The sequence below is a fragment of the Bufo bufo genome, chromosome 1 (assembly GCF_905171765.1).
Source record: "Bufo bufo chromosome 1, aBufBuf1.1, whole genome shotgun sequence".
NCBI lineage: Eukaryota > Metazoa > Chordata > Amphibia > Anura > Bufonidae > Bufo > Bufo bufo.
The window spans coordinates 149673074-149745162 of record NC_053389.1 but is presented as its reverse complement, the minus strand read 5'-3'; the positions used below and the strand labels follow the sequence as shown (position 1 = coordinate 149745162).

General features: G+C 45.5%; 2 protein-coding genes across 7 annotated transcripts; one reads left to right on the top strand and one right to left on the bottom strand.

The window, feature by feature from the left end:
* Positions 1-12438: 12438 nt before the first annotated feature.
* LOC120999484 (F-box only protein 6-like) lies at positions 12439-22410 on the bottom strand. Of its 3 annotated transcripts, none has more exons than XM_040430405.1 (6): positions 22307-22410; positions 17978-18244; positions 17398-17524; positions 15810-15905; positions 15232-15367; positions 12439-13388 (listed from the first exon to the last, which is right to left on the bottom strand). In XM_040430405.1, exons 2-6 carry the CDS (start codon positions 18234-18236, stop codon positions 13239-13241), a joined length of 768 nt encoding a protein of 255 aa, XP_040286339.1. In that variant the 5' UTR covers positions 18237-18244; positions 22307-22410; the 3' UTR covers positions 12439-13238. The 3 variants fall into 3 exon arrangements, with proteins under 3 accessions (XP_040286339.1, XP_040286347.1, XP_040286333.1); XM_040430413.1 differs by lacking the exon at positions 22307-22410 and adding an exon at positions 22010-22108; XM_040430399.1 differs by lacking the exon at positions 22307-22410 and adding an exon at positions 19770-19819.
* Positions 22411-22487: 77 nt separating this feature from the next.
* Positions 22488-68012, top strand: LOC120999504 (F-box only protein 2-like). Of its 4 annotated transcripts, none has more exons than XM_040430445.1 (6): positions 22488-22546; positions 48972-49044; positions 64161-64287; positions 65687-65779; positions 66111-66249; positions 67801-68012. In XM_040430445.1, exons 2-6 carry the CDS (start codon positions 49008-49010, stop codon positions 67933-67935), a joined length of 531 nt encoding a protein of 176 aa, XP_040286379.1. In that variant the 5' UTR covers positions 22488-22546; positions 48972-49007; the 3' UTR covers positions 67936-68012. The 4 variants fall into 4 exon arrangements, with proteins under 4 accessions (XP_040286379.1, XP_040286360.1, XP_040286369.1 ...); XM_040430426.1 differs by lacking the exon at positions 22488-22546 and adding an exon at positions 38479-38564; XM_040430435.1 differs by lacking the exon at positions 22488-22546 and adding an exon at positions 38482-38560.
* Positions 68013-72089: the final 4077 nt, after the last annotated feature.

Below are 72089 nucleotides of genomic sequence, written 5' to 3'. Positions count from 1 at the left end.
GTTTTCTGAATGCTATTATTTTCCCTTATAACCATGTTATAAGGGAAAATAATACAATCTACAGAACACCGATTCCAAGCCCGAACGTCTGTGAAGAAGTTCGGGTTTGGGTACCAAACACGCGCGATTTTTCTCACGCGAGTGCAAAACGCATTACAATGTTTTGCAATCGCGCGTGTTCCCGCAACGCACCCGCACATTTTCCCGCAAAGCCAGTCTGAAAGAAGCCTAATGGGTTCTGGCGAAGATCTGGCAGCATTCTGGCAAAAATGGAGAGAATTGGCCAGGCACAAACCGCTGCACGCTGCAGTTTGGGTCCGGCCAATTCCCGGCAGCCGGATCTACGTGCTGGAGATGTGAAAGTAGCCTTAGAATGTAGCAAACAGCTCAAAATAACTACAGGAAATTGAGTATCACATGGCCACATAGAATTCCCCATCCAGGCAGCACCACAACAAATAAAAGCAATTTTAATTCAAGACAGGAGACTCCATTATGCTAATATCTTTCTCTCTCTTTTTACTCCCAGCAGCAAAATAGTTAACAACTTAAACAGAGAAACATTTTTTATAAAATATGTAAATGAGCCTCTAGGAGTATCTAATGAATAGACAGCAAAGGTTATATAAGGTTTAGCCCCACATAAAAACGTCCTTCTTTCTTGCTGCTCCCAGAAAGATATGTAATGAAGTTCTTTTGTCATATAAATATAGTTATATTATTTTATATATACTTATTATAAATATTTCTTATATTGATTATTTATTCTTCTATATGGTTGTAGGCAATGTATGTTGCCACTTGTTTGGTCATTTTACCTAAACGCCATGCTGCATGCGATTATTTTTCATAAAAATTCGGGTACACTCACATATTAATGTGTTTCTCCTGCTTTCAGTTCCCCCTAATTAGATTTATTGCCTACTTCGCATTTGCACCGCTTTTTTCCTCTATGCTAACTTACCTGTAGTAGCACTGTCAGGTTTACTGCTCAGCATCCGACCCCCAGTGCGCATGTGCAGCTGGTCATCAGCCTGCGCGCCCCTTTCTCCTCATTCAGAGGTATCTTCTGTTGCTCTGTTCGTTTGAGAAGAAAACTGCCAGCTAATTTCATTCCTTATCCTCAGCTGCCACCTAGTGATAGTTTTCATAATATCCTTTACATATACTGTTCTTCATTACAATTTCTTTATATTGGTGTATATTGTGATATTTTACAATCCTTTACAATTTCAGCATTTTCCTTAATTGGTTTTATATACACTGCTCAAAAAAATAAAGGGAATACAAAAATAACACATCCTAGATCTGAATTAATTAAGTATTCTTCTGAAATACTTTGTTCTTTACATAGTTGAATGTGCTGACAACAAAATCACACAAAAATAAAAAAATAGAAATCACATTTTTCAACCCATGGAGGTCTGGATTTGGAGTCACCCTCAAAATTAAAGTGGAAAAACACACTACAGGCTGATCCAACTTTGATGTAATGTCCTTAAAACAAGTCAAAATGAGGCTCAGTAGTGTGTGTGGCCTCCACGTGCCTGTATGACCTCCCTACAACGCCTGTGCATGCTCCTGATGAGGTGGCGGACGGTCTCCTGAGGGATCTCTTCCCAGACCTGGACTAAAGCATCTGCCAACTCCTGGACAGTCTGTGGTGCAACGTGACGTTGGTGGATAGAGCGAGACATGATGTCCCAGATGTGCTCAATTGGATTCAGGTCTGGGGAACGGGCAGGCCAGTACATAGCATCAATGCCTTTGTCTTGCAGGAACTGCTGACACACTCCAGCCACAGGAGGTCTAGCATTGTCTTGCATAAGGAGGAACCCAGGGCCAACCGCACCAGCATATGGTCTCACAAGGGGTCTGAGGATCTCATCTCGGTACCTAATGGCAGTCAGGCTACCTCTGGCGAGCACATGGAGGGCTGTGCGGCCCTCCAAAGAAATGCCACTCCACACCATTACTGACCCAATGCCAAACCGGTCATGCTGGAGGATGTTGCAGGCAGCAGAACGTTCTCGACGGCGTCTCAAGACTCTGTCACGTCTGTCACATGTGCTCAGTGTGAACCTGCTTTCCTCTGTGAAGAGCACAGGGCGCCAGTGGCGAATTTGCCAATATTGGTGTTCTCTGGAAAATGCCAAACGTCCTCCACGGTGTTGGGCTGTAAGCACAACCCCCACCTGTGGACGTCGGGCCCTCATGGAGTCTGTTTCTGACCGTTTGAGCAGACACATGCACATTTGTGGCCTACTGGAGGTCATTTTGCAGGGCTCTGGCAGTGCTCCTCCTGTTCCTCCTTGCACAAAGGCGGAGGTAGCGGTCCTGCTGCTGGGTTGTTGCCCTCCTACGGTCTCCTCCACGTCTCCTGATGTACTGGCCTGTCTCCTGGTAGCGCCTCCATGCGCTGGACACTACGCTGACAGACACAGCAAACCTTCTTGCCACAGCTCGCATTGATGTGCCATCCTGGATAAGCTGCACTACCTGAGCCACTTGTGTGGGTTGTAGACTCCGTCTCATGCTACCACTAGAGTGAAAGCACCGCCAGCATTCAAAAGTGACCAAAACATCAGCCAGGAAGCATAGGAACTGAGAAGTGATCTGTGGTCACCACCTGCAGAACCACTCCTTTATTAGGGGTGTCTTGCTAATTGCCTATAATTTCCACCTGTTGTCTATCCCATTTGCACAACAGCATGTGAAATTGATTGTCACTCAGTGTTGCTTCCTAAGTGGACAGTTTGATTTCATAGAAGTGTGATTGACTTGGAGTTACATTGTGTTGTTTAAGTGTTCCCTTTATTTTTTTGAGCAGTGTATATATATATATATATATATATATATAGTCAGCCAAAATGTCTGCTGAAAATCATAAAAATATTCCTGGAACCCCAGGTTCACTTATTGAGGAGGAGGACCTCCTCCAATCCATGGTCAATGAAACAGTATCTAGATCTGTACAATGTGCAGTCGACACAGCCAGGTCGTCATTGCAAAATATCATTACACAATCTGTGACCATGGCTATGACTAATGCGCAAATTTCGAAAAAACCAAATTACCCTTTCACCCCGTCCAACCAATTCTGGTCTACGGAGGAAACCTCTTCCTGCCTTGCGGATGGTTTTAAGAGGGGTAAAACAGCCTTTAAAAGGCGATTTTCTACCGATCCCACAACTAAAAAGCTACAAAAAATACATGGTAATTGGGATCAGGAAAAATCTAGAGCTTTTTCAAAAAGCACTATAACCACTACTAAAGCAGTTAATGTTGCACCCTCTGCCCCTGAGGTTGACGTCACGAAGCGAGCATCTAAGGCTTTAAGAGTTAAGCCGGACTCATTTAACTCTTCCCCTCCTGAATCCTCTAGTGAAGAAGATTATTCTTCTAAGAGTGATATAATATCTCCTTATGTAGACATTACTGATGAAGAGGAGACAAACCTGGAAGAAGGAAATCTTTCTTCATCTGTTATTTTGGATGGATCAGGGGTACCTTTCTTTGACCCTGGAATGATTAAGCATCCCATGTCAGGAGAATGGGCACCATTACCCCAGGTGTCTAAATTTGTTTCTTCTTGACTCAAAAAGCCACTAGAAAGATCTGCAAGAAACAAACTACGAGCCGAATGCCCTAGACCCACTCTGCCACATAAAATTTCAGATACGCCTGAAATTGATCCAACCTTGGTTAAATATTTATCAAAATCGGAAAAAAATCCCAAAAAAGGAGTAGATCGTTCCTTTAGGACAATCCAAGATAGATTACTAGACATGGTCGGTCCTTTGACAAAAATATTAGATTTGACCGAACAGGCTTCCACTTCAGACAAACCTGTGGATTTATCAGTCCTAAAAGGATGGTCACAAAGGGAAATATGTCTATTAGGTAATACAAATGCGACCATATGCACTGAAAGAAGGAGATCTATTCTTAGGAGGTTAGATCCACAATTGACGCACCTTGCCACGGTGCATAATGACCCGGATAATAATCCATCCTCCGATGGGTTACTCTTCGGAGATTATTTTGTTAAAGGGGTATTCTCATCTTAATGATCATACCTTATTTCATTAAAGGGACACTGACAGGCCAAAACAGCATATATAGTTAGATATATCTCATTACAGGTCTTATACAGTCTTTTAAAAGCATATAAGTATCCCCCCTGTCCACCTTATAAAGAGCGAAATATAAAGTTTTATAACCTGCTTCTCCTGTCAGCAATCTGCCCAAGGGGCGGCGTTTCATGTGAAAATGCGCCCAGCCAGCCTTCCCAACTGCCGTTCTTAAGCCCCGCCCAGCGTACTCGAAGACGCAGGCTGGTGTGTGTACGCAGGCGCGATCTAACGGCACGGCGGGGCGCAGGCGCAGAAGATTGGGCATGAACAATGCCCGGAGGATTGAATTGCGCAGGCGCAGGATCGGGACTGGGGAGAGTTCTAGCCGCCGCCCAGCGAAGTGAATAATGATGAGCTGGACGGGGCTTAAGAACGGCAGTTGGGAAGGCTGGCTGGGCGCATTTTCACATGAAACGCCGCCCCTTGGGCAGATTGCTGACAGGAGAAGCAGGTTATAAAACTTTATATTTCGCTCTTTATAAGGTGGACAGGGGGGATACTTATATGCTTTTAAAAGACTGTATAAGACCTGTAATGAGATATATCTAACTATATATGCTGTTTTGGCCTGTCAGTGTCCCTTTAAGTATGTGCCAATGATAATTTTTGCCAATATAAACTATTATTAAATGTCTACCTTTCTAGGTCAAATATTGTGGATTGTACCCCAGTGTTTGATTTGGTCTCCCCTAGAAACGTCCACCTCCTCTGGAGCGAGTCCCTGGGCCGCGCTTGCGCATAAGCTCCTCTTCTTTCTTGTTGCCTGCCGCTCAGTCATCACTTGAGCGCGCACGCCGCCCAATGGCACGCATGCCCAGAGCGTTGCCGCTTCACAAACAGAGCCTCTGTATGCAGCGGCCGAAGAGGGAGAGAATGGTGGAGGAGCAGGGGAGCTGTCAGCCTTCAGCAGCGCAGCCCCGATCAGTGAATGGTAAGGAGAACGGGGCTGCGCTGCTGTGTGTAACTGTGCCGACCCCCCCTTTCAGGTGGTGGTGGAGGAGGAGGAGGAGGGGAGCTGTCAGCGTTCAGCAGCGCAGCCAGGGTCAGTGAATGGTGAGAACGGGCTGCGCTGCTCTGTGTAACTGTGCCGATCCCCCCTTCAGGAGGAGGAGGAGGTCAGCTGTCAGCGTTCAGCAGAGCAGCCGGAATCAGTGGATGGTGAGGAGAACGGGCTGCCCTGCTGTGGATAACTGTGCCGACACCCCCCCTTTCAGTTTCATGGTTGGCCGAGTGGAACCCCATGCTGGCAGCTGATGTCAGCTGTTAACCCCTTCCATCCCGCGGTCCGTAGGGACCACTGTATGGAAGGGGTTAACAGGGATGGAGCTGCCTCCCCCATCGGGCGCTGCTGTGTCAGCCCTGATGGTTACCATGGCAACCGGACGCCTTCACAGGCATCCGGCTTGCCATGGCATAAAGGGTAGTTTCACACTTGCAGCAGGACGGATTCGTTCCGCCTGCTATTTCGCCGGACCACCACTCCGTCCCCATTGACTATAATGGGGATGGGGCGGAGCCCTGGCAGTGTGCGGCGAGAGGCCGCCGGACGAAAAGTACTGCAGGTCCAACTTTTTCGTCCGGCGGCCTCTAACAGCGCACTGCCGTGCTGCGCCGGAGCTCCACCCCCTTCCCCATTATAGTCAATGGAGACGAATCCGGCAGGCTGTCCTGCCGTTATTGTGAAAGTACCCTAAGCCTGATCAAGCTCTTGCTAGGAAGAAAGGAGCCTGACCAGGCTAAGTGTAATAGAAAATACACTGCAGTACACTATACAGTGTACTGCATTGTATTATAGAGGCATCAGACCCACTGGATCTTCAAGAACCAAGTGGGTCTGAGTAAAAAAAAAATTATAAAAAGTATTAAATAAAAAATAAAGTGTTTTATAAAAAATAAAATAAAGGTTTCACATGTAAAAAAAAAAATCCCAAGTAATTAAAAAATGTTAAAAATAGAAACAAATAAATAAAATAGACATATTAGGTATCACCACGTCTGTAAAAATCAGCTCTATAAAAATATCCCATGAACTAACCCCTCAGGTGAACACTGTAAAAAAATAAAAATAAAAGAAATGCCAAAAAAGCCATTTTTGTCACCTTACATCACAAAAAGTGCAACGCCAAGTGATCAAAAAGGCGTATGTCCCACAATTTGGTACCAATAAAACCGTCACCTTATCCCGCAAAAAATTAACCCCTACATAAGAAAATCGCTCAAAAAAACCATAGCTCTCAGAACATGGAGATATAAAAATTATTATTTTTTGTTTCAAAAATGCTATTATTGTGTTAAAGTGAAATAAATAAAAAAAGTATACATATTAGGTATCACCGTGTCCGAAACAACCTGCTCTATAAAAAATATCACATGACCTAACCCCTCAGGTGAACACCATGAAAAAAAACAGTGCCAAAAAAGCAATTTTTTGTCACCTTACATCACAAAAAAGTGTAATACCAAGCGATCGGCGTATGCCCCACAAATTAGTACCAATCAAAGTTATCCCATACTGTAAAAAATTTTGCAGCGCGGAATCTGGATCCAGCTGCGCATAGAGGGGGTGTGCATTGGAGCGATCGGACACGGGGACAATTTTATTTAGTGGCAGAGCTGTATTGAAAGCTGTTTAGCGACAGTGCTTGTGGGGGAGGGGGAAGACAGATGTAGCAGAGCTGTATGTGCTTGGGGGAGAGATCAATAGACAGATGTAGCAGAGCTGAATATGCGGCAGTTCAGACAAAGTGTTGTTGGAATAGAGAAACACAACTGATGTAGCAGAGCTGTATAACCCGCAGATCTGACACAGTGCTGGTTGGGGAGGAGAAGATAGATGTAGCAGAGCTATATATGCATCTATACTGATAAAAGGTCTATGGTTTATACACAACTGTAGTAGAGCTGTATTGGAAAAAATCTGCATCAGTGCTGGTCGGTGGGGGATGGTCATGTCAAAAGAACAGATCATATAGCTACTGGCTGACATGCTTGTGGGGTAATGTATAGTAGTGAATTATTGTTTTGCTGCACAGAATGGATTTGTAAAAGATAAGACAGGTTCTATGTGTAAAACTGTATTAGACTGCAGGACAGTGACCTTTTACTGTGTAAATAAACCGACCAGTGCTCTCTGAGTGATGATTCCCCATTAGGGGGAGGGGCCTCACACGCTGCAGGCTGCTACACTGATGACTCATACATTTCACATGAACTAGCAGGCAGGACTCAGCTCTCAGTGTGATGTCATAAGGAGGTGTGGCCGGCCTTCACTCTAGCTGCCTAAGCCCGCCTATCCTTAGCAGCAGAAAACCAGGAAGTGAATTCTGCTGTAACTGCAGCTCTGGCTGATTTAGCAAGATGGGAATACCCCTTTAAAGATATTAACAAGTATGTGGGGCTATTTTCATCACTTGATAAGGCCCAGACTTCTTTAAAAAGAGTCTTCCAAGGGCGTGTTTTTGGAAGGGGCTGGGAGACGAAAGGGCCGGTTTCCCAGCCGAGGATCCCACGACAGACAATTCTTTGAAGGCCCTTCCCCACAACAACAATAATATACTACTTACCCATCCACCTCCTACACTACCACTCCGTTCTTCCCTACGAGAGGAAGACCATGGCGTGCGAGAGGAAATAGAGGATTCCCAAGATCAAGACCCTCTGCATGTAAGAAATCTCTTTCCATTTTCTTCCCACATAAACATTTTATCCACGTCTGGGCTATGATTTCAACAGACGCATGGATATCAAACACCGTAAGAGGCTACCAAATAGACTTTGGCTACAAACCAATTCAAACTCAGATACCACATTCGATCACATTTCCCTAGACAGATCAAAATCTGATACAATTAGAAATCAAGGAACTATGTTCCAAAGGTGCTTTAATAGAAATACCCGTACAATCTCCGGGATTTTTGAGCAATCTCTTCTTAGTGAAAAAGAGTGATGGAGGTCACAGACCTGTAATCAATCTGAAAACCCTCAACAATTATGTCGTCTACAGATATTTCAAAATGGAGGGTATCCATTTACTGAGAGACTTACTCTTACAAGAAGATTGGCTCGCAAAAATAGATCTGAAAGACGCCTATCTCAGGGTGCCTATGCACCCGATGTCTCAACCTTACCTCCAGTTTCTATGGAAGGGTCACAAATATCAATTCACCAGCCTACCATTTGGACTGTCTTCCGCTCCTTGGTGTTTCACAAAACTATTAAAACCAGTGGTAGCAATCCTTCGGACGAGAGGTGTACACCTCATAATTTATTTAGACGATATTCTTATCATGGCTCAATCTCTTTCACTAATTCACCTTCATATCCAGTGGACACTAACTCTTTTGACCAATTTGGGATTTCTAGTCAACTACGAAAAATCAAAATTAATTCCATCAAAACAGGGGGAATTTTTGGGCTTCCTGGTAGATACTCAATCTGCTACTCTAAGTCTTCCATCCAGGAAATTAAAGACTATCAGGAAAGAAATCCGATCCGTCCTTAACAAGAACTTAGTATCTCTGAGGACCATAGCACGAATTGTAGGCCTACTCAGCCTCAATCCAAGCAATTTTTTCCTGCTCCCTTACATTACAGGGCCCTCCAACGTTTAAAAGCACAACATTTAAGGGAAGGATTAGGTTACTCGGACGAAGTAATCCTAACCCCAGGACACCAGGGAGGAGTTAATTTGGTGGCTACAACATATCCAAGACTGGAATGGGAAAACTATTTTCAATTCTGTCCCAGATATAATTATCGAGTCGGACGCCAGTTTACTGGGTTGGGGTGCTCGGTGTTGCTCCATTTCCACAGTAGGGAAATGGTCCGAAAAGGAGTCTTCCCTTCATATCAATTGTTTAGAACTTCTGGCAGGCTCTTTTGCCCTCAAGAGTTTTACGAAACAAATATCCCATTGTTGTGTCCTTCTTCGGATGGACAATATAGCGGCTGTACAATACATCAACCGCTTGGGAGGAACCAGATCAGAGACGTTAGCCAACATTGCCAAAGATTTTGGGCATTTCTGCCTAGACAAACATATCACTCTGAAGGCAGAATACCTTCCGGGCTTATCCAATACCACTGCAGATTGGAATTACAGATTTCTCACAGATTCCAGCGATTGGAGATTAGACCCTAACATCTTTCATCAGATCGATTCACTTTGGGGTCCAATTTACCTGGATCTTTTTGCCTCTCGACTCAATCGTCAACTTCCTCGTTTTTTAAGTTGGCGTCCAGATCCGGAATCGTTAGGTACTGACGCTTTATATCAGATATGGTCCGAGAAGAGGTTATATGCTTTCCCTCCTTTCAATCTCACCCCGAGAACTCTTCTTCTAACCATGTCACAACAATCAACTCTGGTTCTGATAACCCCACTCTGGACAACTCAAATATGGTTTCCCCAGATACTGGCAATGACGATAGATTACCCACGCATCCTTCCCATTCATTCCTCAATCCTTCTAAATCCAGCAGGACAACAGCATCCGTTAATTCTATCGAACCATCTATCCCTAATAGCCTGGTTAATATCCGGTCATCAGGAATTGATTTTGAAATTTCACAATCAGCTAACGACATCCTTTCTGACACCTGGGCTCCAGGCACCTGATCTTCTTACAGATCAGCCTGGAAGATTTGGTCTAATTGGTGCAGTCAACGGTCATTGGATCCCGTATGTGCACCTTTAAATCAGATTATAAATTTCCTGTCGGATTCTTTCGACGCAGGAAAAGCATATAGAACGATTAACGTTTACCGATCGGCCATTTCCTTTTATCATTCCCCTATCCAAATTCTACCAGTATGCAAACACCCTTTAGTTTGCAAACTCATGAAGGGTATTAGATTTTCAAAGACCTCCTATGCCCAAATATAATTCTACTTGGGATGTAAATTTGGTTTTGAATTTGTTCCTAAATTGGGAGGATAATGATCTTCTTCCGTTGAAATTGTTGTCATTTAAACTAACCATGTTATTATGCCTTATTTCATTTAAATGGAGTATCAGATGTCAGATCTTTGGATATATCCCGTAGACAGTTCCTACCACAAGGCGTCCAATTCTCCATTGTACGTCGTACAAAAACTAATATCTCCTCGGTTTTCTACCCTGCGTTTCCTTTATAAGAAAAACTTTGTGTAGTTAGGTGTTTACAATCCTATGAACTAAAAACCTTACCACTCAGGAATCCATCGGTATCTCAACTCCTTATTTCTTATTACAAACCTCACCTACCAGTGTCATCAGCAACCCTGGCTAGATGGGTATCTCAAACTATGTCTTTAGCTGGAGTTGATACCTCAATCTTTGGCGCACACTCCTCTAGAGGAGCTATGTCTACTAAAGTTAGACAGGCTGGAAGAGCTCTATCAGACATCTTAAAAGCAGCTAATTGGTCTTCCGAATCAACTTTTAAAAACTTTTATTTTAGACCTGAAGCTCATGTTTCCATGGTATTATTTAATAACCAGTAACGGTGTTGTGATATTTTGTTTTACAGGAGCACAGTATGCCCACTGTCTCTAGTTCACTGTTTCTTGTGGGGGATTGGGGCTCAGTAGTCCCCCAACTCCAGGCTATCTCCCAGCCTCGTGGTCCCTCAGCCTTGCCCAGCTGAGACCACTCAACCAGAGCCTTCCCAGGCCTCTGCTGCACACAGACTCTCCAGAGTGAGCCACACCCAAGATCCAGTAGCAGGATTAAATAGGATCCCTGGACATGAGCATGTCTCAAGTCCCGAACTGGAACGTGAGAAAACAACACCTCAATGTTCACATTGCCACATATCCCCCCCCCCCCCCTCTGTTCAAACCTGTGGGGGTGAACACATGTACCAACTGGATGCTCGTGACAGGGCATCCGCATTATACTGCCATCTTCCGGCTCAACGTTCCCCCTGGAAGAGATGGCCAGCGTCACATGCTTCCCTCTTCCCAGCCTGAATCATCTACCTCAGTGCTGGTGGACAAGCAAGCAGCCACTTCTGTATCTACAGATCTCCAGGAAGCCATTCCCTGCGAGCAGAACTGTGAGTGTTTAATCCAAAGACCAGGAGAAGCCGAATACCTCCTTCAGCTAGTCAGGCCCATATCAAGCAGATTACAGACAGAGCAGAAGATAGATACCTGCCAGATTCTACTAGGCATATGACAAGCAGCAGAATAGATATAGATTCCTGCCACATATTGCCACTACCTGCTGGGATCCTAGACTATTGCTGTACCTGTATGGATCAAAGCTGCAAACCACTAAATAAACACAAGTTGAACCGTATTATCCATGTGGATTTTAATTATTCTTCAATTACTCCTGCTAACCACACTCAATTTATTGCATGTGAGCCAGGATACAGGAGTCCAGCCGTACCAAGGTAGGAGACACCGTTGACACTACCATACCTACTACACAGAGACATTATCCCCCTCTGGCATTCCTCACTTGGTATGTGAGCTATAACATCTTAAAGGGCCCTGCTACAGTACCTGCGCAAGCTGCAATTGGCGTCACAAACTAAAAACTATTAATTTTGTGCCAATGTCCAATTGCCCCAATCCAGCTTACTGCACAATCTTTACCAATTCGACAGAAGACAGTACATAATCACTGCAGATTTTTATTATATTTTAGGGAAAAAAATTGGTCACAATACACCACTCACAAAAAGTTTGGGATATTTGACTTTTGGGTGAAATTTCAGGATGAACCTAAAATGCACTCTAACCTTTACAGGTGAACTTAATGTGACCTTCTCTAAATCTTTGAATACACATGTCCAACTGTTCAATGTTTCCGTACTTGGCTCAAATTTATGATCCCTTAATAAATCAGCTTAATCATATTTGGTTTAAGTCTGTCCTCTAGTGGTTGTTTTCTTGTAAGACAGGTTCATATTCACTAAAGGGGTCATTTATTAAAACCTGCGTTTTAGACGTCGGTCTTAATAAGTGCTTTAGCTGGGGGTGGATCTGCCGGAGTTATGAAGAGGCACCGGCTTCTACATAACTTCAACGTATCCACCGCTGGTCTAAATGTAAGCCAGCTTCCTTGCTTGCTTAAATTTAGACCATTTACTACACCTAAAACAGGCGTATAAAATTATGAATAAGATGGGCCTACCGGCCTCTTCCCTTCCCTGCTCACGCAACGCCCACTTTTTTAGACCTGGCGTGAGCAGAGAAAAGTCGCAGATTGCAGCGCAAATAACCTTTGCATCACAATCTGCACCAGAAATACACCTAATATAGGCGTATTTCTGATAGTAACTGACCCCCTAAGACTTTGTGCAGTTGTGCAAAAAATTGTGCAAATGACTGGAAAAAAAGCAGCAACTCTATCTCTTTCAATTAAAAAAATTGCGCAAGTTCCTCCTCAAAACAGTTGGGAAAAATAAGCCTGGTCAGGAGGGAAGAAGAAATAAGACTGTTTATGCGCATAATTTAGGTGTACAAAGATAAATACATGGGAAATAATGCACAAAACAAAGACAACTCCAAAATTTGTCTTAAAATTAGACGAACAAGGAGCAAATGCCTCCTAAACAGGCGCAAAATCAGTTGGTAAGTGAGACTAGAAAAATTCAAGACAGTCCGAAACAGACACTATAGTAAATGTGCCCCTAAGTTCATATAAAAAACTAGGTAGAATATTGTAAGCTACTACTCAGTTTATTATTACAGACACATTAATGTGGCTAAGATGATGTACAGGTATAGAGGCAGGACAGCCAGTGTCTTCCTTTCCGATAGACCTGCCTTCTCAAAGTAGCCGCAGGGACCCCATAATCAATCATCTTGCAGTATCTTGCTGTTGTGTGAGCAGGTAATATTTGGATGTATCCATATGGTGGGCCCCCAAAATAAATTTTAATGGTGGGGCCTAGACAGCCTAGTCCGGCACTACTGGAGGGCCCTGAGCACTGTGCTGCCTGAAAGCTTATTCTGTTGGAGGAGGCGACAACTCTTCAACATCAACATTTGGTGACAGATTCCCTTTAAGCCAGTTGTATCGGATTAGTCTGATTCCGGTAAGTGAAGCTGTATTTCTTTTCTGGAACTGGATCAAGAAACTGAAGCTTCCAGCAGATGTCCACAGACTTATGCGCTGAGGTCTCCGGGATTAATGGTCACGCTGCTGTTTGTCACCCGTATACCATACCATCCAGCCCAAAACTGGGTGTCATTTCCACCATGTTCAAAATATACGTAGCGCACACCAGGGCCGTATTTTCTGAATGTGTGTTCAATCTGTGAGGAATAATGAGAGGAGAAACAATTTACAGGGGTATTCCCATCTCAGACATTAAGGACATAGACACAGGTCTGATAGATGTGGGTACCGGAGGTGGGACCTGCATCTGTGTCTAGACTGGGGTTGTGTCTGGTATGGATGTGGTAACCAGAGGTGGTTGAAACTACGTAACAGACGGGTGGGTCGTGCTGTGCGGTTTCCATAATTCCTATACAAGTGAATGGCATTTAAAGATAACGACGTAAGCAGCGAGCTGAGCTCTTTCTGAGATGGGAATACACCTTTAATGTCCCTTCGATCCCATCCATATCGAATCAATCCCTACATCCCATCACATTCATCCCCACATCTGCTTCACATTAATCGCCTCCCTTCATCGCAACCGCATCACATCCATCCCTACATCACATCTGAATATCCCATCAGCATCCCATCACACCCTACATCGCATTTGAATTTGCCATCACCCTCCCTAAGTCACCACACACATCCCCTCATCTATTTTTACTGCATCCCATCACATCTGAATATCCCATCACCACACATACATCCCATCACTTTTATCTCCAAACATCCATCCCTACATACCCTCCCCATTATACTAATCTCTACATCTCATCACATCCATTCGCACATCACCATCCATCCAACCTATATCATATCACATTAGTTCCCACCTCCCATCCTATTGATGCCTTCATCTCTAAGAACATAAGTGTGACTGTTCTTTCATGAGCAGTCACACTTGCCAGGCTATCAGGAGCGCACTATGCCACTGGGTGACGTCAGGTCACAGTGTAGAGCATGCTGTACGAAGAGTGGAGGTGCCCGTAGGAGTAGAAGAGAGGGGAGTATCTTTTTTTTTTGGTCCGGTCTAAGGTCCGCATTAAGGGGACCAAGATGGGGGAAGGAGGTCATTCAAAAATTTGCTGTGAGGCCCAGTCAGTTCTAGTTACACCGCTGAGTACCAGGCAGAGCCGCAGTGGTACATGTTGCACTACAACTGGATAGAGGATGAAGGGGGCGTGTGTTGTTTGCTTCAATGCTGCTCAGCAGGGTGCTGAGAGTCGGACCTCCACACATTGATGGTATATCTAATGGCCGGCTGTAGGTCACACAATTAGAACAGATATTGTTCAGTTCCTTTTTTCTTTGAGCCAAAGAGAGGGGGGGGGGGTTGATTAAAACTAGAGTGGAGGAAAAGCGGAGCAGTTGCCCATAACAACCAATCAGATTGCAGCTCTCATTTCCCAGAGGCTCCTTAAAAAATAGATTTATTTAGAATGACCCCCATTTCTTAGCTCTATTGTTTGTATGTATAATAGTGTGCTGCCATTTTGTTTTTTATAATTATGTATGCTTCATGGATATGCACCTGTGATTCTGAAGGTTCTAGTCTAAATTCTCTTGTAGTATATATTGAGGGTAGCGCCTCTTTTAGACTGGACACGGCCATCTACCTGGGACTTCTGAGCAGAGTACGATGTAGCTGGTCTCTACACTGCCCCGAATATTGTAGGCTTAAGTAAGTCCAAAGAGAGGCAGTATATTTAGTGTTAAGGACCCATCTGCAGAAGCCACCTTGACGCCTGGTAGATGGGCCCGACACATGTTTGAGCAAATATGTGCGCTAAGAGGTTCCATTAACTCATTTATAGTCGGTATTGCACCACTTTTATTTAGCATGACCCCCATTTCTTAGCTCTATTGTTTGTATGTATAATGGTGTGCAGCCATTTTGTTTTTTATAAAAAATAAAAGCAGCAAGCTGATTGGTTGCTTTGGGCAATTGCTTCACTTTTTTTATCTGCCCTGCTGTCTCCCATATAATATGAATACCTGGGACCACTCTGCATTACTCCACTGCTCTATAATAACAGGCTCCGGCTGAAACTCCGCCATTACAGTCTTGTCTTGTGACAGCAGTTGTACAAGGATCTGGTACTGGCACCCACAGTCCTTTCTCGCTGCGTACCTGGGTGGACAAGGCGAGAGTCATTCATTAAAATGCATTTCCTCACCAAACCCCAATAAATACAATTTGTTTAATTGCCTTATTATTGATTATAATCTAGTCAAAAACTTTTCTAGATTCCTGAATGGCAACTTTGCTTATCCCCAATATTGTATTGCTGCATAACTAGACATATTTGTGGCCTGGGAAAGTAGGTGACAACAAGGCAGCCATGATTAAAACTCCAAAAGGGTCTACCACCAAGTTTCCCAGACCCATGGAGGGCATATCTGTGCAGCCATTCAGGAATAGGTAGCTCGGCATGACCTCACAGCAGCTCAGGAGTCTGGGAAAGCTGAGTTACAGCTGGAATGGTAGCCATCAGTTGCCACCCAGCTTTCCCAGAAAACAGATGGACTGATTTTTTTTTCAAGTTGAGGGAACTGAAAACCTATAGACTTGCCAGTCCTTGATGACTATATCGGGTTGAACTATATCCATGAACTCATTGGGATATCCTTCCTTCTTCAAGTTGATAGTCTGAGACTTCAAACACAACCTGGAAAACATAGATAAGACCCTTTAGTCAAAGCAGCTAAAAATGGGAGGAGCCAGAAAAAGATTGGGCGGGGCAAGAAGTAGGTATTTCTAGGAAGCCTGGGTGACTCTGGCTAAATGATAGCTTCATATCTGCAAAAGATGGCTTCTACCACTTCTTGGTCTGAGGAAAAAAAAAAACATATGCACACGACAGAGAAAAAAACCATCCGTTAAAAATGGATAAACTGTCAATTTTTAATAGACTTTTTTTTCGCTGATGCCTTTCTGAGAAATTCAGATTGTATGGGAGCAGTCGGTCATTGAAAAACGGACAAGCTCGGACATGTTCTATCTTTTGACATCCGTTATTCACTGGACGTCAAAAAAACTGCCGTGTGAATAACTGCATAGACTACCATTGGTCTTAAAACGGACATGCGATGGCCGTTAAAAAAAAAGTTTTTGGAAAAAAGCAGTTTTTCTAATCCTAGACAATCCCTGGGTTAATACTGTATCCAGACCAGGCCATGGGCGGGGAAATGACTTATGTATGCTAAAGGACGGAGGTGCCTTTGGCACTATATGATGCCCTATCAAGGATTAAGACTTATGGCCATTACCATTCCTGTTAATTAGCCTGGAAAAGTGCCAGCCAGGGGAGCCCCACCTGCTTGACTCTTTAGAATAAGGTCTCTTCCTGCTTTACAGGAATCAGAGTCGCTGGTATGGTGACATGGACGGTGACAGGGACTCTTCTTGACTTCTTAAAGGGGTTGGCTCATATCAGACATTGATGGCATATAGCTGGGATATGCTATCAATGTCAACTAGGGGCAGGTCCCACTTCTGAGACCTGTACGGTATCTCTCTGCAGGATGGTCCCCCGAAAGTGAAGGACGGCACAGCACTTTTCGCTATGGATGTTTCGAAAGTAGCCAAGCTCAGCTATTTTCAGAAGTGAAGAATGGATAGCGCGCCTTGCAACAGCTGCCACCTTTCCATTCATTGCTATGGGACTATTGGAGATAGCCGAACCAGAGTTCTGTTATTTTCATGACTCCCATATCGGTGAATGAAGGGTGGTCGCACATGCGTTGCTGCTCTCCATTCAGTTTAGGGGCCTCATTCTGAAAATAGGAGTGGGTCCTGCACCTATCTGACATTGATGGCATATCGAGATTCTAGAAAGGTAATATTATAGAGCAATTAAAAAATAATTATTAATCATACATTAATCTAATATAAAAGAAAAAAAATGGTGTGCACACCATTTTTCAATATTTGTGTGTTTTTTTCTTAGTTTTTTAAACTAATGGATGATTAAAACTTATGTTTTAATTGCTCCATGATACTAACTTTCTAGAATCTTTATTTGAAACATACCTAGGTAGTTCGTGCACCCTTCTACACTTTGCAGTACTTGTTTATATTAGTTATTGATGGCATATCCTACTGTCCGAGATGGGGATAGCACTTTAATTAACAGGTCAAAGGTGGCCCTAGAAACATACCCAAAAGAGGTGACAAAGTATTCCTTTACTTTTTTATCTGGGAAAGGCCGGCCATGGTTTCCTGGGAGGGTTTCCACCTTCCACTGGTGTCCTCCATTTTCATTTTTACGCCAGTACTTGAAGTGTTCTGCAAAAATGTAGCAATACCACATTTTTTTTAAACAAAATAATACTGAAATACAGAATACAGAAATGTTGCCAAACTGCTTCAATTCTTCATTCTTTGCAACTGAAGAAGTTATATCAGGAAAACTACCTATAGGGGTTGTCATATAATAGTGATATTGAATCAAGAAATACCAGATCTTCAGATAGTGATATTGAATTAAGAAATACCAGATCTTCAGATAGTGATATTGAAACTAGAAATACCAGATCTCCAGATGAATGAAGGGAAATGAACTCTGCCCCGTTCCACCCAACTGTGAAACACGACGTAAAACCGGACTTGCCACTATTTTATTGACTAAATAAACGAGCCACATTGTCTCTAAGGTACAACCACTGGAAGGCAATTACTGTGAGCTTTTACATGGAGACTGAAACCAACACCCCCTTCCCCAGAAAAATAAAATCTAACCTGCAGCAATTGGGTTTTTTAGTAAATTCCTTTTCCGTAGATGCAGAAAATAGAACATCTTCCAGTCCGGTGGGTTCCGTTTGCAGCGATTTGATACAAATCCGTCCCGCTGACATTTTGCCTTCCATAAAGCGGGTGAGTCAACAATATCTCTCCAGAGGGTACAGACAGGTCGGCAGCGGTGGATTAGATCGGGCGCAGGAACAGCAGACAGGATTTCCAGCAGGACGCCTTCGGGAACTTTGTTCATGCGGCTCATCTCACATACTGAGAATGACAAAATATCACATCATGGGTGACAGCCACTGTGGAGGTGGTAGATCCTCTTCTCTCCAGCTATTGAAAGGTTTGCTCTTGGCTATGTCTGTTTCTGGAAAAGTTTGGGGACTGCCATTAACATACCCTGCTCTGCCAAAAGATGCGCCTAATTTATTATGATGTGCACGCCTCATCATAAATGAGGCGCATCCTCCAGTCAGTTCGCCTATTGTGAAAAACCGCTCCATTCCCTGAGTAGAGTAGTTTTCACCAAAATGTACTCCTGCTTCCAGGTGTAAATTTTTGTGAATTTGCTCAGCTCCTCCTGCCCTAAAACATACTTCCTGCACATTAGGGCTCATTCACACGACCGTTTGTGCCCTGTGCTGCGGACTGCATATTGCATGGGCACAGGCCGTGAGAATCCCGTAATGCTGCGCAGACCCGCAATCCGCAATATATGGCAAAACATGGCACATGCCCTATGCAGGGCGGAGGTATGGACCTGAAAGGAAATGCTTCGTAGTGCTTCTGATCTGTGCCTTCGTTCTGCACCACGCCGTTTCTTCAAGCTGTTAAGTGAAGCCTGGGTGGCCTACGGTTATTTCCATCAGTGATTGTGAGACAAAACCAGTAGTGAAGCCTACTCAGAGATGAGGTGTCATGATGCGACTTTCCCCTTTTCTGAGTTTTTGACCCACACCTGGTTTTGGCTCATTAACTAATTAAAATAACTGACCAAATAACTAAAGTGTGAACTCACCCTAAGGACTCATGCACACGACCATATGCCCTCCGAGACATAGTGTCCGTGAACGGGCCATATGTCCCAGAGCAGCATACATCGTGCGCACGGGAGCGCACAGCATCATAGGTTACTATGATGCTGTGTGCATCGGGCCGCCCGCGGGACTATTGTCCCGCACTCATATGATATTATGAGTGCGGGACAATAGCCCCGCGGGCGGCCCGATGCGCACAGCATCATAGTAACCTTTGATGCTGTGCGCACGATGTATGCCACTCCAGGACATATGGCCTGCTCACGGAACGTATGTCTCGGAGGGCATACGGTCGTATGCATTAGCCCTAAGATCTCCTTCACACAACCGTGCCGTGTTTTGTGGTCCGCAAATTGCGGATCCGCAAAACAGGGATGCCGCCCGTGTGCCTTTGCAATTTGCGGAATGGACGGCCCATTATAGAAATATCTATTCTTGGCCGCAAGAATATAATTTTTGCGGGGCCCCGGAACGGAGCAACGGATGCGGAAAGCACACGGATTGCTGTCCGCATCTTTTGCGGCCCCATTGAAGTGAATGGGTCCGCACCCGAGCAGCAAAAATATTATCTCCGTCCTGATCAGTCAAAAAGACTGAACTGAAGACATCCTGAACGGATTGCTCTCCATTCAGAATGCATTAGGATAAAACTGATCAGTTCTTTTCCGGTATTGAGCCCCTAGGACGGAACTCAGTGCCGGAAAAGAATAACGCTAGTGTGAAAGTACCTTTACCCCCTACAACCTACTTACCGTGCACTAGACCACTGCTCTGCACGGATTACTTCCTGCTTATACATGACATCTGTATCATGTGGTCTCCTGAAAGCTCCAGCCACTCCCAGCCACCCCCTCTTAAAGGGAAAGCGACACATTCCAAGCCGTTTGCTAAATTTCTGCTAACTAAATGAATGGAAACATTCTCCTTACATCCAGAATATGAACACCCTCTATACATTTCACAGCTGAGGATTTGTTGCATTTCTATCCAGTCTATTTTCTGTGACTGCAACAGCCTTGTGTCCAGATTGATACATTTTATCTGCTCTGATACATTGTAAGGTCGACCATCCCCATGCTGCAGACCGCAAATTGCAGTTTTGCAATACACGGGCACCGACCATGTGCCTATCGACTGCAGACGCCGACTCATTCACTTGAATGGGCTCTGCAATCCGCATCCGACGGTCTGCACTGCAAAAAAGTAGTGCATGCACTACTTTTTTGCTGTGCGGAGGCACGGACAGAAAACCCATGGAAGCTCTCCGTAGTGCTTCCGTGGGATTCCAATCCGTGCCTGTGTTCTGCACCACATCTCCCGGGTTGCGGACCCATTCATGTGAATGGGTCAGCATCCGTGTTTTGGTGCGCACACGGCTGGTGGCCGTATATTGCGGACCCGCTGTTTGCGGGCTGCAATATGGGCATGGCCGGCACATTGTCGTGTGCATGAGGCCTAACAGTACAGGAGAGAGATTTTTGCTACTGATGTGGTTAGCTCAAAGAGGATTGTTTAGACTGGGACTGCAAGGACTTCTCACACCTTTGGCCATGTATACTCGCTCACCACACCAAATAAATAAAGACCCAACACCAACTTGGCAGTAAAGGGAGAGATTTATTTACATCATCATTTCTTTTAAACACACGATTTGCCAACTCTGAAAGGTTGCTTAGAGCTCATGACGTCTCAACATCTACCTATCCTGTATGCTGGAGACCCTGAACCAAGCACATATATAGGATACCACCGCATATTTCAGAGCCGTCCCTGCCACGGAGTGCACCAGACCGCCTTACCGACCACTCCCAACCAAGACCTCCAAAGCCTTCTCCACGCAATCCTTAAAGGGCTTCTGTCACCCACTAAACTGTGTGTGTACTTATAATCCCTATACTGCGATTTATCCATACATAATGTGATTAATCATTTTGGTTCAGTAGATTCTGCTAAAAACTTACTTTTATAATATGTAAATTACCTCTCTACCAGCAAGTAGGGCGGCTACTTGCTGGTAGCAGCCGCATCCTCCTATCATAATGACGCCCCCTCCGCATGTTGATTGACAGGGCCAGCGGACGGGATCTTTCTCTGCTGGCCCTGTTTGCATTCAAAATCTGACGCCTGCGCCGTACCTGTCTTCAGTCGGCGCAGGCGCACTGAGAGGCGGACGCTCGCTCGGCCGCTCCATCCTCAATGCGCCTGCGCCGATGACGTCACATCTACACCCGGCGCAGGCGTATTGGGGTGACAGAAGCCCTTTAAAGTCCAACAAAAATATGTCTAAATCAATCGGGTTGAGGTGGACTCCTTCTGCCAATAATAAATCCCCATTGTCTCCTTCAAGTGCAGCGCCCGGCACCCTAGGGGTGTTATGTGAGTGTAAGGCTACATGCGCACGACCATGTGCCCCCCGTGGCCATTTTGCAGCACGCATACAGTGGGTCCGCAATACACGGGCACTGGCCGTGTGCATTGCGCATCACTGATCGCTGACCCATTCACTTGAATGGGTCACCAATCACAGAGTTGCGGAATGGAGGCACGGACCGGAAGCCCACGGAGTGCTTCCGTGGTGTTTCTGGCCGTGCCTCCGCACCGCAAAAAAGTAGCGCATGCACTACTTTTTTGCGGTGCGGATCGCGGACCCCATTCAAGTGAATCGGTCCGAGCATTGCGGACCGCAATTAGGGCACGGAGCCCTAACGTTCATGTGCATGTAGCCGAATGGTGGCGATGTGCCGAGGGAGGGTAATAGTACTAACAGTTCAGTTGTCCCCTGTGCCGGCCTGCAGTGGAGGGGAAGACAGCACTAAATCCTCCGGGGCACTCTCTATTGCAGGGAACACCAGCCAGATGGTGGTTGAGGTGCCCTTGATAGTAATGGATATTTAAAGTGTAACTGCCATTTTACTACCAAAAATGATATTCCTAACATATGTGAAGCTAAAGGGAAGATATTAATAAAGCTGCATTTTTCAGCTAATTTTACCTTTCAGATGTCTGTATCCAGCCCTTAGCAACCATATTTCTCTGTGCCTCTATTTCAGCTTCTTCCTAAAATGGCCTCTGCTGCACTTCCTGTGGTGATGTTTGCCGTTTCTTGAGGCCTTCCTGTATTTCCCTCACTTCCCATAAGCCCTTGGTCTCCTCACATGCACTAGCACACAAGCATCATATTTTTGCAGCCAGGTGCCCCCTAGATCCTATTTTTGCAGCCAGTGCCCCCTAGATCCTATTTTTGCAGCCAGGTGCAGCCTATACCTTAGTAACACAGCCAAATACTCACCTAGTTCCTCCTAGCAAGCTCCAACACAGCTCTCCCCTCCAGCAGCGCGATCTACACTTACACATCGCGCTGCTGTGAAAGAAGACACGGGCAGCCCTGACTCCTTGCAGGCATGAAGGCTGGGAGGAGGAGCCTGTGAACGCCCATCGAGGGCTGAGCTCCTCCTCCCAGAGCTGATCCATCTTAGATAGAGAAGACGGACTGCACATAGCAACGCACTGAGGAGAGGGCTGCACAATGGTAAAGTGGCAGACATTTGTGGGAGTTTTTATCATGTAAAACAGAAAATGATTACATTTTAAAACACAAATGCACATATACTGTAGGGTACACTATACCATTACAGTGTAAAAAAATTAAACGGCAGTTACACTTTAACCACTTCAGCCCCCAGTGCTGACCTACACTACTTTCACCGTTTATTGCTCGGTCATGCAACTTACCACCCAAATGAATTTTACCTCCTTTTCTTCTCACTAATAGAGCTTTCATTTGGTGGTATTTCATTGCTGCTGACATTTTTACTTTTTTTGTTATTAATCGAAATTTAACGATTTTTTTGCAAAAAAATGACATTTTTCACTTTCAGTTGTAAAATTTTGCAAAAAAAAACGACATCCATATAGAAATTTTGCTCTAAATTTATAGTTCTACATGTCTTTGATAAAAAAAAAATGTTTGGGTAAAAAAAAAATGGTTTGGGTAAAAGTTATAGCGTTTACAAACTATGGTACAAAAATGTGAATTTCCGCTTTTTGAAGCAGCTCTGACTTTCTGAGCACCTGTCATGTTTCCTGAGGTTCTACAATGCCCAGACAGTACAAACACCCCACAAATGACCCCATTTCTGAAAGTACACACCCTAAGGTATTCGCTGATGGGCATAGTGAGTTCATAGAACTTTTTATTTTTTGTCACAAGTTAGCGGAAAATTATGATTTTTTTTTTTTTTTTTTCTTACAAAGTCTCATATTCCACTAACTTGTGACAAAAAATAAAAAGTTCTATGAACTCACTATGCCCATCAGCGAATACCTTGGGGTCTCTTCTTTCCAAAATGGGGTCACTTGTGGGGTAGTTCTACTGCCCTGGCATTCTAGGGGCCCAAATGTGTGGTAAGGAGTTTGAAATCAAATTCTGTAAAAAATGACCTGTGAAATCCGAAAGGTGCTCTTTGGAATATGGGCCCCTTTGCCCACCTAGGCTGCAAAAAAGTGTCACACATCTGGTATCTCCGTACTCAGGAGAAGGTGGGGAATGTGTTTTGGGGTGTCATTTTATATATACCCATGCTGGGTGAGAGAAATATCTTGGCAAAAGACAACTTTTCCCATTTTTTTATACAAAGTTGTCATTTGACCAAGATATTTATCTCACCCAGCATGGGTATATGTAAAAAGACACCCCAAAACACATTCCTCAACTTCTCCTGAGTACGGGGATACCAGATGTGTGACACTTTTTTGCAGCCTAGGTGGGCAAAGGGGCCCATATTCCAAAGAGCACCTTTCGGATTTCACTCCTCATTTTTTCCTGAATTTGATTTCAAACTCCTTACCACACATTTGGGCCCCTAGAATACCAGGGCAGTATAACTACCCCACAAGTGACCCCATTTTGGAAAGAAGACACCCCAAGGTATTCCGTGAGGGGCATGGCGAGTTCCTAGAATTTTTTATTTTTTGTCACAAGTTAGTGGAAAATGATGATTTTTTTTTTTTTTTTTTTTTCATACAAAGTCTCATATTCCACAAACTTGTGACAAAAAATAAAAACTTCCATGAACTCACTATGCCCATCAGCGAATACCTTGGGGTCTCTTCTTTCCAAAATGGGGTCACTTGTGGGGTAGTTATACTGCCCTGGCATTCTAGGGGCCCAAATGTGTGGTAAGTAGGTAAATGACCTGTGAAATCCGAAAGGTGCTCTTTGGAATGTGGGCCCCTTTGCCCACCTAGGCTGCAAAAAAGTGTCACACATCTGGTATCTCTGTATTCAGGAGAAGTTGAGGAATGTGTTTTGGGGTGTCTTTTTACATATACCCATGCTGGGTGAGATAAATATCTTGGTCAAATGCCAACTTTGTATAAAAAAATGGGAAAAGTTGTCTTTTGCCAAGATATTTCTCTCACCCAGCATGGGTATATGTAAAATGACACCCCAAAACACATTCCCCAACTTCTCCCGATTACGGAGATACCAGATGTGTGACACTTTTTTGCAGCCTAGGTGGGCAAAGGGGCCCATATTCAAAAGAGCACCTTTCGGATTTCACAGGTCATTTTTTACAGAATTTGATTTCAAACTCCTTACCACACATTTGGGCCCCTAGAATGCCAGGGCAGTATAACTACCCCACAAGTGACCCCATTTTGGAAAGAAGAGACCCCAAGGTATTCGCTGATGGGCATAGTGAGTTCATGGAACTTTTTATTTTTTGTCACAAGTTAGTGGAATATGAGACTTTGTATGAAAAAAATAAATAAAAAAAAAATAAGCATTTTCCACTAACTTGTGACAAAAAATAAAAAATTCTAGGAACTCGCCATGCCCCTCACGGAATACCTTGGGGTGTCTTCTTTCCAAAATGGGGTCACTTGTGGGGTAGTTATACTGCCCTGGCATTTTCCAGGGGCCCTAATGTGTGGTAAGTAGGTAAATGACCTGTGAAATCCTAAAGGTGCTCTTTGGAATATGGGCCCCTTTGCCCACCTAGGCTGCAAAAAAGTCACACATGTGGTATCGCCGTATTCAGGAGAAGTTGGGGAATGTGTTTTGGGGTGTCATTTTACATATACCCATGCTGGGTGAGAGAAATATCTTGGCAAAAGACAACTTTTCCCATTTTTTTATACAAAGTTGGCATTTGACCAAGATATTTCTCTCACCCAGCATGGGTATATGTAAAATGACACCCCAAAACACATTCCCCAACTTCTCCTGAGTACGGCGATACCAGATGTGTGACACTTTTTTGCAGCCTAGATGCGCAAAGGTGCCCAAATTCCTTTTAGGAGGGCATTTTTAGACATTTGGATACCAGACTTCTTCTCACGCTTTGGGGCCCCTAGAATGCCAGGGCAGTATAAATACCCCACATGTGACCCCATTTTGGAAAGAAGACACCCCAAGGTATTCAATGAGGGGCATGGCGAGTTCATAGAATTTTTTTTTTTTTGGCACAAGTTAGCGGAAATTGATATTTTTAATTTTTTTCTCACAAAGTCTCCCGTTCCGCTAACTTGGGACAAAAATTTCAATCTTTCATGGACTCAATATGCCCCTCACGGAATACCTGGGGGTGTCTTCTTTCCGAAATGGGGTCACATGTGGGGTATTTATACTGCCCTGGCATTCTAGGGGCCCTAAAGCGTGAGAAGAAGTCTGGAATATAAATGTCTAAAAAATTTTACGCATTTGGATTCCGTGAGGGGTATGGTGAGTTCATGTGAGATTTTATTTTTTGACACAAGTTAGTGGAATATGAGACTTTGTAAGAAAAAAAAAAATAAATTCCGCTAACTTGGGCCAAAAAAATGTCTGAATGGAGCCTTACAGAGGGGTGATCAATGACAGGGGGGTGATCAATGACAGGGGGGTTGATCAATGACAGGGGGGTTGATCAATGACAGGGGGGTGATCAGGGAGTCTATATGGGGTGATCACCACAGTCATTGATCACGCCCCTGTAAGGCTTCATTCAGACGTCCGGATGCGTTTTGCGGATCCGATCCATCTATCAGTGGATCCGTAAAAATCATGCGGACGTCTGAATGGAGCTTTACAGGGGGGTAATCAATGACAGGGGGGTAATCAATGACAGGGGGGTGATCAGGGAGTCTATATGGGGTGATCACCACAGTCATTGATCACGCCCCTGTAAGGCTTCATTCAGACGTCCGGATGCGTTTTGCGGATCCGATCCATCTATCAGTGCATCCGTAAAAATCATGCGGACATCTGAATGGAGCTTTACAGGGGGGTAATCAATGACAGGGGGGTGATCAGGGAGTCTATATGGGGTGATCACCACAGTCATTGATCATGCCCCTGTAAGGCTTCATTCAGACGTCCGGATGCGTTTTGCGGATCGGATCCATCTATCAGTGCATCCGTAAAAATCATGCGGACATCTGAATGGAGCTTTACAGGGGGGTGATCAGGGAGTCTATATGGGGTGATCACCACAGTCATTGATCATGCCCCTGTAAGGCTTCATTCAGACGTCCGGATGCGTTTTGCGGATCGGATCCATCTATCAGTGCATCCGTAAAAATCATGCGGACATCTGAATGGAGCTTTACAGGGGGGTGATCAGGGAGTCTATATGGGGTGATCACCACAGTCATTGATCATGCCCCTGTAAGGCTTCATTCAGACGTCCGGATGCGTTTTGCGGATCGGATCCATCTATCAGTGCATCCGTAAAAATCATGCGGACATCTGAATGGAGCTTTACAGGGGGGTGATCAGGGAGTCTATATGGGGTGATCACCACAGTCATTGATCATGCCCCTGTAAGGCTTCATTCAGACGTCCGGATGCGTTTTGCGGATCGGATCCATCTATCAGTGCATCCGTAAAAATCATGCGGACATCTGAATGGAGCTTTACAGGGGGGTGATCAGGGAGTCTATATGGGGTGATCACCACAGTCATTGATCACGCCCCTGTAAGGCTTCATTCAGACGTCCGGATGCGTTTTGCGGATCCGATCCATCTATCAGTGGATCCGTAAAAATCATGCGGACGTCTGAATGGAGCTTTACAGGGGGTTGATCAATGACAGGGGTGTAATCAATGACAGGGGGGGTGATCAGGGAGTCTATATGGGGTGATAACCACAGTCATTGATCACGCCCCTGTAAGGCTTCATTCAAACGTCCGGATGCGTTTTGCGGATCCGATCCATCTATCAGTGGATCCGTAAAAATCATGCGGACATCTGAATGGAGCTTTACAGGGGGGTAATCAATGACAGGGGGGTGATCAATGACAGGGGGGTGATCAGGGAGTCTATATGGGGTGATCAGGGGTGATCAGGGGCTAATAAGGGGTTAATAAGTGACGGGGGGGGGGGGTGTAGTGTAGTGTAGTGGTGCTTGGTGGGACTTTACTGAGCTACCTGTGTCCTCTGGTGGTCGATCCAAACAAATGGGACCACCAGAGGACCAGGTAGCAGGTATATTAGACGCTGTTATCAAAACAGCGTCTAATATACCTGTTAGGGGTTAAAAAAAACACATCTCCAGCCTGCCAGCGAACGATCGCCGCTGGCAGGCTGGAGATCAACTCTCTTACCTTCCGTTCCTGTGAGCGCGCGCGCCTGTGTGCGCGCGTTCACAGGAAATCTCGGCCATTGCGAGATGACGCATATATGCGTGACTCTGCGCAGGGCTGCCACCTCCGGAACGCGATCCTGCGTTAGGCGGTCCGGAGGTGGTTAAGGTGCTTTGGTGGCTGGGCCCCTGTGTTGTTCATGACGCCAGCACCATAAGGTGTAATTAGGAGATGGAGTAGAATGATGAGAGAGGAAGTAGTTGAACAGGAATTTTACTTGTAAATTGTAGTCTTGCAATAAGTATCATCCATTAGCAGCACTTTGTCATAAACACAGATGGTAAAGCTGTAAATCGCGATAACAGGCTCAGTGAGGTGGTGTATGTAGGTTCCAGCTCCACTGTGTAGAAGTGATGATCTTACTTGTACTTGGTTCCTGTTCTTGCTCTGGTTACTCAGCCTTTCAATAAGGCCCCTTTCACACGGGCGAGTATTCCACGCGGATGCGATGCGTGAGTTGAACGCATTGCACCCGCACTGAATACCGACCCATTCTATGGGGCTGTTCACATGAGCGGTGATTTTTACACATCACTTATGCGTTGCGTGAAAATCGCAGCATGCTCTATATTCTGCGTTTTTCACGCAAGGCAGGCCCCATAGAAGTGAATGGGGTTGCGTGAAAATCGCAAGCATCCGCAAGCATGTGCGGATGCGGTGCGATTTTCACGCACGGTTGCTAGGAGACGATCGGGATGGAGCCCCGATCATTATTATTTTCCCTTATAACATGGTTATAAGGGAAAATAATAGCATTCTGAATACAGAATGCATAGTAAAACAGCACTGGAGGGGTTAAAAATAAATAAATAATAATTTAACTCACCTTAGTCCACTTGATCGCGTAGCCCGGCATCTCCTTCTGTCTCCTTTGTTGAATAGGACCTGTGGTGAGCATTAATTACAGGAACAGGACCTTTGATGACGTCACTCCGGTCATCACATGGTACGTCACATGATCTTTTACCATGGTGATGGATCATGTGATGACCGGAGTGACGTCATCAAAGGTCCTGTTCCTGTAATTAAGAGCCTGTTCCTGTTACTCATTCAGCAAGAAGGTCGTCTCGAGGGGCCAGTCGGGTCAGCGCGGTCCAGGAGCCAGTTCCTACGGCGGTACCTGTGGAGCCTCCGTCGACTTCCGCTGGTGGTGAGTTTAACTTTACTGGGGCTTGGGGTTCGGCTTCTATGGGGCAGCAGTTAGTTTCGGCCCTTAAGGCCTTGCTATCTCAATTGGATCTGGGTGCTTCCCTTCCACCTCCTAAGCCCACTGGTTCAGGAATCCTGCCGCCTAGGGCCAGCGATCATAAAGAGTCTCTATTTTGTGGCCTTTCCCCTCTGGGAGCACATTTAGATAATGACACAAAAGCAAAAATCTGGAACAACCAGTGTGTGGACATCTGGTCCTTGATTACCGTCGACCAGCACACGGTAGACAAAGAACGCAGGCCCAACTAAGACAGATTTATTGATCGCAGGCCGAAGGTGGCTCACACCATGGGTAATTGGTTACAGGCTTTCTCAGTGTTGGGCTATGTTATGGGACAGCAGCATCCAGAACGCTGTTCAGAGTTATTTGTTTATATGGACTCTATTTACAGCGCCTACAAGTCCCATGGGGGGTCTGCTTGGTGGCGGTATGATGAAGAATTTTGCAGATGCCTGGCTCTTAGCCCGGATATTGGTTGGGGTGTTAAGGCTACGGACCTCTGGTTACGACTAATGATGTCCCAGAGAAACCATCCCTTTCCTGCCGCGGCCCCTGCCTCCGCTAGCGGCCAAGGGCCAGCGGCCGTTCGCAGACCGGGAGCTTGTTGGCTCTATAACGAGGGCCACTGCAAATTCTTCGCATATATGCTCCGTATGTGGAGGAACACATGCGGCCATCCGCTGTTCCCGACAGACAGCCCCCAGACCCCCAGCGCCCTTTAGTGGAAAAGACCCCAGTGAGCGTACTCGCGATGTCCCCGTACCTCGACCTGTATCCCAATAAAAGTGCTGCCGCCCAACTTCGCAGCGCTTTTACTTTTGGTTTTTTCATCCCCTTTTAGTTTTCCAGTTCCCCCACTCGAGCTATAAATTTACCCTCCACCAAGCGCCACCCAGAGGTTTTGCGTGCAAAAATTCGCAAGGAGGTTGAATTGTGCAGAATTGCTGGCCTGTTTAAGTTGCCCCCTTTTTCGAACATCTGGGTCTCCCCTTTGGGTATTGTTCCCAAACTGGAGACAGGGAAGTTTTGCCTAATTCACAATCTCTCCTTCCCCAAGGGTGCCTCAGTAAACGACGGCATTTCAAAAGATAATGCATCCGTTTCCTATGTGTCTTTTGACAGGGCGGTCACTTTAGTCAGGGAAGCAGGCAGAGGGGCTTTGATTGCAAAGTCGGACATAGAATCTGCCTTCAGGCTCCTTCCAGTGCACCCAGATTGTTATCATCTACTGGGTTGCATGGTGGACGGGTATTATTATTATGACACCTGCCTCCCCATGGGTTGCTCCATTTCATGCCATTTTTTTTGTTATTTAGCTCCTTTTTGGAATGGGTAATTCGCTACGAAACCGGCTCCCGCTCCATCATTCGTTACCTAGATGATTTTCTCTTCGTCTCCCCTGGTGATTCTTCTCAGTGCCAATTCCTTTTGAACTCCTTTTGTTTTTTCATGTCCCGTTTTGGCGTTCCCCTTTCTGCGGAAAAACGTTAGGTCCGGCCACCTCCATTACCTTTCTAGGAATCGAGATCGACTCCTCCCTGATGGTTTTCCGACTCCCCCAAGATAAGCTATCAAAACTCCTAGGCCTTATTGGCGTTTTTTGTGCAGTTAAATCCGTTACACTAAAAGAGCTCCAGTTTCTTCTGGCTTTATTGGTTTTTGCGTGTCGGGTCAGGCCAATGGGCAGGGTTTTTTCCAGGCGTCTATCTTTGGCCACGCAAGGTGTTTCAAAACCCCATCACCACGTTCGTTTAACCCTGCAGTTAAAACGTGACCTTACGGTATAGCGTGATTTTCTGCAGAGTTATAACGGTCACACGTGCTGGCAGCTTCCGGAGATTACTACTCCTGACCTCTCCCTTTTCACTGACGCCGCGGGATCCACGGGTTTTGGTGCGATTTTGGGTACAGAATGGTGTGCTGCTCCCTGGCCGTCCCAGTGGCACACAGCTGGTTTTTGTTCCAACATTACCCTGTTAGAATTGTTTCCCATCATAGTCGCCATTGAATTGTGGGTTTCCCGGCTGAAAAACAGGCGGGTCTGTCTTTGGACGGACAATATGGCGGTGGTTTATTGTATCAACAAATTTACATCTTCCTCCCCTCCAGTTTTGTCCGTATTATGTCACCTTGTTCTTCGCTGTCTGGAATTAAACAACTATTTCAGCGCTTCCCACGTCCCAGAGGTTATCAATGTGGCTGCAGATTCTCTCTTACGTTTTTGTTTGCAGGAATTTCGGGATCTTGTTCCGGACGCTGCGCTTGAGAGTCTTCCGTGCCCTTCTCAGCTTTGGGAAGTACCGTTGAAGGGCTGATGCTGAAAAAAGAGGAAATCCGGCACTCAGAATTGCTGAAGTCGTTGGTTCCTTTATTTGGTCATGTGATATATCAGGTACAGAGGTACATAGCAATTCATAACCAGTGATGCCCTTGTCAGTCTACGCGTTTCAAACGACAACGTTCTTATTCATGACTGAGGAGTGTTCTGAAGTAACCACTTTTATGAAAAAGAAAGCAAACAAGCCTCCCCGCCTCCTCACCTGGCCACTCCCAAGGGAGTGGGTCAGCAGGTGCGGGGGTAGTTTCAAATCATTATTTGTGGCAACAAACTGAAAACTCCCAGGTCTTGATCTAACCCAATACATTGCAAAATGCCCCTGATGCCTCTTGTCCGAGCTTCAGTGGTGCCTGGGACCTGGTATGGTTATGGTAAGGCATGGTCAGAATGGGTTTCATTTGCAGCGGACCAGCCGGTTCACAATTCTGTATCTACACGCCTCAGCGTTACCACAGATTATTTGTTGTCGTTGCGTGCTGCGGGGGTATCGGTGGTAGTTGCGCAGCGTCCGCTGTCGGGCATCTGTTTCCATTTTCGGTTAAAAGGATGGTCGGATGTCACCAAGTTCTTTATAGTTCGCCAAGCCCTTATAGGGTGGTGAAAAGAGTACGTTTGCAAAGAACGCAGGCGTCCCATTTCATACCAGGTCCTCACTCAAATTATACAAGCTTTAGACTGTGTCTGCTCATCCCCCGCTCAAGTTTCCCTCTTTACTGCCGCTTTTTGCCTAACTTTTTTCGTCACTTTTAGGATCGACAAACTTCTTCCCCAGTCCAGACACCGGTCGGGTGGTCTTGCTCCCTCTGACGTTTCTATTTCAGATACATCTGTCGGGTCCTGGGTCCCTTTGTACTGCATTGACGGCCCGGTTTGCCCCTCTTTCTTATGCAATGGCTCCGGTTTCCCCCTTACCCGCTTTCAGTTTTTCTCCCTTCTTCGGCGATGCCTCGCTACCATCGGCCTACCTCCCTCTTACTACGGCTCTCATTAGTTTAGGATCGGGGCGGCCACGGAGGCTGCTAGAGCGGGGTTACCTGATTCTGAAGTACAGCGCATTGGCTGGTGCAAGTCTGCCTGTTTTGCTTCTTATGTTTGAGTTGTTATGATTATTTTTCTTTTCTTTTCAGACCCCCCTCGCCCCACGGTGTGTTTTCTGGGGCATTTGTATATTCTTTGGGCCGGCAGAGAGCTGAGTTCAGGCCGGGTGGCCGAAGCCTGGGTTTCAGGAACGTGGAGGTTGTGTGGCGTGGGATTCGCGGGCTCCGCTGGTCGCAGGCCCTCCTCGAGCTCAGTAAGGTGGTACAACCCCAGTCATTCTTGTGGTACACGCTGGAGGGAATGATTTATGTATGCTCAAGGTCGCGGAGCTCATTTCCCTCATCAGAGCCGACATGGAGAGGATCACGTCCTTTTTTTCAGAGGTGATCTTGGTTTGGTCGGAGATTGTCTCAAGAGTCACTTGGCAGGGTGCTAGGGAGGCGGGCGCAATCGAGAGAGCCAGACGTACTGTTAATGAAAGAATTTCTAATTTTGTTCACTCCAGGGGGGGCCTTGTGGTACGTCATCATCAACTTGAGGGGGATAATCACCGCCTTATGGGTCGAGACGGGGTGCATTTAAATGAGATTGACCTTGATATTTTTCTTTCTGGCCTTCAGGATGAGGTGGAACAGGCTTTGTTTTTGTTGGGTGGGGGTCGGAGCGCCGTGTAGGTTTACACGGGCTCCTCTGTGGAGGTCGGTTCTAAGAATATACTAAGAGGGAGGAGAAGGCGGACTTGCCCACTGGGGTGCAGTGGTGGCATATCGCTTCTCACACTCCTGAAGTGGTTGTGGTTTTGGAGAAAAGTTTTGTAATTGCAGCGTCCCACTCAGGACACGTGGGAACTGCAAAATCACTGTAAAACTGCATTATTGCATTGCATGTTATTTGCATTATATCACCTGTTGTATCCCTGTTCATAGGCTGGCTAGGTGTAATTTATACATCCCACCACTAGATGGGGATAGCACTACTCTGGGATATCCAGCCGAGCTCAGGTCTTATCAGTGGGCAGTCTGTTGTTAAAGAGGACCTTTCACTAGAATAAAACATCTAAACTAACTATACAGACATGGAGAGCGGCACCCAGGGATCTCCCTGCACTTACTGTTATACCTGGGTGCCGCTCCGTTCTCCCGGTATAGGCTCCAGTATCTTCATAGTTAGGCTCCACCCAGGGGAACCTCCAGGCGTCTCATTCTCCCATGCTGTAGCACTGGCCAATCACAGAGCTCAGCTTGCTTTTTTTTCTCTCAGGCTATGAGCTGAGCGCTGTGATTGGCCAGCGCTACAGCCTGGGAGAATGAGACGCCGGCTGGTTCCCCTGGGTGGAGCCTAACTATGAAGATACCGGAGCCTATACCGGGCGAGCGGAACGGCGCCCAGGTATAATAGTAAGTGCAGGGAGATCCCTGGGCGCCGCTCTCCATGTCTGTATAGCTAGTTTAGATTTTTTATTCTAGTGAAAGGTCCTCTTTAAGTTTGAGAGAGTGCAGATCAAGCACCAAACTGCTCAGGTAAAAGTCTAGTCCAGGAAGGGACAAAGAAAGGAAAGACTAAAAACCAAACGATAAATGCCACTAACCAGGCATCAAAGACCTTTGGGAATCTAGGTGAAGGATACTTTAGCCACAGGCAACCTCACCAAATTACACTGGTTTAAAAGGGACCTTGAACCTGAGTTAAAACCCAGCCAAACCTATTAACAGTGGATCAACAGAATTCCTCTAAAGAACAAAAGACTGTATTCCTTCTGGATGTATATGCCGCAACTGGAACAAACTTCAGTGAAAGTTGTGAGTTGTATCCTACCACTGTCTACTTTATTCTTCAATTTAATTACAACTGGTTGTACCACCATTAACGGTACTGGCGCCACGACAAAGACCACCAAGGGACCCAGCCGCCACAAGCACCCTAAACACCACTGCCATCAAGGGCACCTCAACCTCCATCTAGGCTGGTGCTTCGCTACTACAGAGTGTGCCCCGGAGGATTTCGTGCTGTCTTCCTCATCACTGTGCTGCTGGCCCAGGGAGGCTTTCTGCTAACCGTGAGTAAACCGATGAACTGTATTATTGCTGGCCCCTCATCGGCCCACCGTGCACCTCACGTGTAGCCCCTGCGGTTTTGGCACGCCACATAATTAGCAAAATTGAAGAAGTAAAATATAATAAGAAGTTTAATAAAGCTGTGACCGACCCTCATTCCAACAAAAAATCGTTGTTCTGGTGTGGTTATTTGTTTGCAGGGGAAGACATGGGGTTAGGTGGTTGGGTGCAGTTCTCGGCAGTCTAGTTAATGCCACAGCGCATAGCGAGGGTGTTTTTGACTGCAGAGACTGAGAGTTAGAGTCCTAGGGGTTAATTTCCATGTCTTCTGCCTGCAGCTCGTGGTTCGTTCTGCAAAGGGAGGTGTTTGTCTATGGTTGCTCCCCCTGGCTGGTTATGTCACTCCCTTTTTTCTCCCTACCCCCCCCCCCCCTTGGGATATTCATTATTGTCCTGGTCGTCCCTCCCCTAGAGTTATTAAATAGGAGGGCTTACCTTCTCCCCGGTCTCTTCCTCCCCGACACCTTCATCTAGCTGTTTCCCACCCTCTCACCCTGGTTGTGCTGTTTGCTTACATATTTGTCTTTTGCAGTTACCGTTTAAGTCACAGCTGGAGGTCGGTTCTAAGAATATACTAAGAGGGAGGAGAAGGCGGACTTGCCCACTGGGGTGCAGTGGTGGCATATTGCTTCTCACACTCCTGAAGTGGTTGTGGTTTTGGAGAAAAGTTTTGTAATTTGCAAAATTAAAGAAGGAAAATATAATAAGAAGTTAAATAAAGCTGTGACCGACTCTCATTCCAACAAAAAAATCGTTGTTCTGGTGTGGTTATTTGTTTGCGGGGGAAGACATGTGGTTAGGTGGTTGGGTGCAGTTCTCGGCAGTCTTCAGTGATTCAGTAATTCAGCAACCCAAGGGCGGTCTCCCTTATGGCAGGCAAACTCTCTGCTCCATTCTTTGAAAAGGTTGCACAAGATACAGCAATTATTCTCTCAGTCCCTGGAAGGGTCCCAAAGAGGGGTATTACAGTAAAGGATCAATAAGTCCTAGTCCAGACTACAAAGGTTGAAGTAGCTTCACTCCCTGGGCATGGCCCAGGAGGACAGAGCCAAGTCTGGTTCCTCTCCTCCTCCCTCTAACTTCCTGTAGCTGACCTATATAAATGGTGTGAAAATGACACCTAGTGTTGGATGTATGTAATGCATCCACCAGCCTGTAATAGGAATTTAGCAGCACTGACAAAGGGAAATACAATAAATAGAGCAAAATGACATAGGATGGCACAGACAATTTTAGAGTGTTCCCATCCACCTAGACAATGCTGGACAAGCATATGAGGGAGACACCTTGCAATGCTCGAACATAGGGAGAAATTTGAATGTTTGAATTTTCAGCAGCTTTCAAGACCTTTCCAACTAGGGTGGCCACTTGCAGAACATCAAAAAGGAGGACATCGTACCGGGAACAGTGGCGCACAATAGTTCAATACTACAGCACGCAAGATAATACATAATACATACATATACAGATACTATTATGCAAGGAATGGAAACATTAATCTATATTAAAGCATCAGCTAAATAAAACAAGAAATCCACTTTCGATATTTTACTCCTTTTCTTGTAGCCTCCAAAAGTTTGCCATTGGCCACGAATTTCTTATACATTTCTGTACATTCTCCTACAAGGTTCACGCAGATCTGAAGCTCTGCATCATAGAAAACACACGCTCTGTGTGAGTATTACTGATATAACCTGGGTATCTCCTGTATATAATTATATATGTACAGCTGGTATAAGTTATACATCCCCTTGTATATAGTGATATGGACCATGCTGGTATAAACTGGGTATCTCCTGTATATGATTCTAAATGTACAGCTGGTATATGTTATACATCTTCTTGTATATAGTGATATGGACCATGCTGGTATAACCTGGGCATCTCCTGTATATAATTATATATGTAAAGCTGGTATAAGTTATACATCTTCTGATATATTATACATATACAATTATATACATGAGATGCCCAGGTTATACCAGCATATACAGGAAGATAACTGTATGTATATACCAGAAGAATCCAGATGGTAAATAGTAAGTACCTATGCCTAATGCGTAGTGGACTGGCTCAGGCTGACTAGTAGGTGGCCAGACGTCCGGTTTTAAACCGGACAGTCCGGTTTTTAGACTCTTGGTCCTCCGTCTGGCGCAAGGCTAGGACGGCCGGCCAGAAGTCCTCCTTTTTTGTAGTAATGGGTGATGGGTCAGGCAATCCAGGCATGGTCCCTTTAAGTATCCCCATGGCAGGGGGCAGGACCAAACAGTGCTCTGTATGACGTGACTTCACACCGTCATCAGCGCTGCGGCATGATGTGCCGGCCAAATTTCCAAACCGTTGTGGCGGGAACGGAGCACAGGTGCCACTGTCCACTCTACTCCCTGGCCATCCACGATCCCACCACCACGACGTTCCAGACAGCACTTGAAACCACCTCGCCCTCGCTTTCTCTCTCTGACTGTCAGGCATAGTCACTGTCATCAGCCATTGTTCAGCACTAGTCAGTAGGGTGGCCACTTGCAGAACCCCAAAAAGGAGGACATGACACCCCGAAAAGGAGGGCATCGTATCGGGGACAGTGGCGCACAATAGTTCAATACTACAGCATGCACAATACTACATTATACAAAATATCCATATCACTATATACAAGAAGATGTAGAACTTATACCAATTGTACATATATAAATATATACAGATACCCAGGTTATACCAGCATGGTCCATGTCATTATATACAAGAAGATGTATAACTTATACCAGGCCAACTCATATGTAACAATGTACAGAAGATACCAAGATGGTAACTAGTACATGGGCCTAGGCCCTAGTGGGCTAGCTGGCTCAGGCTGAAAGCTGCTGAATCGACTTGATGAAAGTGGAAAGCCTGAACGCTGGAGGCTGGCTGGGCTCAGTGTGGGCTCTGGCTGGCGGTACTATCCGGCAGAGAGAGAGAGCGAGGGCGGGAGGTGGGGTGAGTGACTGTAGCGTAGAGTCAGACTACTGGGCACTAGGCAAGTTGGCAGTGGCAGACTAGCGGTGGCACCCATGGTCCCACACTCCTCTGTTCCCGACTTCCTGCCTGCACAAACCAGAATTGGCCAGTGCAGGTGCAGTGCTGATAACGTTGTAACGTCAAATAAGCGCGCAGTGTGATCCGGACGTGCTGCCAGACCCTGCCTCCTGCCATTGGTACTTAAAGTGTCCATGCCTAAATCGGAGTCTAAAAAAAGGACGTCTGGTCACCATAGCGAGACCACTGCCTCCACCCAATTCCGGCTTGGAGCTCTATAGGATAGCAATACTTGCAATATGGAGCAGGGTTAGAACTCCAGCTCTAAACTCAAATTCCTTAACTCATCGCGTTATCTTGAGACAAAAGCCATTGAAAAGCAATTGAAGGTGTTTGCTTAGATTAGATAACACAACTCAGAAATCTCAGAAAACAGGACTGTTAACTCTACTCCATCCTACCTTGCATTGTACATGAAGACAGATAATAAAAAGCTTTTGACCAGAAAATAAATGATGATCATGTAAATAAAGCTGTGGTCGCCCCCTTTACTACCACATTGTTTTATTTGTTGGGTGTGATGACTGAGCGACTGATGGATACGTGGTCAGAGGTGTGAGCGGTCCTTGCAGTTTCTTACAGATCTTACATGTTGTCACTGGAGCCCCGCGGCCACTGACTGCCCCTATTTTTTGCTATCTCATAGATGTAATCCATACCTCCCAACTTTTTGAACAGTCAAAGAGGGACACCTATGGTTCATTGTGTGAAAGATCCATTTCTCCTGCATGATTAGGCACTTTTTCTCTATACAGAAATTTCAAAAATTATCGAATCAAATAATGAAATAATATACAATGCGGACTCTAATATACAGAGAGAAACCAGACAAACACTTTCTAGAATAATATTGTAAATGTATTAATGGAAACCTATACCTCAGATCAAAAAGAGGGACAGAGGGGCATGGGTTAAAAGTAGGGACTGTCCCTCCAAAAGAGGGACAATTAGGAGGTCTGGTAATCCATGGTATGCAGTCCAGGGCCTCGCCCATGCAGATGTATTGCTGCAGGGCAATGCAGGGAGGAGATTTTCAGTGTCACATTAAGGTTGTACTGCCAGACGGTGCAGTATAAAGTAACAGTACTGTGTAGACGGCGCAGGGAGTGAGTCCTAACATCCTTCGTCTCGACCCTTGAGTGAGTGAGTATAACTTGCAGCTTGGATAAGATTGCAAATTGTGATGACTGCTAATTCATTGTATGCACTGATATACAGTATCAGAGATGAGTTTGGTATTGCATTTTTTTTCTGTGTGTCATATGCAGTAAGTCTACCTGCAGTCCTATGTAAAGCCACAGCTCATAAGCCTCACATGATATTCTGGCATCTTGTCTGAAGTGACATACTCATCACAGCTGTGTTTACCTCGACTACATCTGCTGTAATGAGCAGTATGTGCTCCGGTACATCTTATGCGTGCCCTGTAGGTTTAGTGTACGGCCACATGGTCAGGTCATCAGGAGTGGATCATAAAAGGAGAGAAAATATAAAGAACAGATATGACTTCTTCTTTTTTTCAATTCACTCCTGCTTTTGGTTTCTAAAACTGTATCGGGAAACCTGACCATGTGGCCGTACCCTTACATGGGACTGCGGGTTGCTTAACTGAACTTTACCAGAAAGTTATTTATCAGAATGCACAATCTACAGAAAAGTTTTAAGACCATTTCAGCTCTGCTTGCAATGGCTTAATTCTGGAGGTGTGGCAATTCTTCATTTGAAGAATGCTGGGACAGACATACATATACAGGTGAAACTCGAAAAATTAGAATATCGTGCATTTATTTCAGTAATGCAACTTAAAAGGTGAAACTAACACATGAGATAGACTCATTACATGCAAAGCGAGATATTTCAAGCCTTTATTTGTTATAATTTGGATGATTATGGCTTACAGCTTATGAAACCCCAAAGTCACAATTTTGAGGTACCCTTTGCTCAGGGGATATGGATTAATTAGCTGACTACAGTGTGACACTTTGAGCCTAGAATATTGAACCTTTTCACAATATTCTAATTTTAAGCTGCATTAGTGCAATTCCTTTTAATTTGTATTACTGAAATAAATGAACTTTTGCACGATATTCAAATTCTTCGAGTTTCACCTGTATATATGCGCTTAGTGTTAAAGCAGATGTTGGGACGGGTATGTTGCTCATCATCCAAGCTGTTGTTTGCTGTCAGGGAATGGAAACATCCTTGTTTATATCCAAATATAAAAACCTGGCTTCTAAGATCGAGTTCACACTTACAAATATTGAATAGCAGAAGATCTTTCCATTCTACCTTATCTCTGAGTAGGCTTCACTACTGGTTTTGGCTCACAATAACTGATGGAAATAACTGACCAAATAACTGAAGAGTGAACTCGGCCTATGGTCCCTTTCAGATGAGCGAGTTCCACGCATCAGACTCGCAACGCGAGTATGCAGCAGCTCCTGTCCTAACCTTCCAGCACTGACAGGGTCTCATAGCATTGTATTGATTTATTATGCTATGTAACCCTTACAGTTCTGGAATATACTGGATAACACTGACAAAATGTCAGTGTCCTCCAATACATTCCAGAACTCTAAGACTCTAAGGGTTAGGCTACTTTCACATTAGCGTTTTTTGCGTATCCGGCATGGATCTGCAAAAACGCTTCCGTTTCTTCTGTAATGGTGGAGAAGAAGACTTAGTAGTTCTGTAGAGAGGCTGTGGGGACTGTGCACTGAAGATTTCTCTGATGTTGTCAATCTTTTGTTTAAAGAATGTGGCAAAGTCCTCAACTAAGATAAGAGGTGATGGTGGGGGCACTGGGGGATGGAGAAGAGAGTTAAAAGTGTTAACAAGTTGTTTAGGGTTGTGAGACAGGTTAGATATGAGAGATATGAAGTAGGCCTGTTTTGCAGCAGCAAATGAGGATTTGAAAATAAGGAGGGATTGTTTGTATGTGGTGAAGTCTTCCCTGGAATGGGATTTCTTCCATCGCCGATTATCACCCCTGGAAGCTTATCTCAGTTTTTTAGCCAGGCTAGTGTGCCAGAGTTGTCTGTAGATTTTTTGGGTTTTGTTGTGTGTGAGGGGCGCAACAGAGTCCAGAGCTGTAGTTATTGTGCTGTTATACGGAGTGGTGGCAGCATCTGCGTCCTGGAGGGAACATATGGTAGAGAGTGGCAGAAGAGAGTCAGAAAGCAAGCAAAAGTCAAGATGTTTAAAGGGGTTATCCAATTTCTCAAACAGCCCCCCTCATGTTCAAGGCCCCTCACAGGTAATATAATTACCCCACTCCCTGCACCGCTCCCGATCCCCGCACCGCTGCTGATGCTTCTCCCTGTACACCATCCGGTGTGGGAAGCAGCCAATGGCAGACGGGGACGAGGACGAGCCTCCCTAGCCTCCCCATCTGCCATTGGTTGCTCTCCCCCAACACCGGATGTTTTCATCCTTGTACAGGGAAAACTAGCAGCGGCAGTGTGGGGACCAGGAGCAGTGCGGGGAGCGGGGTAAGTATATTACCTGTGAGGGGCTCGGCACATGGGGGGGCTATTTGAGAAATTGGATAACCCCTTTAAGATTCCTGCAGGGGTGTGTTAGTGTGTGGACCAGCTGCAGAGACCAGTGAAGAGAAAGTGAGTAGGTTGTGATGGTGGTGGGGGAAAAGCGATAGAGAGCAGAGGCGGGTAAAGATAAGATCCAGAGCGTGACCACCTCTGTGGGTGGGAGTGGAGGACCACTGCAAGAGGCCGAAGGAGGAAGAGAGTGCTGGAAGCTTAGAGGTGGCTGAGTGGCAAGAGTAAATAGGGATGTTGAAGTCACCCATGATGATAGTGGGGATGTCAGAAGAAAGAAAGTGTAGGAGCCAGGTGTTGAAGTGGTCAAGAAAGATGGTGGTTGGGCCTGGGGGTTGGTAAATGACAGCTACTTGGAGGCTGGAGGAGGGTAGATGCGAATAGAGTGTACTTCAAATGAAGGGAGCATAATGGAAGGTAGCAGTGCAGTTGGGCTATAGGAGCTGATAGAAGACCAACTCCTCCATCATGTTTGCTGCCGGGGCAGCGGGTGTGAGTGAAATGAAATCTGCTATAAGAGAGTGCAGCAGGTGAGGAGGTGTCAGAGAGTGTCAGCCATGTTTCTGTTAGACCCAGAAAGGAAAGTTTGCGAGAAATAAAGAGGTCATGAATATAGGAGAGTTTATTGCAGACAGAGTGAGCGTTCCATAATGCTCCTGCAAGAGGGTCCAAGGGAGCAGGGATCAGAGGAATGGTTATCAGGTGTAACTGGGGGTTGCAGAAATTTGTAGAAGGAGATCGGTAGTGGGAGGTAGATGTGATAGTGGGGATTTTCTGAGGGGGACCTGAATTTTGAGAGATATCACCAGCAATAAGCAGAAGCAGAGAAACTGTTGGTAGGAGTAGGAGAGGACATGAGGTATCTCTGTGTTTCTGGAAAGGAAGTGTTTTATGTTGCCAAACAGGTTTGTGTAACCGGTCAGATGAGTAGGTAGCATGGAGGGAAAGATAAATAGGTCCTTGCATCATAATTAGCCTCATAAATCAATATAATGCTATGTGACCCCCGTCAGTGCTGGAAGGTCAGGACGGGAGCTGCTTCATACTCACGATGTGAGTGGCTGTTTGAGAAATTGGATAACCCCTTTAAGATTCCTGCAGGGGTGTGTTAGTGTGTGGATCAGCTGCAGAGACCAGTGAAGAGAAAGTGAGTAGGTTGTGATGGTGGTGGGGGAAAAGCGATAGAGAGCAGAGGCGGGTAAAGATAAGATCCAGAGCGTGACCACCTCTGTGGGTGGGAGTGGAGGACCACTGCAAGAGGCCGAAGGAGGAAGAGAGTGCTGGAAGCTTAGAGGTGGCTGAGTGGCAAGAGTAAATAGGGATGTTGAAGTCACCCATGATGATAGTGGGGATGTCAGAAGAAAGAAAGTGTAGGAGCCAGGTGTTGAAGTGGTCAAGAAAGATGGTGGTTGGGCCTGGGGGTTGGTAAATGACAGCTACTTGGAGGCTGGAGGAGGGTAGATGCGAATAGAGTGTACTTCAAATGAAGGGAGCATAATGGAAGGTAGCAGTGCAGTTGGGCTATAGGAGCTGATAGAAGACCAACTCCTCCATCATGTTTGCTGCCGGGGCAGCGGGTGTGAGTGAAATGAAATCTGCTATAAAAGAGTGCAGCAGGTGAGGAGGTGTCAGAGAGTGTCAGCCATGTTTCTGTTAGACCCAGAAAGGAAAGTTTGCGAGAAATAAAGAGATCATGAATATAGGAGAGTTTATTGCAGACAGAGTGAGCGTTCCATAATGCTCCTGCAAGAGGGTCCAAGGGAGCAGGGATCAGAGGAATGGTTATCAGGTGTAACTGGGGGTTGCAGAAATTTGTAGAAGGAGATCGGTAGTGGGAGGTAGATGTGATAGTGGGGATTTGCTGAGGGGGACCTGAATTTTGAGAGATATCACCAGCAATAAGCAGAGAAACTGTTGGTAGGAGTAGGAGAGGGCATGAGGTATCTCTGTGTTTCTGGAAAGGAAGTGTTTTATGTTGCCAAACAGGTTTGTGTAACCGGTCAGATGAGTAGGTAGCATGGAGGGAAAGATAAATAGGTCCTTGCATCATAATTAGCCTCATAAATCAATATAATGCTATGTGACCCCCGTCAGTGCTGGAAGGTCAGGACGGGAGCTGCTTCATACTCACGATGTGAGTCTGATGTGTGGAACCCTCTCATCTGAAAGGGGCTTTACAGTTGATTGTGTGCTACAATGTATCTAGTCTATCGAATCCTCTGTGAGCAAACTATATCACCAGCACATATCTCTCTACTGCCCCAGACTTCGGACTGATAGCTCTTAGGGCTCAAGCACACAACACATCTACCATGGAGGCTTCATTCAGAGCTTCTGTTGCAGATTCCGTCAAAAAGACAAGATGAAAAAGTGTTGCATGGAGGACTTTCTTGTCCGGTAAAAAAAAACATGATTCCGAAAGGAAACTGGACAGACTCCATTGTAGTCAGTGGAGCGTGTTCAGCAATGTCCGGGTGAGTTATGTGCGTGTTCCAGCACTTCTGCTATGTCCGTTGTTCTGCTCTCGCAACTGAATGGCACAACGGAAAAAAATAGCAGTGATGTGAACACAGCAGTGAGATTTGTGAGCTGTATTTGGTTTGCACAGATTTGTAACCACTGGTTGTAAACAAGAATCTTCCTAGTATGACAGCAAGCAGAGATGCGCCAAATTATTAAGATCAAAACATTTGATGCAACTATTTGGTAACAGAAAAGGAAATCTATGCCATCTATACACTCACCTCAAGAATTATTAGGAACACCTGTTCTATTTCTCATTAATGCAATTATCTAGTCAACCAATCACATGGCAGTTGCTTCAATGCATTTAGGGGTGTGGTCCTGGTCAAGACAATCTCCTGAACTCCAAACTGAATGTCAGAATGGAAAAGAAAGGTGATTTAAGCAATTTTGAGTGTGGCATGGTTGTTGGTGCCAGACGGGCCGGTCTGAGTATTTCACAATCTGCTCAGTTACAGGGATTTTCACGCACAACCATTTCTAGGGTTTACAAAGAATGGTGTGAAAAGGGAAAAACATCCAGTATGCGGCAGTCCTGTGGGCAAAAATGCATTGTGGATGCTAGAGGTCAGAGGAGAATGGGCCGACTGATTCAAACTGATAGAAGAGCAACGTTGACTGAAATAACCACTCGTTACAACCGAGGTATGCAGCAAAGCATTTGTGAAGCCACAACACGCACAACCTTGAGGTGGATGGGCTACAACAGCAGAAGACCCCACCGGGTACCACTCATCTCCACTACAATTAGGAAAAAGAGGCTACAATTTGCATGAGCTCACCAAAATTGGACTGTTGAAGACTGGAAAAATGTTGCCTGGTCTGATGAGTCTCAATTTCTGTTGAGACATTCAAATGGTAGAGTCCGAATTTGGCGTAAACAGAATGAGAACATGTATCCATCCTCTGATGGCTACTTCCAGCAGGATAATGCACCATGTCACAAAGCTCGAATCATTTCAAATTGGTTTCTTGAACATGACAATGAGTTCACTGTACTAAAATGGCCCCCACAGTCACCAGATCTCAACCCAATAGAGCATCTTTGGGATGTGGTGGAACGGGAGCTTCGTGCCCTGGATGTGCATCCCTCAAATCTCCATCAACTGCAAGATGCTATCCTATCAATATGGGCCAACATTTCTAAAGAATGCTATCAGCACCTTGTTGAATCAATGCCACGTAGAATTAAGGCAGTTCTGAAGGCAAAAGGGGGTCCAACACCGTATTAGTATGGTGTTCCTAATAATTCTTTAGGTGAGTGTATAATGTGAACACACCATTGCTTGATTTGGCTCTTACGAATTATGCTGCCACATGCGGAGTGATGTCATGTGACCCATCGGCATCTCTTTATATGGGGTTGTCCTACCATATATATTGGTGACTTCCCCTTGCCGATCAGCTGTTTGAAGAGGAGGCAACTCTCTATGTAGATTTGCCATCTATAAGGATGCCTTCCCACGCCACAGATTATGTTGCAGGAATTTCTGTGACTGAAAATCTGTTCCATTCACCTGAATGGGGCTTGCTGAAATCTATGTGCTTGCCGCCCCATTGAAATGAATAGAACTGATTTTCAGTCGCTGAAGTTTTTGCAACAAAATCTGCAGCATGTGAAGGCACCTAAGGTGGGGTACATTTATATTATAATTCATATTCATGTGCCAGTACGTTCACTCACTAAACCTTCCCCTGCCAAAGGCTGAGGGTCCCTGGGTTATGTATAGCTTCGGGGGGCAATTTTTTAAAATGATTTCATTGTACTCATTTTGGGCTAGAAATCGTTTTCTCTGTTGGAATTTATTAAAAATATTCAGCGTTCTGTTATAAAGGTTTAACTAATTGTCTATCTGTGTGAATCGTACTTTCACTTTCACTTTGTGCCAGCCATCTAATACCCATTTTCTCTAAATTACCAAAAGGTCATAAACATTTATTTTAGGCTACCTTCACATCTGGATATTTCATTCTGGCAGGCTGTTCCATCAGAGAACGTGCCCCCCCGCAGCCTCTGTGCCCAGGGCACGTACGCCGTCTGTCCCGCCACTGTAACACTACCCCGCCCATAGGCTCTCCTAGTGTCTACAGTTCTGTGTTGCCATTATCTGCAGTTCCATTATTAGAGACTGTCTAGACTGCTGGATTGTGATTGTGGTGTCGTTTGCCTGGATCCTGGATCCCAGCCATCTGGTCAAGTTTCCTATGCTAGAGTTCTGCCAAAAAAACCATAATCAGTATAAGTGACTGTTCAGACTGGACCCCTGCCAATCAGACACTTATCCCTTATCCTGTAGTTGTAATAGGACAACCCCTATAAAGGAACACATACTTACCAATGTTTCAGTTGGTAAAATTAAGACATCTAAGCCCCACCTCTGGGAAGGCCCCACCCGGGAAGACCCACTTATAGGTGGTGGGTGTATTAGCCCTGTCCATTTTTGTCCGGGGACAATGGAAATTTCCTGGGACTGTCTCTGACAAACTGGCCAGGACAGTCCCGCCAAATTTGGGACAGTTGGCAACTATAGTAATACCTGTTTGCTGTGGTTTTTACACAAAAGGCTGTTAAAAATTCCAATTAAAATGCTGTGAAATATGCTGCAAATTATGTATTTGAATCCAGGTTGGTGTCACAAACAGTATTTAAAAAAAAAAAATGCCACTGAAGTTTTTAATGTAGTTTTTTGAGCCAGAAGTGGGTTCAAAAGAAATGATAACTATAAAGGAAGGACTTCTACTTCTTCCTACTGGGTCCACTTCTGGCTTTGGCTCAAAAAACTGCATAAAAGGCTGCATGTGATACCTCCCTGAGGGTACTTTCACACATAGGTTTCTGCTGGTGGTATCCTACACTTTCAGTTTTATTTTGTTTGTTTTTTGTGTGTTTGTTTTTTCCAGTAAAACCACCAGCTTCAAAAGTTAGCTGAAGGTATGTGGGATATTTGAAACACAGTATACACTAGTGATTTTTGGCTCCTGTTCATTCTATGTTTTTTTTTTGTCTTTCTGGCTTCTTTTCAAAAATTGCAACATGCTGGAGCTTGTGGAATTTTTACATCATATTTTCTAGGGGAAAAACACCATGAAGAAAATACTTTATTATCTCCCTACTCCAGGAAAGGGGGTTTATGATGTGGGTGGCAAAAACCACATGTGGCCAAAATTAATTGCAAGTAATTTTTATAGTGTTTTTAATGATAAAAAAAAGCAGAGCTGGCATTTGCACTGCAGTTTTTTGAGGCAGTTTTCGGTTTAGTTTTTTGAACCAGGACCAGAAGAGGGTTGGAGGGGACTGACAGTTATAAGGATGAACTGAATAGGGTTGCAGCGAGACTTGCCGTGAATCCAGGATAGCAAAAAAAAAAAATATATATAAATCCAGCAGGGTTGGCTTTCCTTATGATTTTGGGGTTGCGATAGCTTGCGAGTTGTGCTGCGGCACCATTCAGCTCAATGGCTGCACTGCTAAATACTTTAGCAATCCTTAGTCACGCTCTTTCACACTAGCGTATTTGCAATCCGTATATGGTCCGTATTTTTTTTTTGTGTAGCGGAAATCTGCTGCTAATGTTAATGAAGAGGGCTATTCACCTGGGCTTACAATTTCCATCAGTATTTGAAATCCGCAGCACATCTTAGTTTTGTGCGTATTTGCTCCCATATACAGTGAGGAACAGAGGTATTTGAACATCCTGCGATTTTGCTAATTCTCCGGCTTAGAAATCATGGAGGGGTCTGAAATTCACATTGTAGGTGCATTCCCACTCTGAGAGGCAGAATAAATAATAAATAAATCAGGAAATCACATTGTATGATTTTTAAAGAATTTATTTGTCTTGCACTGCTGAACATAAATATTTGAACACCTGAGAAAATCAGTGTTAATATTTGTTACAGAAGCCTTTGTTTGCAATTACAGAGGTCAAACGTTTCCTATAATTCTTGACCAGGTTTGCACACACTGCAACAGGGATTTTGGCCCACTCCTCCACACAGATCTCCTCTAGATCTGTCAGGTTTCGGGGCTGTTGCTGAGCAACATGGAGTTTCAGCTCCCTCCAAAGATGTTCTATTCGATTTTGGATCTGGAGACTGGCTAGGCCACTCCAGAACTTTGATATGCTTCTGACGGAGCCACTCCTTGGTTATCCTGGCTGTGTACTTCGGGTCGTTGTCATGTTGGAAGACCCAGCCATGACCCATCGTCAATGCTCTGACTGAGGGAAGGAGGTTGTTGCTCAAAATCTCACAATAAATGACCCCATTCATCCTCTCCTTAATACAGTGCAGTCATCCTGTCCCCTTTGCAGAAAAGCACCCCCAAAGCATGATGTTACCACCCCCATGCTTCACTGTAGGGATGGTGTTCTTGAGATGCAACTCATCCTTCTTTTTCCTCCAAACACGATGAGTGAAGTTTAGACCAAAAAGTTATACTTTGGTCTCATCTGACCACATGACTTTCTCCCATGCCTCCTCTGGATAATCCAGATGCTCATTGGCAAACTTCAGACGGGCCTGGACATGTAATGACTTGAGCAGGGGAACCTTCTGTGCAATGCATGATTTGAAACCATGACGACGTAGTCTTCTACCGACAGTGACCTTTGAAACTGTGGTCCCAGCTCTCTTCAGGTCATTGACCAGCTCCTGCCTTGTAGTTCTGGTCTGATTCCTCACCTTTCTTATCATCAGTGATACCCCACGAGGTAAGATCTTGCATCGAGCCCCAGTCTGAGAGAGACTGACAGTCGTCTTTAGCCTCTTCCATTTTCTAACAATTATTCCAACAGTTGATTTATTTTCACAAAGCTGCTTGGCAATTGCCCCGTAGCCCTTTCCAGCCTTGTGGAGGTCCACAATTTTGTCTCTGGTGTCTTTTGACAGCTCTTTGGTCTTGCCCATGGTAGTATTTGGCATCTGACTGACTGTGGGGTTGACAGGTGTCTTTAAAGAGCTCAGACAGGTGCTACTAAGTTAGATTAATAAGTGGAGTAGAGGTGGACTTTGAGAGCCAGAATTCTTGCTGTTTCTCAGGTATTCAAATACTTATGTTCAGCAGTGAAAGACAAATACATTTTTTAAAAATCATACAATGTGATTTCCTGATTTTTATTTTTAATTCTGTCTCTCAGAGTGGGAATGCACCTACAATGTGAATTTCAGACCCCTCCATGATATCTAAGTGGGAGAACTTGCAAAACCGCAGGGTGTTCAAATACTTCTGTTCCTCACTGTATGGCCATTATAGCTTATGGGAGTGCATAAAAAATGCAGATATAAATCCTGATGAAATATGGAAGCATGATGTTAGTGATGGTATATCATCTGGAATCAGCGCCTATTCTGGAGCCAGAATATGGATGGAGTTTAATTCGCTCGAGTAAAAGAGGCCTAAAGGACGAACTTCTTCTATCCCACCCCTCAGATGTTACGTCACTAACTGTTTCCTGTTCCCTTCTGACAGAGTGTTAGCAGACGCTGTACCTACGAATATTGAAAGATGGCGAGAAATCTCATCAAAAACCCCTGTGGAGAAGGTAAATACAGAACAAAAGTGAAATTACCGGTATATACAAACAAAACATCTTCATAACCTGAAAATCCAGCTGGTACTTTCAGTTTCCCATCCCCAACTCCTGTGTCACACTAAGGCCTCAAGCACATGACCGTATGTATTTTGCAGTCCACAAAATGTGGATCTGAAAAATACGGATGATGTGATGTCCGCATTGCATCCAATTTTTTTGCGGATCCATTGTCTTCAATGAGCTTGCGGTTTGCATTTTGCGGCCAAGAATAGGACATGTTCTATCTTTTTTGAGGAAGGGACATACGGATGCAGAAAGCACACGGATCATCATGGGGTCTTGCGACTTTTTTATGACAAAAAGTGGCATGGCGCTCTTAGTAAATGACCCCCAATATGTTTGCCATAAAATTGGCAGACCATCTATTTAAAATGTATGCCAGCTGCTTTCATTTTCTGGTGTACGAACCTCCTAAGGATTCACCAAAATCATTAAAAATCATGTGGCGTAGCGTGGGTTGCCAGCTCCCGGGGCAAGCCAAAAATTGCCCCCCCCAGCCTGTGGGCACGCCCCTTTTAACAGAAAATGTAGTAGATCACTTTCAGTCCTATGTAACACCACACATAACACAGTTATAACTCTCTGTGTACAGATAATGTAGTAGATGTCACCTGCAGTCCTATGTAACACCTCAGATAACACAGTGATAACTCTGAGTACAGATAATGTAGATGTCACCTGCAGTCTTATGTAACACCTCAGATAACACAGTGATAACTCTCTAAATACAGATAATGTAGTAGATGTCACCTGCAGTCCTATGTAACACCTCAGATAACACAGTGATAACGCTCTAAATACAGATAATGTAGTAGATGTCACCTGCAGTCCTATGTAACACCTCAGATAACACAGTGATAACTCTCTGAGTACAGATAATGTAGTAGATGTCACCTGCAGTCCTATGTAACACCTCAGATAACACAGTGATAACTCTCTGAGTACAGATAATGTAGTAGATGGATGGGAGGCCCCAAAATTCAAAACATGCACAGTGTGACCTGAAATCTGGGACCAGGATGCGGCAGGGTGGGCCAAATTCTCAATCTCCTCCCCCAACGCTACCGTGAAACACAGGGCCGATCCTAGGGTCACAGGCGCCTGGGTGCAGAAATATTTCTGGCGCCCCCACATGGGCGTGGTTATCTTACTAACTCCTCCCCTTTACAATGTTTCTATGGCAACAACTTCAGCCCCCAACTTCAGCCCCACGAATCGGCGGCTCGGCTGCTCGGCTTAAAAAAAAAAAAAGTCAAAAAAAAAAAAGTCAAAAAAAAAAAGTCCCGGCGGCTCGCTCGGCCAGGGCCGGACTGGGGATAAAAACCAGCCCTGGAAAAAGTTGCACACCAGCCCCACAGCATTGCGTCATTATTTACTTGTTTATAATAGGAGAAAGCATTCATTTTAAAACACGTGTGTAAACACGAATATGAACTTTGCCCCACGATAGCTCTTTTGTAGAACCCCCATAAAAACTTACAGTTACTTGACTTGGCCCTTGGGGATCTCGGACGCCACTTCAACACTTTGGCCGGGGGCTCGGCGGAGCTGATGTTGTGCTTTAACCTAATGAGAAAGATTTCATAATAAGGATTTGGAGAAAGGGCAGAGGGATAGCAGAGCAGGGAGAGGCTGGTGCTGCTACTAGGGGGTCATACCATGGGGGAGTAATAAAGCCCACCATAATGCCCCCCCAGTAGTAATAATTCTCCTTATAATATGCAAAACATTTGTAATGCCCCCAGTTGAGCTAATGTTCCCATAATGTGCCAATATAAAATACCCCTTCTCAGTGCCCCCGTAGATGACCCCCATAGTGCCCCCCCCTTCCCCATAGTACCCACCATAATGTGTCCCAGTATAAAATGCCCCTATACAGAGCCCCCATATAAAATATCTTCTTTTTTAGCCTCAGTAGATGCCCCTATAGTGCCCCCCAATAATCTGCAGTAAGATGTGCCCCCATAGATGCCCCCAATCATGTGCCAGTAATAAGAGCCCCCCCACCATCATGTGCCAGTAGCCAGAGCCCCCCCATATCATGTCAGTAGCCAGAGCCCCCCCATATCATGTGTCAGTAGCCAGAGCCCCCCATATCATGTGCCAGTAGCCAGAGTGCCCCCAATCATGTGCCAGAAATAAGAGCCCCCCCACCATCATGTGCCAGTAGCCAGAGCCCCCCATATCATATTCCAGTAGCCAGAGCCCCCCCATATCATGTGCCAGTAGCCCCCCTTATGTGCCAGTAGCCCCCCTATGTGCCAGTAGCCCTCCTTATCATGTGCCAGTAGCCCCCCTTATCATGTGCCAGTAGCCCCCTTATCATGTGCCAGTAGCCCCCCTTATCATGTGCCAGTAGCCCCCCATATCATGTGCCAGTAGCCAGAGCCCCCCCCATATCATGTGCCAGTAGCCAGATCCCCCCCATTATCATGTGCCAGTAGCCAGAGTGCCCCCATATCATGTGCCAGTAGCCAGAGTGCCCCCATATCATGTGCCAGTAGCCCCCCATATCATGTGCCAGTAGCCCCCCTTATCATGTGCCAGCCCAGTAGTCCCCCCTTATCATGTGCCAGCCCAGTAGTCCCCCCTTATCATGTGCCAGCCCAGTAGTCCCCCCTTATCATGTGCCAGCCCAGTAGCCCCCCTTATCATGTGCCAGCCCAGCCCAGTAGTCCCCCCTTATGTGCCAGCCCAGTAGCCCCCCTTATGTGCCAGCCCAGTAGCCTCCCTTATCATGTGCCAGCCCAGTATTGTACCTATATAAAAAAATAAAAAAAAATAATACACTTATACTTACCTCCAGCAATGCGATGCGATGCAGGCCGCCTCTTCCGTCTGTGTCCCTCGCTATACGGCTCAGGCGACGCGATGACGTCATCGCGCCGCCTGCACCGGCCTCTGATAGGCTGCCAGCACTAAGCCGGCAGCCTATCAGAGGAACAGGAGGGGACACACCTCTCCCTCCTCTGCCGCAGCACAGGCATCTGTATTGCCGTCCTGAGGACGGCAATACAGATGACTATGGAGATGAGCGCTTCCGCAATGGAGGCGCTCATCTCCTGCTCTGCCCTGCCGCCCACTTGTCACCAGGGCCGCGGCCTTGCGGCACTCAGGCTTGCCGGCCCACCGGGAAATTTCCCGCTATCCCGGCAGGCCAGTCCGGCCCTGCGCTCGGCGCCTTTCGGGTGACAGCGCTGGGGTGCGGGGCACCCACTGCACCCCGTGTAGGATCGGCCCTGGTGAAACAGATATGTGGATGGACATTATTATTACAGTAGAATACAGCACCATACCTGTTACATCCAGTGACGTCTCCTGTGATGTAGACTTTCTTCAACGTCTTCATTCAGAGATAAGACCGCCATACCTTCTTTCATCCGCTTCTCGTCTCTCCAGAGTTTTACAGAAATTTTTTTAGGTTCTTCACTTTACTATCATCCTCTCCTTCCTGCTGCCCCCCAATACTGTGCTAGAGCCATACAGATAGTCCCACATTCCCCATAATATTATTCCCCCTGTATATAATAATGACCCCCTCTGTATTATTATTATTAATGACCCCCTCTGTATTATTATTATAATGGCCCCCACTTTATTATTAATATAATGGCCCCCTTTTTATTTTTAATATAATGGCCCCTCTTTATTATTAATATAATGTTCTCCTCTTCATTATTAATATAATGCCCCCTCTATTTTTAATATAATGCCCCCTCTTTATTATTAATATAATGGCCCCTCTTTATTATTAATATAATGTCCCCCTCTTTATTATTAATATAATGGCCCCTCTTTATTATTAATATAATGGCCTCCTCTTTATTAATAATATAATGGCCCCTCTTTATTATTAATATAATGGCCCCTCTTTATTATTAATATAATGGCCCCCTCTTTATTATTAATATAATGGTCTCTCTATTTTTAATATAATGCCCCCTCTTTATTATTATAATGGACACCTCTTTATTATTAATATAATGCCCCCTCTTTATTATTATAATGGACACCTCTTTATAATTAATATAATGCCCCTCTTTATTATTAATATAATGTCCTCCTCTTTATTATTAAAATAATGGCCCCCTCTTTATTATTAATATTATGTCCTCTTCTTTATTATTAATATAATGGCCCCTCTTTATTATTAATATAATGGCCCCTCTTTATTATTAATATAATGCCCCCTCTTTATTATTAATATTATGTCCTCCTCTTTATTATTAATATAATGGACCCCTCTTCATTTTTAATATAATGGCCCCTCTATTTTTAATATAATGTCCTCCTCTTTATTATTAATATAATGGCCCCTTCTTTATTATTAATATAATGGCCTCCTCTTTTTTATCAATATAATGGCCCCTCTATTTTTAATATAATGCCCCCACTTTATTAATAATATAATGGCCTCGACTTTATTATTAATATAATGGCCCCCTCTTTATTAATAATATAATGGCCCCCTCTTTATTATTAATATTATGTCCTCCTCTTTATTATTAATATAATGGACCCCTCTTCATTTTTGATATAATGGCCCCTCTATTTTTAATATAATGCCCCCTCTTTATTATTAATATAATGGACACCTCTTTATTATTAATATAATGCCCCCTCTTTATTATTAATATAATGCCCCCCTCTTTATTATTAATGTAATGGCCCCTTTTTTATTATTAGTATAATGTCCTCCTCTTTATTATTAATGTAATGGCCCCTCTTTATTATTAATATAGTGGCCACTCTTAATAGTATGATGTCCTCGGTGGTCCTCCTCTCTCTGCTCCTCCCCCACCCCCATTGTGCCCCCAGTACCTCCGCAATTAGGGTAGGGTACATACATTTAAAAAAAATAATACTTTCCTCTCTCCATCACAGCTTGTGGTGTCCCGGCGCAGGCGGTCACGAACTCCTCAGTGTGCCTTCCCACGCCGCGTCATCGTAGGAGAACACAGTGAGGTAATCGTGACCAAGTCCTGCGTCGCTCTACTGCCTCATAGGCTTTAGGCCTAGTGGCCTGAAGCCTATGAGGCATAACGGAAGGGACGGGAGCCATAGGTTCCCGTGGCTCTCATTGAAATTCCTGCAATTGAAATTCCTGCAATTTGGCGCCTGGGGCAACCGCACCCCTGGCCCTCCCCACGCTACGCCACTGCCATTTAGTTTGCATCAGTTTGTGTCACTTCCATCAGAGATCAGTTATTTCTTACGGGAGCAAAAGTCCTGAAGAAAAAAAAAAGTACTTTTTCTCTCCAGATTTTTATTAATCCTGGTTTTACTAACTGACGGAAGTAACACAAACTGATCATAACTGATGCTCAAAATAACGGATCAGAAGAATGGAAAGCTAAATGGTGAATGCAGTGTGAAAAACGAAGGAATGCGAGGCGGCTCTGCTAGTGTGTCCAGTACTATCCGGTACAAAACGTAAAAATGTGCGACCCAGTCAGGTGGTTGCAATTATCAGTGGTGCTTTGCTATCAAGAAAGTCCACAATGTAGCATACGATAATCCATATAGTCGATAGAATAACAATAGCGCCCCTCACCACACTGGGTGAATGCACCTTTATGTATTTTATTGAGCCACTTGAACGATGCTTTGCTCCTGTTTCTGCTTTGTCTACTTTGATATCCACGGGAGACGCAGCCCTCCGGGAAGCTCTCCTGGTTTAATGCGGAGGGCGAGGGTTGGCTCCGGTCCTTCCTGGTCAGCCTCGGCTCTCCCCGCCTTTCTCCCTCCCTGCTCCAGCTCCTGTCACGAGCGCTCAGATGCCGCAAGGGGCAGTTAACTTGGGCGCTGCATCCGGGGGCTGGCGGTCCGCCCAGCATTACCGCCCCCCCCTCGCTTGCCTAGGTCATAGTCCCCCTGCTTCCTGGTCCTCCACACGTATGGGTAGCGGTGTTCCTAATGCTGCCCCAGCTTTGCCTTGCCGTGCTCTAGCCCCTCCCCTGTGCTTCCTGGCGCAAGTGAGCTCCAGACCGCGTGGCAGGCAAGCACATCTAGTAAAATAGGGGTGCAAGAAAGCTCCTCACCCCCTGAACAGCCCCTACACTCCCTCTTCCCAGCATCATACTGCAGCAGCCCCTGTGCAGCAGCTCCCAGATGTTCCCCCTGCTCCACCTGTGGTGGACCCCCTTCACCCTCTCCCCCTCCCCCCCAGTTGCTGTGCAGCCAGAGGCCCTTCCGGCCTATTTCCTCCCTCCTACTACTACTCCTGGCTCTCGCAGACGCCAGAGGCGTTCTGCTTCTTTAATGACCCAGAGTGCCATTACCACTCCTTTTGACACCTTGCTAGTGCTACCATTTCCTATGTGCTAATATTGTTCATCCAATGTATTTCATGTCATCTTCTGATAATGTGCATATTTACTCCAAGTAATGGTTGTGTTCATGTAATGTGCCTGGTTACCACAAGGTGGCAGTAAACATTTGGCAGTGCTAGAGCAGGGAATGGACTGGATTGTCCATTCTCTCTCTAAAGGGAGAAGGAGAGGAGAAGTTAGTTAGTAGTAGGTTAGTCTAGCCTACCCCCTCCTCGGGAGAGGATGTATGTTGGCTAGCAGAGCACTGCCTGCTCTGCTGGGCCCAGAGGCTCTGCCTCTAAAGTCCAGTTTGGTTGCATGTCCCCTCCTGGGCTTGCATATCCCCTCCTGAGCCGAAGCTTGAGGTACTGATTGCCTTCCCCCAAGATGAGCCGAAGCTTGAGGTACTAAATACCAGGACAATAAGTTCCTAGGATTACCTACAGAGAAAGAGACTATTACTACTGCTAACATAGCAGAGCTGAGGAAACTACCGCAAAGCAGAGCTGAGATTGTTGCAGAGAAAGCATTTGCCTGCAATTTGCCTGCTGAAACCAACTGGAAACCAAGATCAAGTCTGGAAACTGTCTGGATTACAGTTTATGCGAAGTAAAAGCAACTGTTCAACGTTTACCAAGTCTGGACTCATCTTTGTTCTACCTCATCCAAGTTCTTTATCCTAGGGCGGGGCAAATAGGAGCGCTGCACAGGAACTTCCTGACACTGGGTAACGTTAGGACGCTGTGGGCAGTATGGTGGGTGCCTGTTCCGAGCACACCACAGCAATGCACACAGTGAAAATGGTGTGCATTGCCAGGATGGGCTTTACGAAACAGGCACACACCATTACATGAAGTCCATGCTGCAGCCCTGAGTGGAGGCAGTAAGCTACGCGGCCGTGCGCCCGCGCAACTTACAGGTAACACTGCCCCCGGCCCCCACGCTATGCCACTGCCAGCAGGGGAGCAATGAATAACCTAGGGTGGGCAATTTCCCCCCCCCCCTTGCCCCCCTGTAGCGATGCCTATGGGCATACCCCAGGCGCTGGCCCCGGCCGTTGCACTTCTTCCTCCTCCTCACAGGAGTTCAGGAGGCATTCCCACCATAGTTCACATAGGCGCCAGTACTGTCACCGGTCCAGGGATTCCAGGAGAAGTTGGAGCTCCAGATCCTCCAGATGGCGCTCACCGTCGTCTTCTCGGGTCGTCGGGCTTATCGGAGGAGTCCCTTATGCGTTCTGACATGGAGAGGTTTTTTAAAGGAGAGGGTGCTGGTATGGTCAGAGATCATCCCCCACATGGTATGGCACGGTGCCAGGGATGCAGAGGCGGTGGAAAATGTAGCCGCAAAATGCACGCATTTTCAGTTTTGTTAGGTCTCGGGGGTACTGTTGTCTGGCATCGCCAGTTGGAAGGGGACAACCGGTCCTTAATGAGACCAGACAGGGTGCATTTATCGGATATTGCCCTGGACATATTTCTTTCTGGCTTTCAGGATGGGGTTGAACGGGCCATGTGTTAAGGGGTTCCCCTCCTCTCTACCAGCAGTCTGTTGTGCACCCAACAGCTTAGGTAGGGTGTTTGCGGGTTGGGTCAGGTTTGCCCCCCTTCCTAGTTTATTCCTCTGGGTCCTTTCTCACCCTTCTTCAGTTCGGGGCTATGTGGGGGGGGGGGGGGGGGATCCGCCTACTGGGTATATATGCCCCCTCCTTCCCCAGGCTTCCTCTCGGCACCTGGAAGAGAACTGGTCCCGCCCTTGTGGCCTCTGAGTTGATGACATGGTATCCAGCTCTAGTTTCAGTTTTTTTTGAGTTTCTACACCAGGGGTGCATCAGTGGGTCTTCAAATGTGACATAGCAGCTTAAAATTATCCCTGTGAAATCTGCCCTCCAAAAACCACATGGCGCTCCTTTCCTTCTGCGCCCTGCCATATGCCCGTACAGCAGTTTACAATCACAAATGGGGTGTTTTTGTAAACTACAGAATCAGGGTAATAAATATTGGAGTTTTGTTTGGCTGTTAATCCTTGCTTTGATAGTGGAAAAAATTTATCAAAATAGAAAATCTGCCACAAAAAAGTGAAATTCTGAAATTTCATCTACATTTTCCTTTAATTCTTGTGGAACACCTAAATGGTTAACAAAGTTTGTAAAATCAGTTTTGAATACCTTGAGGGGTGTAGTTTCTAAAATGGGGCTATTTATGGGTAGTTTCTATTATGTAAACCCCACAAAGTGACTTCAGACCTGAACTGGTCCTTAAAAATTGGGTTTTGGAAATGTTCTTAAAAATTTGAAGATTTGCTTCTAAACTTCTAAGCCTTCTAACATCTAAAAAAAAGAAAATGTAATTTACAAATTGATTCAAACATGAAGTAGACATATAGGAAATGTAAAGAAATAACTATTTTAGGAGGTATCACTATCTGTGTAAAAGCAGAGAAATAGAAATTTAGAAAATTGAAAATTTTCCAAATTCTTGGTAAATTTGGTATTTTTTATAAATAAAAATGTCATATTTTGACTCAAATTTACCACTGTTATGAAGTACAATATGTGACGAGAAAAAAAATCGCAGAATGGCTTGGATAAGTAAAAGCGTTTTAAAGTTATCACCACATAAAGATTTGCAAAAAATGGCCTAGTCCTTAAGGTGGCAGGGTCCTGAAGGGGTTAAAAAAGAAGCTGTGGCCGATCACCACCCAGCAATGAAGAGAAAAAATGTGCCTGTGTCCTTCTTTGTAGTGGTTTATAAGGGGTTGGTGGCTGAAGGGGTTCCCCTACTCTCTACCAGCAGTCTACAAAATATGCGGATCGGACATGGGCCGAAAATATGGTCAATTGGTCATGTGTATGAGGCCTTACCCATATCTCTTTATGAGCAGATGAAGCTTCCTTTCAACTGGGACTGTTATCTTCCTGCTAACAATGGGTTTTTAAGGGCTCATTTACACAACCGTATGGGTGCTGTCCCATTCATTTCAATGGGGCAGCAAAAGATGTGGACAGCACACCGCGTGCTGTCCGCATTCATAGTTCCGTTCTGCGGCCCCTCAAAAAACATAGATCATGTCTGTAACGGAACGCCTAGCACCCTGACTGGGTACCTCCGTTGATAGGTGCTTCTAGTGCTTCCAGAGGACTCCAAGCACTCCACTTGACACCGTCAGCGCTGCAGACCCCACGAACCGCCGAAGCTTGGTTGAGGTCTCGCCGTCTCCTACCCACCCTGGACCTACGACAAGGCTCCAGGCTCCAGTGGGTGAACCTCTCCTAAATCCAGAGACAGGAACCAGGAACAAGCTCTTACAAGAGCTTATACTCAGGGGAGTATTATGATATAGCAATCCCCAAGAGTGTAGTTATCCCATCCCCCAAACATGAGCCAAGACTTCATAAAGGGGTAAAGCAGGAACTCTCTTTATTTGAACACACAAGCATTGATTTATACACATCTTCCAACAAGGTTACCACCCACAGGGTTTTGTAAAAACAGCCAATCACATGCATTTACAGTATTCAAACCTTCCCAGCAATTGTACACAAAATCCCCTTCCCTCTGTCTGTAACGCAATCAACAAAATACAATGAGCATTGTCTGAGACGCAATTAACTAACACACTGGCATTGTCTGAGACGCAATCAACAAAATACAATTACCAAACGTAATGGGCTAACTTAATCACTCACAGACAGAAAACACACATTTTTCCCCAAAACACAGAAAACCCCCCAAAACCCCACATATCCCCATAATGTATACATCCATGGATAGCTCTGATCTGGGTGAACAACATATCCAAAAATCACCCAGATCCGAGCAGGGGTTCCCGAATTCCATGGAAGTCACATTTGGCCGGCCGCAAGCATGGCCTGTCTTCTCCTTCAAAGATAGTATGGGCCATAATCCTGAGGCAAGAGGCTAGTAGCCAGGCCCCTCCAAAACCCAGTGGCGAGGGTGGTTTCGCCACACATCTCCCCCGCCCAGGGAAGACTAACCAGATACCTGACCTCACGGTCAGTACCTGAGTTAGTCTGGCAGTCCAACCACAACCCAATACTGGACCTGTTGAATTTTGGGGCCTGGCTCTGTTCTGTATGTCCCCAGCTGTTGAGTGGGCATCTGCGACTCCTTGCTTCCTTGTGGTTCTCTAGCTTGGAGCTGTAGGTACTTGGTGGGCAGAGGCCGACTGCGCTCTGCCCAGATGCCAGCTCTTCCGCTGGGGTAGCCTGTGGGAAGTCCGGCTCTGGAGAAGAGGATAGGGGAGGGCAGAGGCCAGCGGCGCTCTGCCCTGATGCCAGCACTTCAGCTGGGGCGCATGGTGCCAACTCCTGCTGGGTAGTAAATGAACGGTTAGGGCAGAGGCCAGCGGCGCTCTGCTCTGATGCCAGCTCTTCTGCTGGAGAGGGGTCAGTGGGGTTTAAAGCCTTACCCTCTACCCTCAGTATTGGGCTGGGAGAGAGCTGTGGAGGGGGGCTATCACTTACCCCCTCCTCTAGATACCCCATCTGCCGCTGGGAGAGAGACCAACTGTCTCCTCTCCCTGTAAAGTATACTGCCGCTGGGTAGTGAGACCGACTGTCTCCACTACCAGTGATTCTGGTTGTTGCAGAGATGAGGGACCGACAATCTCCTCTCCCTGTACTCCCAGTGGCAGTTGGGGATCTGGGCCGCCTGCCCAGCCACCCTGTTGGGCCGGTGGAGTTACTACGGTCCCATCTCCACCTGCCGACTGGGGTTCCTCCCAGTACCAGTCTATGAAGTCCCCTACCTCCACAGTTGGTGAGGAAGTAGGGGATACCTCAGCTGTGACTTGCCAGGGGAAGGGCTGCAGTTCTGGGCCTGGTATCCAACTGTCTTGTATCTTGCACTGGGCTTGAATGGAGAGAAACAACTGTTGATAATCTTGCTCCAGCTCCCACTCCCTTTGGACCAGAAAGGTCAGATCTGCCCTCACCCCACTAGTTGTAGGCTAATTGTGCAAGTCCCCCCTGTAGTCAGTAATGTCCCAAAATCTAGACTCTTCTGTGCTCCCAAAGTCAATGTCTTCAAAAGACTCCCACAATAAACCAGGGCAATTATATTCCTCACCTTCGGGCTTGGCGTACTCCTCCATCCATGGAAACTGTCGTACTGTGTCCCACCATAGTGCTTGGTAAGCGTCATCCAGCCAGGTTTCCTGCCATACCAGTGTCTCAAGCTCTGACACCCACTCCATCAATGGTTGCTCTCCCAGTAGAGGTAGTCGCAGCGCCAATCGCATTTGTAATCTCTGCTCCTCACTGGGAAGACTCTTACCCCTCCGACGCTGCACGTCCTCCAGGGCCTGGTGCCATACGCCTTTCTGCTCGGCATCCCTGTAATCCGGGTGATCTTCCTCATGGAATGCTGTGCAGGAACCAACAGCATCCATATTGCTGTAGCCAGGGGCGCTGTACGGATACTAGCGTTGCCCTCAATTGTAAAATCCACGAACGGTGTCTCCGAGCTGCTTCTCCTCTCACTAGGACGCCATCCCACCGCTGCCACCAATGTAACGGAACGCCTAGCACCCCAACCGGGTACCTCCGTTGATAGATGCTCCTAGTGCTTCCAGAGGACTCCAAGGACTCCACTTGACACCGTCAGCGCTGCAGACCCCACGAACCGCCGAAGCTTGGTTGAGGTCTCGCCGTCTCCTACCCACGCTGGACCTACAACAAGGCTCCAGGCTCCAGTGTGTGAACCTCTCCTAAATCCAGAGACAGGAACCAGGAACAAGCTCTTACAAGAGCTTATACTCAGGGGAGTATTATGATATAGCAATCCCCAAGAGTGTAGTTATCCCATCCCCCAAACATGAGCCAAGACTTCATAAAGGGGTAAAGCAGGAACTCTCTTTATTTGAACACACAAGCATTGATTTATACACATCTTCCAACAAGGTTACCACCCACAGGGTTTTGTAAAAACAGCCAATCACATGCATTTACAGTATTCAAACCTTCCCAGCAATTGTACACAAAATCCCCTTCCCTCTGTCTGTAACGCAATCAACAAAATACAATGAGCATTGTCTGAGACGCAATTAACTAACACACTGGCATTGTCTGAGACGCAATCAACAAAATACAATTACCAAACGTAATGGGCTAACTTAATCACTCACAGACAGAAAACACACATTTTTCACCAAAACACAGAAAACACCCCAAAACTCCACATATCCCCATAATGTATACATCCATGGATAGCTCTGATTTGGGTGAACAACATATCCAAAAATCACCCAGATCCGAGCAGGGGTTCCCGAATTCCATGGAAGTCACATTTGGCCGGCCGCAAGCATGGCTTTCCTGCCCAAAACAGTTTCACAGATTTAAGCTGTGCGGCTGGTCTGTCTTCTCCTTCAAAGATAGTATGGGCCATAATCCTGAGGCAAGAGACTAGTAGCCAGGCCCCTCCAAAACCCAGTGGCGAGGGTGGTTTCTCCACAATGTCCTATTCTTTTCTGCAATTGGGGACAAAAATAGGCATTTTATATATATAATAGGCATTTTATATAATAGCGGCGGCCATGTGCGGTCCGCAAATTGCGGAACACACAAAGGCCAGTATCCGTGTTTTGCGGATCTGCAATTTGCGGATCTGCAAAACACTACAGTCATGTGAATGTAGCCTAAAGCAGATAGTAAATTGATCTATACAAGTCAATGGCAACATGTGCCTGATCTGAGAGTCTCACTACAGGTCCTATTCTTGAAAGAAATAGCCCTTTCTATTGATTTGAGTTTGAAACAAATACAATGCACACAGAAGCTATCCGTTTTTTCAAGGATCCTTTTGTTTTTGCAGACCAAAAGTTGTATACAGACGTGTGCATGAGGCATTATATCACTGATCTCCATACTGTGGCTCTCCAACTGTTGCAAAACTACAACTCCCATCATGCCCTGATAAACACAGGCTGTCAGGGCATGATGCAAGTTTTAGTCCTGAAACAGCTGGAGAGCCACAGGTTTGCCTTGAGAGCAACAATTTCTCAATTAAAACCTACATATAGATTTAAGCAGGGTTGGAGTGGCCCACCAGAGTACCAGAAGATCCTACGGTGGGCTTAGGCTCTGATGCAATAGTGGTCCCCAATGATCCATGAGAAAAAAAACATTCAGAGCTGCCTTTGGAGATAGTCACTTGCCACTAGGGTCTATTAATTTCATTCAAAACCTTTTGATGATATGGGGGTTGAGCCCTGAATAATAACTTTCTCTGGTAGGCCCAAGGAACCCCAGTCTGACGCTGGATCTTTTTTAACAGACCTATTCAGAGCGGCTCGACTTGCGGTGAGGTTTATCCTTACCTGGTCACATGTCGCACGGGTAACAAGTCACCGCTACGGTGCTCACGTGACACCCGTCAACAGGATGTTGATTCCCAAAGACCTGGGACCTGCAGAGGCTTGGATAGACCCTTTAAAGGGGCTGTGCAGCAATATATATTGATGATCTATCCTCGGGATAGGTCATCAATATCTGATTGGCGGGGGTCCGACACCAGGCATCAGCTGTCTGAAGTGGAGGCAGCGCTCCATGCGAGTACTGTTTTCTCTTAATTACACTGCTCATCGTCTCAGAAGTGCAATATAATTACAAGTACTCGCTCCATTGACTTGAATGGAGAGAGTGCTTGTAATTACACTGCGCCACCACTACAGGGGAGACGACACGTAGTGGAATGAAGAGGAAGTAGTAGCACTGCCGCCTCTTCAGACAGCTGATTGGCAGGGGTGCCGGGTGTCAAACTCCACCGATCAGATATGGAGGTCCTATCCTGAGGCTAGGTCATCAATATGTACTGCTTTAAGTCACTCTGTAAATAATGTACTAATCTTTTACAGGTTCAGAGATGTGCTGTATATTCTCCATTCAACCTATAGCAAAAGTATAAGTATTGTGCTGGTTACTTCTTGTAATCGATTGCTGAGTTGTAAATCTGAGACTTTTTTCCCAAGCTCCCACAATGCAATGCGCTCTGCTAGTGAGAAGCAGAATTCAGAATTTAGCTTTGGTTGTGACTGGAGAAGGAAACTTAAAACCAGGACAAGATTGTTGAAAGGAAGTTAATAAATGATAGTCAGCTTATATATATTTGAACTGCCTCTTGGCAAATAGTGCATCTAAGCATGTATTTACTGAGAAGCTGAGATGTTAGGAGCAGTGATGGCCAGTTCGCCGTGTTCGCCCCCGCGAACATATGCGGGCTGCCATCCTAACTCACAAGTCCGGCGAGGCACAGGTAAGCCGTTAACTGTGCCTGCGCCGCGAGCCGGTCTGAAACAAATGCGGTCACCGGGAGCAGGCAGTTCCGAGAACAGCCCGATGAAGGCCCCCGGCGGCTGTTCTCGGAACTGCCTGCTCCCGGTGACCACATTTGTTTCAGACCGGCTCGCGGCACAGGAACAGGTAAGGACTTACCTGTGCATCGCCGGACTTATGAGTTAAGATGGCAGCCCGCATGTGTTCGCGGGCGAACTGGCCATCAGTGGTGAGGAGCTGCTTGGTGGAAAGATCACATTGTTGAGCTGCTTTAGCTGTGACACAGGGACAGGAAACCTTTTAGCAGTTTCAGCTGGAGTGCGGAGTCGTAATCATAGTCAGCAATCGTATCTCAGCTTCCTGGGCCCTGTGTGTGTGGCCCTTGATTTTGAGGTACTGGGTTGAATTATCCTTGACATGTTGTAATGACTGTACTGTATGTTGTGTATCTTTTGGTATAGAGGAGCTAGAATATTGGGAAGATATTCAGAATGGAGGAGACGGGTGGAAAATAGAGGCAATCCCAGGAGACTGTGGAGCTGATATTCCATGTGACGGGGTCTCCAAGTATTTTGCTTCATCTTTTGAGTAAGTGTCTGTATTATCATGATATCACAAGTTTGGGAAAAAACAGACTTAACACGACTTAGGTGCATAAAGAGTTTACTAAACTATGATAAAAGATATAGATGCACAAATATATATAAAGATAAGTAACAGTCACCAGAAGTCATGGGACAGATGGGCGGGTTCCAGGTCGACCAGCGAACAACATGGCACTCAGCTGATGCCCATATGATACAAAGAGAGGTGATGGTAGCAAGACATTTTAGGCCTCATGCACACGACCGTAGTTATGGTCCGCATCCGAGCCGCAGTTTTCACTTCAATGGGGCCGCAAAAGACGTTGCTCCGTTCCGAGGCCCCGCCAAAAAAATATAGCATGCCCTATTCTTGTCCGTTTTGCAGACAAGAATAGGCATGTCTACAATGGGCCTGCCCGTTCCGTAAATTGCGGTAGGCACATGGGCGGCTTCCGTTTTTTTGCGGACCGCAAAAAATGGCGCGGTCGTGTGCATGAGGCCTTACCCTGATGATGTCTTGAGTGGAGCTCTCTGTTCCAACACTAAGGGAAGGGGGGGATTGATCAAAACTAGTGTAAAGCAAAACTGGCTTAGTTGCCCACAGCAACCAATCAGATTCCACCTTTCATTTTTCATAGCTCCTTTGGAAAATGAAAAATGGAATCTGATTAATTGCTATGGGCAACTAAGCCAGTTTTCCTTCGCACCAGTTTTGATAAATTTCCCCCAGTGTTTTCTACTCTCCTAGCCCCACCTAAATGTTAGTACGCATGTACAGTTACCTCTTACTGCAGAAACGCGGCCAGGTATAGACATCACTAAATACTGTAACTTCATGAATTTAAAGGGAAAGACCCAATTAAAAACCTTTCTTTACAGTGTCTTAACGAGAAATAGAATAGATCATGATTATCATGACTGAGGCAGATCACAGTGCAGTGCATAGTAGTCACTGCTAATATAAGCCTAGGGTATCCTGAAACAGCAGGTACATACTATTACATATTACCCCTATAAGGTAAGACTAGCAGCGATGCAGTAATCACAAAGTGCAACAATCACAACATTGCAAATCACCATAGAGGTCAGGTCTCGTTCAAGAATTAAAGGCGTTGTAGAGAAAAGGTTACAAGAACACTTCCACACATACATGATCTTCTCGTTGTAGAGGAAAAGGCTCCAAGAACACTGCCACACCTGTCCACAGGTCGTGTCTGGTATTGCAGCTGCATGGAACTAATTAGCACTGAGCTGCAATGCCACACACAGCCTGTGGAGAGGTGTGGCGCTGTTTCTAAAAGAAAGCTGCTATGTTTTTCTAATCCTGGCCAGCCACTTTGATCGAGGTGGGCAGAGGAACAATAGTGCACAGAAAATTCAAAAACATGATCTTCTCTTCTCAGATGCTGCAGTAAAACCCAAGTGATTGATCTCCTTAATGAAGGATATACTGAGGAAGTGCTGGATGCCCAACCCAACATCGTGGTCAGCGACTGGTGAGATGAAATGTGTCTCGGAAAGCTGTGTGTCAATATTGTATCCATCAAAGGGGTTTTCTGAAAATACTCCGGTCATGAACGGAAGATAGGCGCAATAAAGGTAGAAGAAATACATTACAAACTTACAGCTACCTTCATAAATTGTTATGGTGCAAACTGGAAAACCCCTTTAAGCTCTTACAGGCAGTTGTCCTGCAGTTGAATGTATCAGCCTAGCTATTTGTGAGGAACATTTTTCTGTATTTACCATTCAACAGTTGGGGGAAATCTGGTGCTTTTTGGGTGGCCATGGTAGACATATACTGTATCAGTGCACTTTTGGTTGCAGGTATGCAGCTCGGACTGACAGTAAGGGTGGTATATATGAGCTTAAAGTGCAGCTGCTATCTGGTAGCCGTGATGTCATCAAGGAGTACAACAGCGAGAGCGTCACCATTCCTGAAAATACAGACGGCGCCTGGACCCAGGTGAGAAAAGCGCTGACTGTACTGGAGGAGTAGGAGAGGCTGACGTGTTCTGTTCTGTTTGTCATTTAGAAAGGGTTGTGCGGATAGCCATCAAACAATTACCTTAGATACACAGATTTAGCAGCACATGATGGGGAGTGTAGTACTCTCTTGTTCTGTAAGACCGTATCACACATGATGGGCTTAGATACTTTAGCTCAGCGGTCTGTATCTAACATGATAGGCTCCGATTTATTAGCACAGCTGACAGTATTACACATCGCAGAGTTTGATACACTGGCTATGCAGACAGTATTACCAGGTATAGGATTAGATACACTATATACTATGCCCACCTGAAGTCTTGGACATGTTGCTCTTTGCCCACTTGCAGGGCACTCAGACCTGGACTGTTACAGCCAAATAATTAATGGCGGGCTATCAGGAACTGAGGAGGGATGGAGCAGAAGAGACGAGCTAGGACAGGAGGATCTGGAGCAGCACCCTGCTTAGATTAATAAAATATTCATGCCCTGTTCATTATTTATGGTGTTCCATGACTGTGGAGTCTTTGCTATATCAGAAGAGCAGTTCCCAGCAAATCAAATAGTAGAGCCTTCGGTAGTCTTGATGGCAGCACTGGCAGTCTTCATACAACCCACTAAATACTGTCAGCAAGTGGAGATTTAGAAAATGTTAAGGAATTGAAACACAAAGTATATTAGAAATGTTTTATTATATAATGCTTAAAGGGGGTGTACAGGATTAGAAAACCACGACTGCTTTCTTCCACAAACTGCACCACACGTGTCCATGTGTTGTGTCTGCAATAGCAATACCTCTCAACACTTGTGGTCAGGTATGGCACTGTTTTTGCAATAGGGATGCCATGTTTTTCTAATTCCAGTTTAACCTCTGTAGAGCTTTACTATATGAAACTTTGTGATACATGTTTTAGGGGACAGTGGCATCTTCTTCACCTTTCCATTTAGTTAGGATCTCTCTGTTCACAAATCTCCAAACATAAATTAATCTAGAGTAAAATAGTAAGGCTACGTCTACACGACGACATTTGTCGCGCGACAGATAGGGCACAACTACACTGCAACATTTGTAGCGCAACATTTTGTTGCACTAATGTCGCGCGACAGTTTTTATAATGACAGTCTATGGTGTTGCACTGCAACATGCTGCGACTGCGACGCAACAGTCGCAGAAAAATCCATCTCGAATGGATTTTCTGCGACTGTTGCGTCGCAGTCGCAGCATGTTGCATGTTGCAGTGCGACACCATAGACTGCCATTATAAAAATTGTCGCGCGACATTAGTGCAACAAAATGTCGCGCGACAAATGTCGGCGTGTAGACGTAGCCTTAATTCCAGACACTGAATATAATGAGGGGAAAGGGATGCAAATGCAGTTTCCTTGTCTGTGAAATGCATGCTGTGGGAGGGGAGCAGGAGATGCAGGAAAGAGACATCTAATTGATGGGGTCCTTATATTCTAGGGCTGCTTTTACTCTCTCTGACACATGTACTAACAATGTGGTTATTGATTGATTATCCTGCAGCTCACTTATACCTTCTCGGAATACGGTCCAGGAGTGCGTTTCATCCAGTTCACACACTGCGGACAAGACTCAGTTTACTGGAAGGGCTGGTATGGAGTTCGGGTGACCAACAGCAGCGTGATAGTCGAAGCCTAGAAATAACAGACGTGTTATGCTTAAGTCACATGATTGCCTTTTGTTTCATTGCTGATCAATAAACTGAATAGTATGATGCTGGGACTACGTGAGTGATTTATTGGCTTAAACATACTATATATGTGCCTTTGGAAAAGAGCTATAGAGGTATCACAAGGGCCATTCGGAAAAGTCCTGTGTAAGCCCAAGTGCAGCTGTAGCCATTCAAGAAATTTGCAGCATGCGGCAGCACCCCATCATTAGCCCCTAACCTAAAATGCAGGTTGTTCAGACTGCTGCTTCCATAGTCAACAATAGTTGGGTTATGGGATGTTTTTAGGACACATGCTCATTTGAAGAGGTTCCCTATGACTTTAACATGTCCTTTAGTAGGCTGGGGAGGAGGATTCAGTGGTGGGCCCATTAGTTTATGGAGCCTACAGGATCCCCTTCAACCCCATGAAGATGTTAGACCATATTGTCACCATATTCTAACTTTGATGTTCTGGAGCCGCAAGTGTTATTACACCATGGTTCTTGGATCATTAAGTACCATTGCATTGTTCTTCTGATACCCCAGTTTTCTGAATACAATTGTGCCAGAACCCCAAGTTTCAAATTATCCTTCTTCTATGACTCCACTGTAATTTCCATTGGTTTTGGGCCTTGAACTTCTTGTCATTGACAAAAGCATCATGGTTTGGTCCAAAAAGTCGGAGACCTCGAAGTATCATTCTGAAAACCGTGTGTTTGTCAATATACAATTGTTTTAGAACTCAAAGTATCAAGTTGTGACTGTAATGTACCACTGCAACATTTTTCTAGTACCCCTAAGGCCTCTTTCACACGTGCATCATGTTTTTGGGCCGGATAAGATGCGGGTGCGTGTGCAAAACATTTTAATGCGTTTTGCACGCGCGTGAGAAAAATCGGCATGTTTGGTAGCCAAACCCGAACTTCTTCACAGAAGTTCGGTTTTGGGTTAGGTGTTGTGTAGATTTTATTATTTTCCCTTAAAACATGGTTATAAGGGAAAATAATAGCATTCTTAATACAGAATGCATAGTACAATAGGGCTGGAGGGGTTAAAAAAAAATTATTATTAATTTAACTCATGTTTGGTAGCCAAACCCGAACTTCTTCACAGAAGTTCGGTTTTGGGTTAGGTGTTGTGTAGATTTTATTATTTTCCCTTAAAACATGGTTATAAGGGAAAATAATAGCATTCTTAATACAGAATGCATAGTACAATAGGGCTGGAGGGGTTAAAAAAAAAATATTATTAATTTAACTCACCTTAATCCACTTGTTCGCACAGCCCGGCTTCTCTTCTGTCTTCATCTTTGCTGTGCAGTAGGAATAGGACCTTTGATGACGTCACCACGGGCCCTTTTCCTACTGCACAGCAAAGATGAAGACAGAAGAGAAGCCGGGCTGCGCGAACAAGTGGATTGAGGTGAGTTAAATAATTTTTATATATTTTTTTAACCCCTCCAGCCCTATTGTACTATGCATTCTGTATTGCTATTTTCCCTTATAACCATGTTATAAGGGAAAATAATAATGATCGGGTTCCCATCTCGATCGTCTCCTAGCAACCGTGAGTGAAAATCGCACCGCATCTGCACTTGCTTGCGGATGCAATGTGATTTTCACGCAGCCCCATTCACTTCTATGGGGCCTGCGTTGCGTGAAAAATGCACAAAATAGAGCATGCTGCGATTTTCATGCAACGCACAAGTGATGCGTGAAAAAATCACCGCTCATGTGCACAGCCCCATAGAAATGAATGGGTCCGGATTCAGTGCGGGTACAATGCTTTCACCTCACGCATTGCACCCGCGCGGAAATCTCGCCCGTGTGAAAGGGGCCTAAGTGTCACAATTCTGCAGCCTCATACACTATTCTTCTGGGATTTTGTCTTTTGGGCAATAATAGTCATTTTTCTGACTGTCCTTCTTGGTGTTCTGAGACTCAGTGTAAAGGTTCTAGCCATAAACATACCCGTCAATTTTATAATATCTTAAAATATTCATGTCCATTTAGATTATAGACCTCATATCACTGGTTCCATCATTACTATAAATCATGTCTATGGTCAACTTTAGTTTTCTAAGGCCTAAAAGTTTCATTCCAAGATGTCCAATGATCCAGGTGTGGGTCCTAAGTGTTACTGTTGTTGTTCTAAGACTCAAGGCAGGGCCGTCTTTTCGAATGGGCACGCTGGGCAGTTGCCCGGGGGCCCCACTTGCCTGGGGGCCCGCCTGCCCAGTGAACCCACCAGCCAACTTCCCAACCGTCATTTAGCAGCGGGCGAGGGGGGGCAATCGCCCCCCCTATGTTGTCCTTTGCCCCCCCGGTTGCCCCCCCGCTGATTCCCCCAGTTGAATACTAATGAGCGCTTCCATTATGGAAGCGCTCATTAGAACCGAGAGACCAGGAAGTGGTGAACGCTCTGTACTCACCACTTCCTGGTCCTCGGCTGTCGGCTGTGCAGGGCTGCGCACAGCGTGAGGGCGCTCTGTGACCTCACGCTGTGCGCGCCAGTTCAGAGCACAGAGTCGACTGAGGAGAGGCAGGCGGCGTCCAGGAGCAGGAGAGGTAAGTGATTTTTTATTTTATAAGAAAATGTGGCTGCTGGGGGCATAAGGGGGCTAATGGAGAGGCATATGGGGGCTAATGGAGAGGCATATGGGGGGCTAATGGAGAGGCATATGGGGGGCTAATGGAGAGAGGCATATGGGGGGCTAATGGAGAGAGGCATATGGGGGGCTAATGGAGAGGCATATGGGGGCTAATGGAGAGGCATATGGGGGCTAATGGAGAGGCATATGGGGGCTAATGGAGAGGCATATGGGGGCTAATGGAGAGGCATATGGGGGCTAATGAGGCATATGGGGGCTAATGGAGAGGCATATGGGGGCTAATGGAGAGGCATATGGGGGCTAATGAGGCATATGGGGGCTAATGGAGAGGCATATGGGGGCTAATGAGGCATATGGGGGCTAATGAGGCATATGGGGGCTAATGGAGAGGCATATGGGGGCTAATGAGGCATATGGGGGCTAATGAGGCATATGGGGGCTAATGGAGAGGCATATGGGGGCTAATGGAGAGGCATATGGGGGCTAATGGAGAGGCATATGGGGGCTAATGAGGCATATGGGGGCTAATGAGGCATATGGGGGCTAATGGAGAGGCATATGGGGGCTAATGGAGAGGCATATGGGGGCTAATGATGAGAGGCAGCATATGGGGGCTAATGATGAGAGGCAGCATATGGGGGCTAATGAGAGGCATAATAACACTGTCATCCACAGATGCCCCCATAACAGTGTGTCTTCCACAGATCCACCATAACAGTGCGCCTGCGCACTGACGAGAGACAGAAAGAAGGGGAAAGAATCCGCGGAAGCAAGCAGAGGACGGCACAGCAGACGATTGAACAGCTTCTTTTGTAAGTAAATAGTTTTATTATAAATGTATCCCTGCATACCGCAATTCTCTCATATTTTGTAATCTTATTTATATATACTTATTTTGTTTTTGCCCCCCCATTTTTGACTGTGGTATCTTTGTGCCCCCCCTATATATTATTCCTATATTAAACACTGATTTTGTTGAAAGTACCAATAAATATCGCCTTATTGATAATTTGCATTTTTATTCTAGTGCGTGATTGTGTAGACAGGGCCCCAGTGCACTGTATTGCCCGGGGGCCTATAATGCTCTTAAGATGGCACTGACTCAAGGTCATGGTTCTGGAACCCTATAACTGACAAAGACATGATTTATTCTACATACTAATTTGTATGTGCCACAGACCTTGGGGTCATTGGCTGGTTCTATCTATCATGTCTTTAGTCAGTGTTTGCCTTCTGAAAGTCATGTTGAACCTTAAGTGTTATTCCAGAATTGTAATGTGGCTATAACTATTCTTGAACTGCAGGAATACTTGTCTATTTCCATTTTCCTGGGACCTCAGGGTTTACTGTGCCATTCCTCTCAGCCATTTATTAATCTTTGCTTCACATGCCTTAAGAAAACCAATCTGAAACTTTCAGTTGTACAGTACAAATGACAATATTTTACCCTGTATTTATATTTCTGTAATATATTTACCAAGGTCCTGTGAAGGGGATGGTCTATCAAAATGAAGAATTTCTATGATCTAA

Coding starts and splice junctions, on each gene's coding strand:
- LOC120999484 (XM_040430405.1), bottom strand. CDS start 18,236: ATGAGCCGCATGAACAAAGTTCCCGAAGGCGTCCTGCTGGAAATCCTG. Junction 17,525..17,977: donor AAAAAACCCAATTGCTGCAG/GTTAGATTTTAT, acceptor ACATTTTTGCAG/AACACTTCAAGTACTGGCGT. Junction 15,906..17,397: donor TACTTTGTCACCTCTTTTGG/GTATGTTTCTAG, acceptor TATGTTTTCCAG/GTTGTGTTTGAAGTCTCAGA.
- LOC120999504 (XM_040430445.1), top strand. CDS start 49,008: ATGGCGAGAAATCTCATCAAAAACCCCTGTGGAGAAG. Junction 49,045..64,160: donor CAAAAACCCCTGTGGAGAAG/GTAAATACAGAA, acceptor CTTTTGGTATAG/AGGAGCTAGAATATTGGGAA. Junction 65,780..66,110: donor AACATCGTGGTCAGCGACTG/GTGAGATGAAAT, acceptor TTTTGGTTGCAG/GTATGCAGCTCGGACTGACA.